This window comes from Xenopus tropicalis, chromosome 10 (assembly GCF_000004195.4).
Source record: "Xenopus tropicalis strain Nigerian chromosome 10, UCB_Xtro_10.0, whole genome shotgun sequence".
In the NCBI taxonomy this organism is placed as follows: Eukaryota; Metazoa; Chordata; class Amphibia; order Anura; family Pipidae; genus Xenopus; species Xenopus tropicalis.
This window is the reverse complement of record NC_030686.2, coordinates 9,578,117-9,650,205: the sequence shown is the minus strand read 5'-3', so window position 1 is coordinate 9,650,205 and position 72,089 is coordinate 9,578,117. Positions and strand designations below refer to the sequence as shown.

Genomic DNA, 72,089 nt, shown 5'->3' with positions numbered 1-72,089 from the left:
CAGACTTATTAAAAGGAAGGGCCTTGACTGGGTGAGGAAGGTCAGGCTAGAAATGGGGGAGGTCCACAAAGGGTTAACTTCTAGATGGCTGCAATTGGAAGTCAGTAGGCAGAAGGAGGAGACAACTTGGTATAGGAAGTTCCTACCCTTTCCGGTGGAGCAGAGGACAAGCAACATCTCACCCTCCCGCCCTGGTTTTCTGTGGTAAGTTTACAGGTGAGGGGGCATTGTGATTGGCTACGGGTACCTTATTGTCACAGCTGCAGAGGATTGCTTGCCAGGGGTGGGGGGCTTATGCTCCAGTTTTAGGCACAAGTGTGCCAAGCTGGATATGGGTTCCTCGGACAAGGGTCCCAGGACGATGGTTTTATGGTCCCCTGCTCCTGTGAGCATGGCAGGTAGCCCAGTTGCTGGTGGTCTTCCAGTGTAAAATCTTAACAGTAATTTGTTAATAAAGCTGTGGCCTGTTTTATCCCAACCTGGTTGTCCTTTTTGCCTTTCGGGGGTTGGCAAAGGTAGTTTGGGAACCTCTTTCAGGTTAAAAAAGCCGACCCAATTGACGACGATGTGTTATTGTGAGCTCCTATATCCCAGAAATAAAGTCCATGTTTTACTTATTCAACATTTTAAAGTAAGAAGCCTTACTGGGGAGCAATAAGTATTTGTTACACTATCAATGCTGGAAATGCTGAAGCAGCAAGTGAGACTATTACCCACGCGGCGACGGAACCTAGAACCTGTTCTCCTACGCATTCGGACAGCCGATCCAAGAGTTTTCTTAATTGCCTACCCCCGGCAGAAAAACTCAGCTAGGAAAATACTGAGATACTAGTATGTCTCATCAGAAAATTCAAAATGAGAAAAAAATATATACAAACGTTTCAAAAAGTACATTCCTACACAGCGCATAGAAATCCAAGAGATTCATAAAGCCCAATGCCTACACAGAAACACTCATCTGGGGAAAAACAAGTTGACTGTACTGTATGCACGTAGGTTTATGTACAATATAACTGTGGGTAAATGTAATAAAAGGAACAAACGTTTGCCCAGGACTGTGAACTCTGTATTGCATTGCCCCTGTAAACTCTTCGGTACAGTAACAAATACCCCGGAACATTTAAGAGCACAGTCGTATCCATCAAAAACAAGATTTATCCAGAATGATCGGGACCTGGGGTTTTCCGGATAAGGAGTCTTTCCGTAATTCTGATCTCCTACCTTAAGTCTGCTAATAATATTATTTAAATAGTAATTAAACCCAATAGGGCTGTTCTGCCCCCAATAAGGGGTAATTATATCTTAGTTGGGATCAAGTACAGGTACTGTTTTATTATTACAGAGAAAAGGGAATCATTTAACCATTAAATAAACCCAATAGGGCTGTTCTGCCCCAATAAGGGGTAATTATATCTTAGTTGGGATCAAGTACAGGTATTGTTTTATTATTACAGAGAAAAGGGAATCATTTAACCATGAAATAAACCCAATAGGGCTGTTCTGCCCCAATAAGGGGTAATTATATCTTAGTTGGGATCAAGTACAAGTACTTTTTTATTATTACAGAGAAAAGGGAATCATTTAACCATGAAATAAACCCAATAGGGCTGTTCTGCCCCCAATAAGGGGTAATTATATCTTAGTTGGGATCAAGTACAGGTACTGTTTTATTATTACAGAGAAAAGGGAATCATTTAACCATTAAATAAACCCAATAGGGCTGTTCTGCCCCAATAAGGGGTAATTATATCTTAGTTGGGATCAAGTACAGGTACTGTTTTATTATTACAGAGAAAAGGGAATCATTTAACCATGAAATAAACCCAATAGGGCTGTTCTGCCCCAATAAGGGGTAATTATATGTTAGTTGGGATCAAAGAGGTCTCCTGAGGACTGAAGAAGGAATCATTTTGTCACTGACCACCAGGGAACTGGTTAGCAATTTCTTACCATTACAGGTGAAATGTCCTGTGGTATGACACGCTAAACATTACCACTGATCATAGTTCAGATTTTGGGGCGTATGAAAGGGTAAAGAGGCAGTTCACCATAGCAGAAGTCTAAAAATCCTAAATTAGAAAAGCTGTGGAGTTATCCTTTGGAGAAATATGCCTCTTCGTACTACACATTGACCTTACAGCAAGGTTATTAGAGAACCATGAGTGATCAAGCTAATGAACAGATAAGCAGAAATTTAGACCAAAGCGTTACAGAGGATGTGGTCAGCTAAGATTTTGCTAAATCTTTTTGTTATGTGAGAAGAAAATACCAGGTCTTTGGTCAAACCACTATAGAATGAAGAGTTGGGCTAACGAAATGCTCGTCAACTTGACACGGAAATGGTATAATGCGATACTTGTTCACTTTGCTAAAAAAAAGTTGTGCAAGGACAAGTAGCAGCAAAAGATACATATAAATAGATTGTACGAATTCACCAAGGTAAAATTAGGATTGTTGTGTTATCAGGGTCTCTGGCCCAAAATCTGGACGTGAGAAATAATGAAGAAGCAGGTCCAAACTGCACTTTGTTTAGGAACAGGCAGGTCAGATGGAGCAGGCAAGGTGAATACAGAAACAGCCAAGGGCACAGGGACGTATTCACCTACTGGTATCCATATTGTGATCTGGCACAGGAATAATAACATTGCAAAGTGATAGAATGGGCAGGACCACAGGTAACTACTACAAACAATGATAAGGGAACGGCCGACACTAGAAAAAACTCAACATGGCTGAAGGCTAAGTGCTTTTATGCAGGTTATGGAACTCCAAGGTGACTTCTAATATCCTCATATTTTACAAAAGTGGGTACATTAGTTAATAATACACACGGTTCAGTCAGAGTCATGTGACAGAAATGACATCAATGAGCACCAATTAAACCTGATAGCATTATAAAGTACTATAAAGAATATAATTCATAGGATATTCCTTGTGTTTTATATATATATATAAAGCAAGACAGTGAGCTGCACACACCAGGACTTGGCAAAAAAATGATAAGTTTATTTAAGCAAAGAAATCCAACGTTTCGAGCACTAACTGTGCTCTTCCTAAGGGAAAAAACCTCAGGTAAAAAATAAACTAAATATAGAGACAGACAGAGTGCCGCACACACTGGGACTTAATGTACAGAAACAAGTTTTATTACAAAAAATCCAATGTTTTTGAGCACAAACAAACATTTAATTTGTTGTAATAAAAATGTTTTCTGTACATTAAGTCCCAGTATGTCCGGTACTCTGTCTCTATATTTAGTTTATTTTGACCAGCACCCGGCTATGAATTATATCCTTTATAGTACAGGTATGGGACCCATTATCCAGAATGCTCCGGACCTGGTGTTTTACGTAATTCGAATCCTCTACCTTAAGTCTACAAAATAAATAAATATATATATAGTTGTATGCTGTGAGAATAAACCAACGTTTTCTTCAATTAAGACCTGTGAGTGCGATATTTTTTCCTATGCAATGTTTCCTAAACTTTTGATACTGCACCCAGGCAATCATTGTACACCTAATACGTGAGTGCCAGCTCTCCACAGACTGATTATATATATATATGTATATAAAACAGTACCTGTATATATATATATGCAAGTTTAATGTTACCTTGTTTATATACACATATACACACACGTCATTACATAAAAAAAAACCAAAGGCAGAAATTTTCTCACAATTCTTCCATAATTGTCACATTTGCTGTAAATACACTCGACTTGTCCCTTATGTAATTGTGGTTTCACAAGAGGCCCCACCTGCTCGCATAAGATCTCTTGAAAACTCTGACTCATATGAGCCTTTTCCTCACTGCTCAGAATATATTTTATTTTCATCACACAGAATTACACTACACTATAGTAGGGAAGGGCACAGAGACTGATGGGAAACAGGAGATAAACACATATAAGCTCAGTGAGACTGACCAATCAAAGCGCCAGGGACATTCTCAGCAGCCCCCTGTTAACATGGACATTTTCTTTCTGTATTGTGGCTGATAGGGAAAAAGAAAATGAGAAAGAAGAGAGAGAAGAAAAAAAAAGCAGAAATAAAGTCAGGATGGGAGAAAAGAACGAGAGAAGAAAGAAGACAGCAGCTCTATGGCACTTAAGATATACATAGTAACATAGTAAGTTAGGTTGAAAAAAGACATACGTCCATCACGTTCAACCATAATGCCTATATATAACCTGCCTAACTACTAGTTGATCCAGAGGAAGGCAAAAACCCCATCTGAAGCCTCTCTAATTTGCCGCAGAGGGGAAAATATACCTTCCTGACTCCAAGATGGCAATCGGACCAGTCCCTGGGGCAACTTGTACTTAGAGCTATACCCCTGTATTCCCTCACTTGCTAAGATATAACCCGTGTAGCTTAATTTTCTTTTTTCTATTTCAAAACCATAATTTTCTGATGCTCCTCAACAGACAAAACATTCCCCAATTTACCTTAAGTCAGTGTAGAAATGTCTACTTGCAACTGAAGGCCATCCAGATATTGGAACTATCATAGAACCTTCCAACAGTAGTTTAACAGTACAGATATGGGACTCATTATCCAGAATGCTCGGGACCTGGGGTTTTCTGGATAAGGGGTCTTTCCGTAATTCGGATCTCCTACCTAAAGTCTGTTAAAAACATTATTTAAACCCAATAGGACTGTTCTGCCCCAATAAGGGGTAATTATATCTTAGTTGGGATCAAGTACAGGTACTGTTTTATTATTACAGAGAAAAGGGAATCATTTAACCATGAAATAAACCCAATAGGGCTGTTCTGCCCCCAATAAGGGGTAATTATATCTTAGTTGGGATCAAGTACAGGTACTGTTTTATTATTACAGAGAAAAGGGAATCATTTAACCATGAAATAAACCCAATAGGGCTGTTCTGCCCCCAATAAGGGGTAATTATATCTTAGTTGGGATCAAGTACAGGTACTGTTTTATTATTACAGAGAAAAGGGAATCATTTAACCATTAAATAAACCCAATAGGGCTGTTCTGCCCCAATAAGGGGTAATTATATCTTAGTTGGGATCAAGTACAGGTACTGTTTTATTATTACAGAGAAAAGGGAATCATTTAACCATGAAATAAACCCAATAGGGCTGTTCTGCCCCCAATAAGGGGTAATTATATCTTAGTTGGGATCAAGTACAGGTACTGTTTTATTATTACAGAGAAAAGGAAATACTTTTTAAAAATTATAATTATTTGCTTATAATGGAGTCTATGGGAGATGACCTTCCCGTAATTTGGAACTTTTTGGATAACAGGTTTCCGGATGACAGATCCCATGCCTAAACCATGTTGCATCTCACTTATTAGATGTATAAGGGACAAGAAGACACTAATCCAGACTAGTGAAAGCACGAGAGGATCTCTGTAACCCACTAAGGGATAATTCCTCTGCTGTAAATAGACTTGTCTTTTATGTAATGTGGTTTCTGTAGTTGCTCCACCTGCTCAAACAATTTTAGACCAATTGCTGTGACTCACTGTAACTTGCACTCACTTTGACTTGTACATTTCTATTGTTCAGATCAAAATAAAACCACAGAACAGCTTGAGTATGCCTTATACTGGAAACAAATGAAAAACATATTTTATGAAGCAGCTGAAGGGTTTTGGGAGTGCTCTCGCCTGACAGATGGCATTTGCATCATTAAGGGGACATAAGGGGCGAGACAGCCCTGTACTGACCTGCTGCTAATGGCATCAGTTAGTGGAGCTTCTCCAGCAGAATCCTGCATTGTAATCTGTTTTTATATTTAATTTTGAAATTTCACATGGGGCTAGCCATATTCTTTATTTCCCAGGGTGCCACAGCCATGTGATTTTACTGCTGCACTGCAAATGGAGGGGAGCAAGATAGCAGCTCCCAGTAGGTATCAGAATAGCACTCAATAGTAAGAAATCCAAGTCCGGTTTGGGACTCCTCCAGTTACATGGGAGTAGGAGAAACAATAGGTTAGCTGAAAGCAGTTCTAATGTGTAGCGCCGGCTCCTTCTGAAAGCTCAGACTCAGGCACACTTTACTGCTGCGCTGCAAGTTGGAGTGATATCCCCCCCAGAAACCGATCAGCAGAACAATCGGAAGCGAGCAAGATAGCAGCTCCCAGTAGGTATCAGAATAGCACTCAATAGTAAGAAATCCAAGTCCGGCTTGGGACTCCTCCAGTTACATGGAGTAGGAGAAACAATAGGTTAGCTGAAAGCAGTTCTAATGTGTAGCGCTGGCTGAAAGCTCAGACTCAGGCACACTTTACTGCTGCGCTGCAAGTTGGAGTGATATCCCCCCCCCTCACCCCCAGCAGCCAATCAGCAGAACAATGGCAAGGGAGCAAGATAGCAGCTCCCAGTAGGTATCAGAATAGCACTCAATAGTAAGAAATCCAAGTCCGGCTTGGGACTCCTCCAGTTACATGGGAGTAGGAGAAACAATAGGTTAGCTGAAAGCAGTTCTAATGGGTAGCGCTGGCTCCTTCTGAAAGCTCAGACTCAGGCACAATGCACTGAGATGGCGCCTACACACCAATATTACAGCTACAAATACATTTGTTGGTTCAAGAATAAAAGTTTAAGTGGCAGAGGGAATTATTTGCTGTGTAACAGTGTCATTTAGAATAGAAAAAAAAGTACCCCATAAAAATCTTGACAGAATCCCTTTTAAAGACATGTAAACACTAATATACAGAGAGGAAGCCTAACATATTGGCACTGACATACAAGTCCCATCCATAGATTATTCTTGTGCAGTATAGTCATTAAGGGGGCCATTTACTAACGGTCAGATTTTTTTGTTTTCTCATTTGGATTTTTAGCACTAAAAGTCGCAGTAAAAAAACTGAGATTTACTATTTGTCAAAATGGCTAAAAATCTGACTATTCGCCACCTAAAACTTGCCGAGATCATGTAAAAGTAATAATAAAACAGTATCTGTACTTGATCCCAACTAAGATATAATTACCCCTTATTGGGGGCAGAACAGCCCTATTGGGTTTATTTAATGGTTAAATGATTCCCTTTTCTCTGTAATAATAAAACAGTACCTGTACTTGATCCCAACTAAGATATAATTACCCCTTATTGGGGGCAGAACAGACCTATTGGGTTTATTTCATGGTTAAATGATCCCCTTTTCTCTGTAATAATAAAACAGTACCTGTACTTGATCCCAACTAAGATATAATTACCCCTTATTGGGGGCAGAACAGCCCTATTGGGTTTATTTCATGGTTAAATGATTCCCTTTTCTCTGTAATAATAAAACAGTACCTGTACTTGATCCCAACTAAGATATAATTACCCCTTATTGGGGCAGAACAGCCCTATTGGGTTTATTTCATGGTTAAATGATTCCCTTTTCTCTGTAATAATAAAACAGTACCTGTACTTGATCCCAACTAAGATATAATTACCCCTTATTGGGGGCAGAACAGTCCTATTGGGTTTATTTCATGGTAATTCTCTGTAATAATAAAACAGTACCTGTACTTGATCCCATATACATACATATATATATATATATATATATATATATATATATATAGAGCTGCAACATTCCCAACCATTAATGGATGTACTAGATGTATAATATAGTATATAATATAAACACAGTGGAACAATGTGCCCCAAACCCCTGCTACAAATATAACCTTCAACTGATTCAGAGAAGAACAAGACTGTGGAAAATTCTGCAAAAATTCAAGGCTCCTTTTCTTTTAAATTTAGCCTCATCCTCTGCAGGCTGCTGTGCCGCTTACAGGTGTTTACCAGAGCAATGAACAGCACTTTGGTCCTTGCAGACATTTTGATGCAAACACAAAACCACAGGAAAGAACAGTCACGCAGTCGAAGCTTTTGATCCATCTCAAAATTTGAGTCACTTCACACCTCCTTGTGATATTTCCCAGGTTGTAAGCGCACAGTATATATATATATATATACGAGCCACACACAGACCCATGTTCTTCCAGCATGAAAAAGAATCTTTTAAAGTGGAGCATTCGGTTAAATTCATGTTGTTTTATACGATTAAACGATTGGGAATGTTATTAAGCATTTGTCATTTCAGGCTACAGTAGTTTGTATGTATTGCATTGTAATCAGGACCTTTCCCTGAGAGAAGAGTTGGAGTGTAGTAACCTGCTTGTGTAGCCATTTTGGTTAAGGGCATTCTTGCTGTTTTGCCATTGCTTGATGATAATATTCCTGTTCCTGTTTGTGTGCGTCTTGTTAAGCTAAGAGCAAGCATGGAGCAGAACTGCCATGTTCTAATAAAAATACCAAAGGTTCCAGTGTGTATCTGACATTAACTCACTGCTAGCCAGTTTATTACACGGAGGATGTCTACAATTAGGGTTGCCATCTCTGCCAGCATTTGTCGCCGGGCAGGGGGAGGGCAGTGCAGGGGCGGGCCAAGCCGACCGGGCACCCTAGGCAACCCGGACGGCCAACTCCGCCCACCTCCCCGCCCCCCCCCGAATGGCACATGTGCGCCAAAGCACAGGAGGCGGTGCAGGGGGGGGCCGGGTGATTAGATCGTCATTGCCTCCGCCGCTAATGACAAGCGGCGGAGGCAATGACAAAGTAGCACTAGGGGTAGGTAGGAGAGGTTCCTGCCTGCCCCCCCCCAGTTGTTGCGCCCTAGGCAGCTGCCTCTTCTGCCTACCCCTAGTTCCGACCCTGGGGCAGTGATGTCAAGGGGACACGGAAGAGGCGGGGCTGTGATGCCACAGGTGTGGGGAAGAGGCGGGGCCATGAGTCACTGGGCAGGGCTATGACACATCAACCTCAGTGAGTCCTGCCCGGTTTTGACCCCGGAGAACCGTTCCAAAATCCGGGCTGTCCGGACAGGTGGCCACCCTACCTACAATGAAGGAACCCAGAAAGTAAAGTTGATCGTCTGTGACAAAAGTGTATGGGATGCCACCCAAGTAAATATAAAGAGGATTTCAAGTATTTTGCCTGTGCCCACAGAGCTACAAACACTCTTGGTGACAAGATCTCAATGTGCCAGTGCTTTTAGCTGCTCTAAAGGCCCCCATACACGGGCTGATTCTGGCTGCCGATATGGGTCCCTTAGACCGATTCAGAAGCTAATCGGCCCGTGTATGGGCACTACCGATGGGCCTGCCCGACCGACATCTGGCCTGAAGTCAGGCACATCTCGTTCAGGCAGGTTTAAAAATCTAGTCGGATCAGGGACCACATCGGCTCGTTGATGCGGTCCCCGAACCGACTTTGCCTATACCCATCGTTATTATTTGATTGTTGGCCCCAGGATCGAATTAGCCTGGATTCTCCTAATATGGCCCACCCATAGGTGGGGTATTTCGGGAGAAGATCCGCTCGCGGAGCAGATCTGAAGGTGAATGGGCACCTTAAACTGCTGTCTGTTTGTACAAATACAGAGCCAGATTCAGTTTGGCAAGAAAAGCTTACCTCCTAATCCTATTCTCTATTTTCCCATAAAGCCAGATGCAATTCAATGAGAAATAAATCTCACTGTGTATCACATGAAGGGCCATGTTTAGTTCTATAAGAAAAGCCTATCTTATGGTTTATCTCAGGGGTGGGCAAACTAAGATATAATTACCCCTTATTGGGGCAGAACAGCCCTATTGGGTTTATTTCATGGTTAAATGATTCCCTTTTCTCTGTAATAATAAAACAGTACCTGTACTTGATCCCAACTAAGATATAATTACCCCTTATTGGGGCAGAACAGCCCTATTGGGTTTATTTCATGGTTAAATGATTCCCTTTTCTCTGTAATAATAAAACAGTACCTGTACTTGATCCCAACTAAGATATAATTACCCCGTATTGGGGGCAGAACAGCCCTATTGGGTTTATTTCATGGTTAAATGATTCCCTTTTCTCTGTAATAATAAAACAGTACCTGTACTTGATCCCAACTAAGATATAATTACCCCTTATTGGGGCAGAACAGCCCTATTGGGTTTATTTCATGGTTAAATGATTCCCTTTTCTCTGTAATAATAAAACAGTACCAGTACTTGATCCCAACTAAGATATAATTACCCCTTATTGGGGGCAGAACAGTCCTATTGGGTTTATTTCATGGTTAAATGATTCCCTTTTCTCTGTAATAATAAAACAGTACCTGTACTTGATCCCAACTAAGATATAATTACCCCTTATTGGGGGCAGAACAGACCTATTGGGTTTATTTCATGGTTAAATGATTCCCTTTTCTCTGTAATAATAAAACAGTACCTGTACTTGATCCCAACTAAGATATAATTACCCCTTATTGGGGGCAGAACAGACCTATTGGGTTTATTTCATGGTTAAATGATTCCCTTTTCTCTGTAATAATAAAACAGTACCTGTACTTGATCCCAACTAAGATATAATTACCCCTTATTGGGGGCAGAACAGACCTATTGGGTTTATTTCATGGTTAAATGATCCCCTTTTCTCTGTAATAATAAAACAGTACCTGTACTTGATCCCAACTAAGATATAATTACCCCTTATTGGGGGCAGAACAGCCCTATTGGGTTTATTTCATGGTTAAATGATTCCCTTTTCTCTGTAATAATAAAACAGTACCTGTACTTCATCCCAACTAAGATATAATTACCCCTTATTGGGGGCAGAACAGCCCTATTGGGTTTATTTCATGGTTAAATGATTCCCTTTTCTCTGTAATAATAAAACAGTACCTGTACTTGATCCCAACTAAGATATAATTACCCCTTATTGGGGCAGAACAGCCCTATTGGGTTTATTTCATGGTTAAATGATTCCCTTTTCTCTGTAATAATAAAACAGTACCTGTACTTGATCCCAACTAAGATATAATTACCCCTTATTGGGGCAGAACAGCCCTATTGGGTTTATTTCATGGTTAAATGATTCCCTTTTCTCTGTAATAATAAAACAGTACCTGTACTTGATCCCAACTAAGATATAATTACCCCTTATTGGGGGCAGAACAGCCCTATTGGGTTTAATTCATGTTTTATTGATTTTTTAGTAGACTTAAGGTATGGAGATCCAAATTACGGAAAGATCTCTTATCCGGAATACCCTTGGTCCCGAGCATTCTGGATAACGGGTCCTATACATGTATAACATTCATTTAATCCAACTGGAGCAATTGTATTCACGTTGATCTAGATACATCTCTCCTTTACTACCCCTCGTTGCCGATAGATGGTTTAATTCTGAGTTGTACTTCCATAAAGTGTCTGTACAAAGGAGTTTGGTTCTAATTTTACACATGTGCTCATATAACCTAGTTCTAAAACGCTTCGTGGTTCTACCCACTTATCGTAAATGACAAGAACATTTTAACACATAGACCACAAAATCACTAGAGCAATATAAATATAAAAATTGTTTAGTATTGAAATTTGTGCTGAACTGGTAACCTCCCTTATAAGACCAAACTATTTTGGGACTATTTGTTACATTGAGGGCAAAGTCCACATCTATTCCATCCCTTTAAAGGCATATCTTTATTCACACAAAGATCTATTTGTCCAGTTCACCAATAATTTGCCCAAGTTTGCATGGTTGGTTTTATAAATAAAGATTCTGGGGCTTTTTCTGCTGACGCATATCGTATTTCCCTTATGGGAGCCGTTGCTAATTAATTCTTTATTGTATTTGAGATTTCTTTTCCCATTCATTTGTGGTATTAAGCAACTCAGTAAAGCTGGCCATACACGTGGCGATCCGACGATGTTTCGTACGACCATCGGTCGCACGAAACATCGTCAGATCCGCCACACACCATTCAGGGCTGAATCGGCAGGTAAGGAGGAAGAAACAATAGGATTTCTACCTCCTTCTGCCGATTCAGCTCTGAAGGGAGAATTTTGGTCAGGCGCCTTCTATGGCGCCCGATCAAAATTTTCTAACCTGGCCGATCGACGAGCCGACCGATTTCAGCAGCTTCCTGCGACATCGGTCGGCTCGCTGACATACCATACACGCACCGATTATCGTACGAAACGAGGTTTCGTACGATAATATCGGTGCGTGTATGGCCACCTTAAGTGTCTATCGAATTGATTTTCCTTTTGCCTAGGGAAGCACCGAATCCACTATTTTCGCATTTGGCCGAACCCCGAATCCTTTGTAAAAGTTTCAGCCAATTACCGAACCGAATCCTGATTTCATCCTAATCCTTTCATCCTAATTTAATACAAGATGGGATACGGAAAGGTTAGAGAGAGTTACGCGTGCATCGAAAAACTTTCAACTTCTGTGGACACGAGGGCACCCACTCCGTTTAGAAGAAAGGAGGTTGGCCCTGGCGCCAAACGATCGAATTAGAACGATGGAATAGGCGCAGTTGGTTCAGGGACCGCATCAACGAGAGATGAGGATCTTCTCCCGATATCCGCCACATACGAGTGAGCGATCTTGGGAGAATCCAGGCTAATTCGATCGTTTGGCCCTGGGGCGGGTATAGGCGGTCCGGGGATCGCATCAACGAGCCGATGCAGTCCCTGATCCGACTAAATTTTTTAACCTGCCTGATCGATATTTGGCTGATTTCAGGCCAGATATCGGTCAGGCAGGCCCGTCGGTAGTGCCCATACACGGGCCGATAAGCTGCCAGGTCGGTCTAAGGGACCCATATCAGCAGCTACAATCAGCCCAAGTATGGCCACCTTAACACATTAATCAGAAATGCGGTTAAGCAAGGTACATTCTGCCACAGTAACAAATTCTAAACTAGCACTAGATGGCCATGGCCAGGGTCGGACTGGGCCGTCGGGACACCGGGAAAAATCTAGTGGGCCCCGGCAGCCCAGACCCGACCCTTGTCGGGGCTCCCCCTGCCCGGCTGCTCCTGCCCTGATGAATTCAATTTACGCGCTTGGGGGAGGACGTCGGGTAGGGGGCCCTATGAGGGGGATTAGGGGGGCTCTTTAGTGGAGGGGGGTGCGACAGGCACCTGCAGGGCCCCTGGGGCAGGAGCCCCGGTGGGCCCTTCACCCCCCAGTCCGACCCTGGCCATGGCCATCCTTAGTTACATCAATCCAAACACAGCCCAAATATTAATCAAAGCTGTGCCCTATCCAACCAGAAGCAGATAAATGAGCGTAACAGGGAACTCTATATGAAAAGTTGATTTTATTTTTATTTTATTACATCAAAAATAATAGCCAAATGTGTTTTGACCGTACGGTTCTTTGCCGGGGCACGTGCATTTTTTATTGCGGTCTATCATCCTTTATCAGATTACAATATCACTGCAGCTTTCAGGAAAGTCTCGGAACAGATGGCAGTTCCTGACAAAAGCTGCAGCAACGAAAGGAAGAGAACCCAGGTAAGTACAAGTGAAGCCAACGGACCTCCCAAAGTGCAAGCACCGCTCTCTTCCACCCAAACACAATCCCCTCAGTAGCTTAGTAGCTTCTAAGGGGATCCCCTCTGTATACGATACTACTAATACCTAATACTAACAGATCTGAAGCAAACGTCTAAGTGGCACTGAATGAAAAGCTTTGGCAAAAGCCGAGAAGGCCACATGTACGGCAACCCTACTGTCCAAGTTTGTCCTATTAAATTGGTCTGACATGATCTATCCTTTATAAAGCTATGCTTATTGCTACTTACGTCATTCTCCATGACATAATCTTAAATGTGATCCCTTAGCAAATCCTCAGATTGCCAATAACAGAAGTAGGACTTACAAGCCTATAACTGCCAGTACATTGTTACGGTATCCAGTGATCCGGCTAACACTAAACCAAGCTTTCTTAATATTTGTACTTGTACTACATTAGGCTCTGAGCTCTTGTTCACAATTTTGCTTAAACACTTTAGTACAGGGGTGGGCAAACTACGACCCACTGGCCTTTTTAATCCGGCCCACCGACTCCGGCCCCCTTAAAATAATTACGGGCGCTGATTGGTTGTGCCTCGTGTGTGCGCGTGACGTCAGCATGCACAGGGTGCAACCATATAAAAGGATGCAGTGGGGAGCCGGGAGATAGAAGCAACCAGAGGATGGAGGGAGCCGCCGGTCGCTGGGGGGGGGTGGGATGGAGGATGCTGGTGGGAGGACGCTGGGGGGGAGCTGAGGAATGGAGCCGGAGGATGCTGGGGGTGAAGCTGGAGGATACTGGGAGGCAGCTGGAGGATGCTGGGGGGGAGCTGGATGATGTTGGGGAGGATGCTGGGGGGAGCTGCAGGATGCTGGGGAGTGGAGCTGGAGGATGCTGGGGGGGGAGCTGCATGACAGGTGCAGCGTCGAGTCTGCAACCCTTACCCCTCCTTACCCCTCCACCCAATCTTAACCCCCTAACCTTTCCCCGAACAACACACTCGGACACCGTAGCTGGGAAGAGAAGGCCGCAGTTATTTATTTATTAACAATAACTTAACATCAGTTAACATTTGTAACATTATTAACTTGACAAAACCGTTTGTATAACAAACATTTTAACCAACAATTTACATTAACAACAATCCCTTACTCGCCTCCAAGGGGCTGGCCCTGCGCCCGAATTTAATGCCTGGTTCCTGCCTCCTTTTCGCCCGACCTAAATCGAGGCTAACTGCCGCTCAGGACCCCAGGCCAACCGGGCTACACTGTCCTTGCTTGACAAGTACTCCCCTTTAAACTTCCCCCTGGGGGCATGGAGTAAGTTACCCTCCGCTAACGACAACAACCCCCTATTATAGGGAGGGAGGGTGGGACGTTGAGAGCTGTTGATCCTCCTGCTGCCTGGAACCGAATGAAAGGTAAGCTGTCCTCACTCACTCCTCCCCTTGCTAAGCCTGGGAAACATCCAGGAGTCTCATTGGCCAGATCAAACGAAAACCCAAGACAGGAAGGGGGGAGGGGGGAAGGGCTGCCCTCCTAGCCCCGTCATGCCCTGCTTCCCTATACTGCGTTCCGGTTCATTGGGCCCCAGGATGCTGGGGAGTGGAGCTGGAGGATGCTGGGTGGGATGCTGGGGGGGAAGCTGAAAGGCCCTGTGATTTCTGCTTCCATTGCAACCAAAACATCTCTAGTTTTTATGAAGCCACACTCTCAAACCACATCTTTTTACTCATTTTAAAAAATTGGGATTACTCTTTGCTTGTGATGCAATCAGATCCTCGTTTATTGTGTTTGCCTTCCTCATTGCTTCTTTACAACACTTGTTATAATATTTATAGTTCCTAATAAAAAATGCCTATCCACTCTGCTTGAATGCTTTTCTTCATTTCTCTTATCAGTACCACGTATGTCTATAATGTATCAGACATTAACCATAAAAAATACTCATTCCGCATTGAACACCACTAGGAAACAGCACACAACAATTCTAGGTTTCCCCATAGACTTCAATAGAGTTTTTGTGTGATAAACACGTGATACGTTTTTCTCATTGAACTGCATCTGGTTCTATGGGAAAATCTGGATATGAATTAGTAGATAAACTTTTCTCATCAAACTGAATTCAATGAGAAAGCGTTATTTTACGGTTTATTATGTGAAAACTTATGAGCAAGATTCAATACAAGGAGTAAAAAACTTTTCTCCTTATCCAGTTTCAGTTTTCCCCATACATTTCACTTGCATTTCATTTGATAGACATTAATATACATTTTTTTCTCATTGCATTGTATCTGACTCTCTGGGCCAGATTTATGACAAAGACTAATCACTTAATGGAATTTCAGATTTTACCAAATAACCAGATGCGAGTCAATGAGAAAAACTTATTTCACTGTTCATTAAAAAAAAATTCTATTGAAGTCTAATAAGAAAAATGGAACTGAATTAGGAGAAAAGTTTTCATACACAGGTATAGGATCTGTTATCTGCCCGTTATCCAGAAAGCTCTGAATTATGGAAAGCCCGTCTCCCATAGACTGCATTTTAATCAAATAATTCAGAATTTTAAAATTGATTTCCTTGTAGTTATAAAACAGTACCTGTACTTGATCCCAACTAAGATATAATTACCCCTTATTGGGGCAGAACAGCCCTATTGGGTTTATTTCATGGTTAAATGATTCCCTTTTCTCTGTAATAATAAAACAGTACCTGTACTTGATCCCAACTAAGATATAATTACCCCTTATTGGGGCAGAACAGCCCTATTGGGTTTATTTCATGGTTAAATGATTCCCTTTTCTCTGTAATAATAAAACAGTACCTGTACTTGATCCCAACTAAGATATAATTACCCCTTATTGGGGCAGAACAGCCCTATTGGGTTTATTTAATGGTTAAATGATTCCCTTTTCTCTGTAATAATAAAACAGTACCTGTACTTGATCCCAACTAAGATATAATTACCCCTTATTGGGGCAGAACAGCCCTATTGGGTTTATTTCATGGTTAAATGATTCCCTTTTCTCTGTAATAATAAAACAGTACCTGTACTTGATCCCAACTAAGATATAATTACCCCTTATTGGGGCAGAACAGCCCTATTGGGTTTATTTCATGGTTAAATGATTCCCTTTTCTCTGTAATAATAAAACAGTACCTGTACTTGATCCCAACTAAGATATAATTACCCCTTATTGGGGCAGAACAGTCCTATTGGGTTTATTTAATGGTTAAATGATTCCCTTTTCTCTGTAATAATAAAACAGTACCTGTACTTGATCCCAACTAAGATATAATTACCCCTTATTGGGGCAGAACAGCCCTATTGGGTTTATTTCATGGTTAAATGATTCCCTTTTCTCTGTAATAATAAAACAGTACCTGTACTTGATCCCAACTAAGATATAATTACCCCTTATTGGGGGCAGAACAGCCCTATTGGGTTTATTTCATGGTTAAATGATTCCCTTTTCTCTGTAATAATAAAACAGTACCTGTACTTGATCCCAACTAAGATATAATTACCCCTTATTGGGGCAGAACAGTCCTATTGGGTTTATTTAATGGTTAAATTATTCCCTTTTCTCTGTAATAATAAAACAGTACCTGTACTTGATCCCAACTAAGATATAATTACCCCTTATTGGGGGCAGAACAGCCCTATTGGGTTTATTTAATGGTTAAATGATTCCCTTTTCTCTGTAATAATAAAACAGTACCTGTACTTGATCCCAACTAAGATATAATTACCCCTTATTGGGGCAGAACAGTCCTATTGGGTTTATTTAATGGTTAAATGATTCCCTTTTCTCTGTAATAATAAAACAGTACCTGTACTTGATCCCAACTAAGATATAATTACCCCTTATTGGGGGCAGAACAGCCCTATTGGGTTTAATTAACGTTTTATTGATATTTTAGTAGACTTAAGGTATGGAGATCCAAATCCCCCTTATCCGGATTACCCTTAGTCCTGAGCATTCTTGATAACTGGTCCTATATCTGTAACATAAAATAATCTCCTTATTAAACTGAACCAATCCATTGTGTGAAGATGCAAAAGATAATCATGTTGCGAGAGGTTCCCACAAAATTCCTTGAGAATTCACCAGTAAGTGGTATAACACAATCATATCTGTTCAGACACACCCTGATGTCCCTATTAGTATGAATTGATCTCAGGAGAAGGTCCAAGGCAAATTTGATAATCTGAAAAAAGTTTATGCCGTGGAAATTATTTGCCTATTGTAATCTGACTACGTTTTTATCTTGACCTTTGATAAACTGACCCCTTAGGTTGAAGACACACGGAGCTACTAGTAGCAGCTACTTGTCGTGGCTACAGAAACAGACAATACTGATCTCTTACTGATAATTGTCTCTACGTGTGTTTTAGCAGAGGCAACTCTCAGTATTGTCTATGGCAGGGGATTTTCTGTCGTTTAGCAGCTGTGAAAAAGTAGCTGCTACTAGTAGCTCCATGTGTCTTCACCCTTAGTATTACCAGCTGTAATCATTTAATACTTCAGATTTCTTTACTTATCAGACTAGTGTGTAGGTGTGTGAACAAGGAGTGAAAGTAAGACTGGTTCCGAGTAGCTTCATACTCATAGAAATGAGTAGACTCTTACAGTCATAGGTAAACAACAATATCTTATCCCAGAAAATCAGACTCGTCTTTAATTTAACGTTCATGTAGGAATAACACATCTCTATTGATTAAGTTGACAGCACTTTATATATAAATGACTAGAACCCCGTTTCTTTTTTGGTGCTAGTGAACCATTATTTGTCCCAAAAGTGAACGAAACTGTTATTACTATCAAATACACGTAATACTCTGAATAAATGCTAAACAGGTCTGAGCACTCAGTTCTCAAAAGTCATTCAGGATCAGGCAATCATAGCTCTCCCTCAGGGTCAGTGATTAGCCAGGTATAATATAGAAAAGGAATTTATTGTAGAAGAAGAATTCTAAATTTTAATATATGGAGCAAATACAACATGCTTAGTTCAACGATTGTTTTCTCCCCATAAATATAATATATAAAACATAGAATGCAATGAATACTGATACAGGTATGGGATCCCTTATCCGGAAACCTGTTATCCAGAAAGTTCCGAATTACGGAAAGGCCATCTCCCATAGACTCCATTATAAGCAAATAATTCTAATTTATAAAAATGATTTCCTTTTTTTTCTGTAATAATAAAATAATACCTTCTACTTCATGCCAACTAAGATATAATTAATCCTTATTGGGGGCATTGGTTAAATGATTCCCTTTTCTATGTAATAATAAAACAGTACCTGTACTTGATCCCAACTAAGATATAATTACCCCTTATTGGGGGCAGAACAGCCCTATTGGGTTTATTTCATGGTTAAATGATTCCCTTTTCTCTGTAATAATAAAACAGTACCTGTACTTGATCCCAACTAAGATATAATTACCCCTTATTGGGGGCAGAACAGTCCTATTGGGTTTATTTCATGGTTAAATGATTCCCTTTTCTCTGTAATAATAAAACAGTACCTGTACTTGATCCCAACTAAGATATAATTACCCCTTATTGGGGGCAGAACAGCCCTATTGGGTTTATTTCATGGTTAAATGATTCCCTTTTCTCTGTAATAATAAAACAGTACCTGTACTTGATCCCAACTAAGATATAATTGCCCCTTATTGGGGGCAGAACAGCCCTATTGGGTTTATTTAATGGTTAAATGATTCCCTTTTCTCTGTAATAATAAAACAGTATCTGTACTTGATCCCAACTAAGATATAATTACCCCTTATTGGGGGCAGAACAATCCTATTGGGTTTATTTAATGGTTAAATGATTCCCTTTTCTCTGTAATAATAAACAGTACCTGTACTTGATCCCAACTAAGATATAATTACCCCTTATTGGGGCAGAACAGTCCTATTGGGTTTATTTAATGGTTAAATGATTCCCTTTTCTCTGTAATAATAAAACAGTACCTGTACTTGATCCCAACTAAGATATAATTACCCCTTATTGGATGCAGAACAGCCCTATTGGGTTTATTTAATTTTTAAATTATTTTTTAGTAGACTTAAGGTATCCAAATTACAGAAAGATCCCTTATCTGGAAAACCCCAGGTCCCGAGCATTGTGGATAACAGGTCCCATACCTGTACTGGTTCCCCATGCAGGGAGTATAGTGAGCCCTGTTCACATTTCTGAGAGCTTGAGTTCTTTGCGCTCACTTTCAGTCTCTCCATGGTTTATGGGCACAGACCCAGTTACAACTAGAGCCCCCGGGATGAGAAGAACGTCATTCTCTGATGTATTTTGCAGGTGCAATCACCAGAACGGGCTCCGTGCCAAGCACAAAGGGGAAACGGACTACCTTCATGTGAGATTAGGAACAAAATGAAGGCTTTAGAGAACTTGTCATGAAGAAAGAGTTTCCCAGCTGCGCAATTGTGTAAAAATAACCACCGCAGCCAAATATCTTCATAGAATAATCACAGAAAGGTTTTTATAAGCCTATACTGCCTCACTCTATTCATATTCCCAGGGTTGGACTGGGCCGCCGGGACACCGGGAAGAATCCTGATGGGCCCCAGCCTTAGTGGGTAGCCCAGACCCGACCCTTGCCGGCGCTCCCCCTGCCCAACCGTTCCTCCCCTGATGCGTTAAATTTACGCCCACTCAAGGGAGGAAGTCTGGTGGGGGACCCTGCGGGGGGTTACGGGGGCCCCTGCAGGGGGGTTAGGGGACGCGGCCGGCGGGGGCACCTCCAGGGCCCCTGGGGTGGGAGCCCCGGTGGGCCCTTCACCCCCCAGTCTGACCCTGAATACTCCCATTACCTTTATGGTGGTACAGGTGACAATGGGGTATCTGTGGAAAGGAACAGGTTTCATTATTTGGCTAGGGTGGGCTTCTTAAAGAGATACTGACACCAGAAATGAATCTTTTTTTGCAACTGTCATAACATTGTCTTTCTGTGCATTTTGCCATAGAAGTGTTTGCCCAATGCTTTTACATTCCCTATCTGATCCCCCATGTTCCTCTATAAGGGGGCGGCCATATTTGTCTGTTAGCATTAGAAGCTATAACTGACAGGCTGAGAAGGGACAGTCAGGTTAGCAAAACAGTCAGGTTTAGGAACTTCAAGTAACAATTACTTACAAAACCAAACCTGTCAGCGAAAAACGATTAACATGACCTATAGGCAACTTTTTAGGCGCATTATAAAAGAGTAGTAAAAAAGTAAAGGCAAGAAACCGGCGATGAAACCTTTCTAGTAACAAATGCCAATTTCCAAGCTTTCCTCCTACTCAAGCTTGGGTTGGTTCTTTGGTCACTGGACACAGTGCTGCATAAATTGTTTATCATGCCAACTATTTGGTGCTTTATAAGTACTTATTAGTACTAGTAAAATAATAATATCCACTTAAATTGACCTTATTGCCAGTAAAAGACTTCTTTTCCCTTAGGCCAATAAACTTTGCTCCACGTATACATTAATATACAGTATATTAACACCTTCGATGTTCCACAGGAAAAAGCATATTGCTGAGGCCAAAAAAGGAGGTACCAAGTGCAATACTACTTCTTTCGCTTTTGGTTACCCGCCCCCTGAAGCCCACTCTAACAGTAAGTATTTTTATACACTACAGAAAATGCCACACTACCGCCCCTATCAAGCTCCATCCTGTCGGCACAGTTTATGGGAGTGAATTCAGAAGTGTTACATTTTAGGTCAATGTGTAAAGAGCACAAAGAGCTGCTGTTTGACACTGAACTTTACATTTTTGTTCCACTTTTCTTATCTTAAATGCAATCGTTGTTTCCTAATTTTTGGCAAACAAGCACAAGAAGGTTTATCTGCCCCGTAGCATCAGTTTATCAGTGATTCCGTTTTAGGCGAGACTAATTATTAGCAAAACTGCATAGAAAGAAAAGAAGGATGAGCAAGTTTCTAGAATAAGTACTCAATTCCACTTATTTACCCTATATATTAAATAAAAGACACAGGTTAGGAAGAAAGATATGGGGTACAGGGAGTATCCATGATAAAAGAGGAGCAAAAAAAAGAGTGGAAATAGCCCAAGAGGCGGTCAAAGATATAATAAGGGTGAAAATACAGCAAAAGAGTGAAAAGAGAAAGAGGTCAGAATTCAGTGCAAAGAGAGAAGAAACCCAGGGAGAGAAAAGTGAAGGAAAGCAGCAAAGGAGGTGATAAAGAAGTGACAAAAAGTGTTCCAAAGTGTTGAAAGAAAGGACACTGGGGAGGACTAATATTTAGACAGATAGATAGATACTGTAGATAGATACAATAGATACGATAGATAGACAGACAGAAGATAGAAAGAGATAGATAGATAGATAGATAGATAGATAGATAGATAGATAGATGATTGATAGATAGATAGATAGATGATAGATGATAGATAGATAGATAGATAGATAGATGATTGATAGATAGATAGATAGATAGATAGATAGATGATAGATAGATGATAGATAGATAGATAGATGATAGATAGATAGATAGATAGATAGATGGATAGATGGATAGATGATAGCTAGACAGACAGACACAGAGAGAGAGAGAGAGAGATGGATAGGATAGATAGATAGATAGATAGATAGATAGATAGATAGATAGTAGATAGACAGTAGATAGAAAATCCCCATTGATATAGTCAGATATAAACATAAATAATCATTAATAAATTGGTATTTCCTTGCCTACAATGAATTTGACTGTAAATGATATTAATAACTGGGTACCCACTCACCCCTGGTTATACTGTTCTATTATTTTATTATCTAGAAATTAGATTTTAATAAACCTCGGCGCTATCAACTCTCACTTCTGTATAAAAGATTGTTTCATATTTGGCAATTCTGTGGCCTGAGAAAGTTAGAGAGACACAAACAATGAAGTATCAAACTAGAATATTTCCTTTGGTTCAATGCAAGTATGGGATTAGGGAAGCCATAACTCGGATAGCTCGGAGGTACAGGAATGCCATTTTCCAGTCCTAATAATTTGTATTTTTCTACTTCTCTACAATAAAACTGCTTTTCTTGGTGGCTACTAAGCCAGCTTAAATCCATGTTGGTGACAAAGGGATTCTATAGTTTCTTTAGCAGCCTAAAAAAGCTTTAGGTCCCCAGCATTTGGATAAAATATACCGTACTTACTGTATATATAATAGAGGCATAGTAGAACATTTGTTATTTATAACAATACCAATATACGTTCAAACCATTTTGCTATTAAGCATAGGAAATAAAATGGCTGGATGCATACAGAGCATTAGTCAGGAGCCCTTATGTGACCTCTGTACATCTGCCCACCTACCCAGCCACTGGGGCTGCTGTTTATAAAGTTATGACCTGTCCCTAAACAACATTTTAGAAATATTTCTTAGATCTCTTCTACTTGCACCTCCAGGGGGCAAGAAATCCTAAGGAAGATTAGAGGGGTCACTCTTATTGTCCTTAAGGTTTGCAGGGTTGGATGTTTTAGTGTCTTATAGTTTAGCCAGCAATTGCTGATTGGACATTACTGAATCCTAGATTCCACTATTTGAGTACAAAATATTATTATATGAACTAAATAAATATGAGTTTCAGGTACATATAATACCAACCAATTAGCACAAACAGAAGTTGGTGGTGTATTGTGAGTAAAACAAGGATACTCCTATGGAGTCTGGATTTTCTTTTACAGGTATGGGACCCATTAGGTATCAGGTCTCTCCCATAGACTCTATTTTAAAAAAATATTTCCCTTTTCTCTGTAATAATAAAACAGTACCTGTACTTGATCCCAACTAAGATATAATTACCCCTTATTGGGGGCAGAACAATTCTATTGGGTTTATTTAATGGTTAAATGATTCCCTTTTCTCTGTAATAATAAAACAGTACCTGTACTTGATCCCAACTAAGATATAACTACCCCTTATTGGGGGCAGAACAGCCCTATTGGGTTTATTTATTGGTTAAATGATTCCCTTTTCTCTGTAATAATAAAACAGTACCTGTACTTGATCCCAACTAAGATATAATTACCCCTTATTGGGGCAGAACAGCCCTATTGGGTTTATTTCATGGTTAAATGATTCCCTTTTCTCTGTAATAATAAAACAGTACCTGTACTTGATCCCAACTAAGATATAATTACCCCTTATTGGGGCAGAACAGCCCTATTGGGTTTATTTCATGGTTAAATGATTCCCTTTTCTCTGTAATAATAAAACAGTACCTGTACTTGATCCCAACTAAGATATAATTACCCCTTATTGGGGGCAGAACAGCCCTATTGGGTTTATTTCATGGTTAAATGATTCCCTTTTCTCTGTAATAATAAAACAGTACCTGTACTTGATCCCAACTAAGATATAATTACCCCTTATTGGGGCAGAACAGCCCTATTGGGTTTATTTCATGGTTAAATGATTCCTTTTTCTCTGTAATAATAAAACAGTACCTGTACTTGATCCCAACTAAGATATAATTACCCCTTATTGGGGGCAGAACAGCCCTATTGGGTTTATTTAATATTTGAATTATTTTTAGCAGACTTAAGTTATGGAGATCCAAATTACGGAAAGATCCCTTATCCGGAAAACCCCAGGTCCTGAGCATTCTGGATAACAGGTCCCATACCTGTACTATGAGAATTACCGACTTGTTCATTCAGTTTTCAGAGTAATTTGAAAACATCAGCTATAAAGTTTGAACCTCAACTAAGACACGGCGGATGGATTTCATTTGGAAAAACGCGTTGAACTCCAGCTGTGCCCCTCCCTTCCCATCCCTCTCCCTCTCACCTGCCATGGTGCCGCTCTTTCCAAAGATCCCTCCGCCGCGCTCTGCCCCACGTGTTTCTCCTGCTGCCGCGCAGTCTCCAAGTAGCAGCCAGGCGGGAGATTCCTAGCGAGCAGCCTCGCCTTCCGGAGGGATGAGGCGTCATGTGACGGAACCCGCTGAGAGACTTCAGTAACAGAGCCGCGGCTACTTAAAGTGCAGTGAATATGCATGGGGTGGGTGGGGCTTTGCTGCAATGTCGCTGTCTGTTCCTCCCCCCCCCCTCTGGCAGCAGCACAAGCAGAGAGACACAGAGGGAGGAAACTGAGAGGTTTTTCCCTGCTACTGTTGAGTAAAGGTTTTTTTAACCTGCCTGATCGATATTTGCCCGATTTCAGGCCAGATATCGGTTGGGCAGGCTCGTCATTAGTGCCCCTACATGGGCCGATTAGCTGCCGAATCAGTCTAAAGGTGGCCATACATGGGCCAATTCTAGCTGCCAATATTGGTCCCTAAAGGTGGCCATACACGGGCCAATTCTAGCTGCAGAATCAGTCTAAAGGTGGCCATACACGGGCCAATTCTAGCTGCAGAATCAGTCTAAAGGTGGCCATACACGGGCCAATTCTAGCTGCCGAATCAGTCTAAAGGTGGCCATACACGGGCCAATTCTAGCTGCCGAATCAGTCTAAAGGTGGCCATACACGGGCCAATTCTAGCTGCCGAATCAGTCTAAAGGTGGCCATACACGGGCCAATTCTAGCTGCCGAATCAGTCTAAAGGTGGCCATACACGGGCCAATTCTAGCTGCCGATATTGTTCCCTAAAGGTGGCCATACACGGGCCAATTCTAGCTGCCGATATTGGTCCCTAAAGGTGGCCATACACGGGCCGATTTCAGCTGCCGATATTGTCCCTAAAGGTGGCCATACACGGGCCAATTCCAGCTGCCAATATTGTCCCTAAAGGTGGCCATACACGGGCCGATTCCAGCTGCCGATATTGTCCCTAAAGGTGGCCATACACGGGCTGATTCCAGCTGCCGATATTGTCCCTAAAGGTGGCCATACGCTGGCCAATTCTAGCTGCCGATATTGGTCCCTAAAGGTGGCCATACACGGGCCGATTCCAGCTGCCGATATTGGTCCCTAAAGGTGGCCATACACGGGCCGATTCTAGCTGCCGATATTGGTCCCTAAAGGTGGCCATACACGGGCCGATTCTAGCTGCCGATATTGGTCCCTAAAGGTGGCCATACACGGGCCGATTCTAGCTGCCGATATTGGTCCCTAAAGGTGGCCATACACGGGCCGATTCTAGCTGCCGATATTGGTCCCTAAAGGTGGCCATACACGGGCCGATTCTAGCTGCCGATATTGGTCCCTAAAGGTGGCCATACAGGGGCCGATTCCAGCTGCCGATATTGTCCCTAAAGGTGGCCATACACGGGCCAATTCTAGCTGCCGATATTGGTCCCTAAAGGTGGCCATACACGGGCCAATTCTAGCTGCCGATATTGGTCCCTAAAGGTGGCCATACAGGGGCCGATTCCAGCTGCCGATATTGTCCCTAAAGGTGGCCATACACGGGCCAATTCTAGCTGCCGATATTGGTCCCTAAAGGTGGCCATACACGGACCGATTCTAGCTGCCGATATTGTCCCTAAAGGTGGCCATACATGGGCCAATTCTAGCTGGCGATATTGGTCCCTAAAGGTGGCCATGCACGCTGTGATCTTCTCCCGATATCCCCACCTACCGGTGAATTTAGTCTAATTTAGCCATTTGGCCCTGGGGCCAAAGGATCGAATTAGAAGGCTGGAATAGGCGCAGTCGGTTCAGGGGCCACATCAATGAGCTGATGCGGTCCCCGTTCCGACTAAATTTCTTAACCTGCCCAATCGATATCTGCCCGATTTCAGGCCAGATATCGGTCGGGCAGGCCCGTCGGTAGTGCCCCTACATGGACTAAGGGCCACCTTTTTTGGAAGCTTATCGGCCCGTGTTGGGACACTAACGACCGACATGTGGCCTGAAATCGGGCAGATATCGATCGGGCAGGTTAAAAAATTTAGTCAGATCGGGGACCGCATTGGCTCGTTGATGTGGCCCCCAAACCAACTGCGCCTATTATTCGATCGTTTGGCCCTACCCGTACGTGGGGATATCGGGAGAAGATCCGCTCGCTTGGCGTGTATGGGCATCTTAAAGCCTGTCAGTCAGTGCTGTGACCACTTCCTGTGGGACACTCCCATCTTTCATTTGGCTCTGGCTTCAGGCTTGAGAGGTTGTCTGTGCCTCTCCCATATAATGAGAGGTAAAATGCTTTCAAAACATCTTTCTGCTTCATTGCACATTCTGAGGGAGGATGAATATTAGAACTGAATATGAACTTTATATAAAATGTCTCCTTTAATCCGTGTAGTACCAGCTGTACTTATCTATCAGCAGAGGCTGTGAGGGTCTCACGGAATGTTAATGTATTTAATATAAGTGCAATAAAGGGTGTGTTTATAAATATTTGAATGTCCGGCTGTAAGGAATAAAGCCCGGGTAGCACGGCCAATATTTGGGCCACGCCTGCTTTGCGACCACGCCCCCACATGCCACACCCACTTTACATGCCCCAGATGTGCCAGTATAATCACTAAATAAAAAGAATAAAGGACATATTAACCTCAAAGGTGCCAGTATGACTACATTAAATTGATAAAGGGCATATTAACCCCAGACATGCCAGTAAAATTACTAAATGAAACTGATAAAGGGCATATTAACTTCAGACATGCCAACAGTTCTGTGCATTTGCCATAGTTATAAACAGGGCCAATTCCAGCGGTACATAAATCTATGTTATTTCCTTCTATTCTTAATCATTTGATAGCAACGCAATATTAATGTAGCACTAGAATTTCTAGCCATATTAACATGGCCAGCCTAAGGTTCCCAAACTTATAAGGGCCCCTTTTTAAATTTCTGCTGTGGATCAGCAATACCTCTGTCTTCTAATCTCCTGCATACTGTGCTCTGTCAGAGATTCCCAGGAGAGAGAGATATATGTTAGGGCCACATCCCCTATCCCCCCACCACCACAGGAGCCCCCCTAACCCCCTGCAGGGCCCCCCACACAATGTCCTTCCCGGAGCACACGTAAATTTAACGCATCAGGGGAGGAACGGTCGGGCAGGGGGAGCGCCGCAAGGGTCTGGGCCACCGGGCCCACTAGGGCCAGGGCCCACCGGGATTTTTCCCGGTGTCCCAGCGGCCCAGTCCGACCCTGGCGCCAATGCCAATAGTTGACCAGTGCCTGTCACAATTAAACATCAAGATAAGGCTGTGAGCTTGGGGTAGCAGGGGAGATTCAACAGAAAGGGGGCGGGGCTTTATTCCCCGGAGCAGAGCAGGCACAGCAATTAAATGGCAATGCTGAGCGGGACATCTAACAATGAATCTGGGACAGCGGGCAGTGCTTTCAAAATCGGGGCTGTCCCGCTGAAAGCAGGCGGGTCGGGAGGCATGTGAATTGCATGTGGCGGATGCAATAACCCCACCCTGTGACATCACATGGACAATGATGTCATAAGGTTGCCACCTTTTGTGGAAAAAAGTATTGGAATACCTTCCTATATATTTACCTTTATTTCCAAAAAATAACAATGTAATCCAGCATGATTTTTACGGCTCAGTCCTATAAAATACTGGCCAGATGGCAACTATGGTGTCGGCAATGCACTGCGCCAATGTCCTTGTGCACGACTCTCTGTCTGGGTTTATAGCCCATCGAAGGTGGCACCCATATGAACCAGCCTCCCTTCCTTCCACTTAATCAGCCTCCCTTCCTTCCACTTAATCAGCCTCCCTTCCTTCCACTCCATAACCATAAAGCGGTCACTTTCTCCTGATACCTCTGCCTTTGAATGGTGGATAAATGTAAGGGTTAGATTTAGATCTGGGGCGCCCATTGGCCACTTGAATCCCCTGCCCCCACCTTGTCACCCCCACACGCTCACACCCACCCCCCCCCCAATGTTAATAATAAGACGACATATAGAGGAAGGCTGGGATCTTTTTTCCAGATAAGGAGGCTATCCTAGCCATGGGGCAGTGAGAAAACAGTCTGGTATTCTGTGTTCTGTTTTGTTATTTGAATCGGAAATTCATACAGGAAGAAACCCACCAGCAATGCATCTGATGGCATAGGGAATCACCAGAGTGGGGTATAGAGCATTTAAAGACCCCGGCATAGATACAACCCCATTTTCCAGGCAACCGTTCCTTCAGTATGCACTGTATGCTGGATTTTGGACTGGTGCTGCCCTAAGGTGTTTCCGGTACCCTACCCCCCACCCTATCACTGCCCCTGCTGCTGGAGTTAAGGTCCCCATACACATTGAGATCTGCTCGCCTAGCGAGGTCGCCAAGAGAGCAGATCTTCTCCCGATATCCTCACCTACGGGTGGGCAATATCAGGTGAATTCAGGCTAATTCATTCGTTTGGTCCTGGGGCTTAGAACACCGGTAATAGGCGCAATCAGTTCAGGGACCACATCAACGAACCGATGCGGTCCCCAATCCGACTAAATGTTTTAACCTGCCCGATCGATATCTGCCCAATTTCAGGCCAGATATCGGTCGGGCAGGCCCGTCGGTAGTGCCCATACACGGGCCGATAAGCTGCCGAATCTGTCTAAGGCAGTGGTTCTCAACCTTCCTAATGCCGCGACCCTTTAATACAGTTCCTCATGTTGTGGTGACCCCCAACCATAGAGAGGTGGTATCTTGGTTCCTAAGACCATTGGAAATATGTGTTTTCCGATGGTCTTAGGTGACCCCTGTGAAAGGGTCGTTCGACCCCCAAAGGGGTCCCGACCCACAGGTTGAGAACCGCTGGTCTAAGGGACCCATATCGGCAGCTACTATCGGCCTGTGTATGGCCACCTTTAATCAGTAAGTATCCAGGGGCAGAAGAGGAGGGTTCCCCCCCCCCACAGCAAATCTTATTTTATCATATAGGTACCTGGCCTCCCCCCAAAGCTTCAGCCCTAGGCATGGCCCTCAGGTGCCTATATGGCAAATACAGAACATTATATGTCACTGCCACCTTGTGTTTTCTCTCCTTTTAAATCTCTATGAGTAGGTCCCACTGTACTCCCTGTATTAATCAATATATTTATCTGTTGTATGGAAATATATAAACCCATTTATTGCACAGTGATACGCTGCTCCCCAGCGACTATCTTACCTACCTGGCATGGGCGGGGACATACACTGGGGGAGGGGTTTAGGGGAAGGACCAGGTAGTTGAGCATCGGACACCTCCAAAGTTTTTTTTTGGGGGGGGGGCCCAGTGCATTATTTTTACACCACTTGTGTGGTACATGTTAATAATCATCATCTATATACTATATATCCCTGGCACTTTATTTATATGGGATAATATTACCAACTATACAATATGGCGTCACAAGTGAAAGGGCGCTGGACAATGCCAATGTCTTGAGAAAGGTCTCCTGAGAGTCCGACCTAAATAAATATTTGTGAAAATATCCCTTTTATTAGGGTGTTATGGTTTATTTTCTGGTTTGTTGAAAAGTCAGGCGGCAATAGCTCAAACTGAAGACTGTCAAGCTGTTTTGATATACAGGCCCCCTATGCTGAAAGGTACTGTTTGGGTACCTCAGCATATACATATATATATACAGTATGTAGTACAGGTATGGGGTCCCTTATCTGGAAACCCATTATCCAGAATGTTCCAAATTATGGAAAGGCCATCTCCCAAAGACTCCATTATAAGCAAATAATTTTTTTAAAAAAAGGGAATCATTTAACCATGAAATAAACCCAATAGGGCTGTTCTGCCCCAATAAGGGGTAATTATATCTTAGTTGGGATCAAGTACAGGTACTGTTTTATTATTACAGAGAAAAGGGAATCATTTAACCATTAAATAAACCCAATAGGGCTGTTCTGCCCCAATAAGGGGTAATTATATCTTAGTTGGGATCAAGTACAGGTACTGTTTTATTATTACAGAGAAAAGGGAATCATTTAACCATGAAATAAACCCAATAGGGCTGTTCTGCCCCCAATAAGGGGTAATTATATCTTAGTTGGGATCAAGTACAGGTACTGTTTTATTATTACAGAGAAAAGGGAATCATTTAACCATTAAATAAACCCAATAGGGCCGTTCTGCCCCCAATATGGGGTAATTATATCTTAGTTGGGATCAAGTACAGGTACTGTTTTATTATTACAGAGAAAAGGGAATCATTTAACCATTAAATAAACCCAATAGGGCCGTTCTGCCCCCAATAAGGGGTAATTATATCTTAGTTGGGATCAAGTACAGGTACTGTTTTATTATTACAGAGAAAGGGGAATCATTTAAACATGAAATAAACCCAATAGGGCTGTTCTGCCCCCAATAAGGGGTAATTAACTAATTATATCTTAGTTGGGATCAAGTACAGGTACTGTTTTATTATTACAGAGAAAAGGGAATCATTTAACCATGAAATAAGCCCAATAGGGCCGTTCTGCCCCCAATATGGGGTAATTATATCTTAGTTGGGATCAAGTACAGGTACTGTTTTATTATTACAGAGAAAAGGGAATCATTTAACCATTAAATAAACCCAATAGGGCCGTTCTGCCCCCAATAAGGGGTAATTATATCTTAGTTGGGATCAAGTACAGGTACTGTTTTATTATTACAGAGAAAGGGGAATCATTTAAACATGAAATAAACCCAATAGGGCTGTTCTGCCCCCAATAAGGGGTAATTAACTAATTATATCTTAGTTGGGATCAAGTACAGGTACTGTTTTATTATTACAGAGAAAGGGGAATCATTTAAACATGAAATAAACCCAATAGGACTGTTCTGCCCCCAATAAGGGGTAATTATATCTTAGTTGGGATCAAGTACAGGTACTGTTTTATTATTACAGAGAAAAGGGAATCATTTAACCATGAAATAAACCCAATAGGGCTGTTCTGCCCCCAATAAGGGGTAATTATATCTTAGTTGGGATCAAGTACAGGTACTGTTTTATTATTACAGAGAAAAAGGAAATCAGTTTTAAAATTCTGAATTATTTGATTAAAATGGAGTCTATGGCAGACAGGCTTTCCGTAATTCGGAGCTTTGTGGATAATGGGTTTCCGGATAAGGAAAGAAAAATTTGTGCAATAATCCAGTTCAGTGAATCCTTGTAACAGCAGGAAAAAACCCGTAAATAACCATTTTGTGACAGACTTGTTTCCCGTGTTTACGCTAAGCTTTCAAAGCGACGTTTTTCCTTTAAATAGTCTTGTGGTAAACCAAAGGACATCCTTAGGTGTCCAAACCCAGATTAATTCTCTTGGTGGTGGCACAATAAGTTATTGTGGTGTTTAAATGAGGTTTCGGGGAATTTTATTTCCCTTTCTATGACTTGTGGGAAGCACAGACACATTCACACCTTGCACCGCATTCACTAGCATGTAAGGGGCAATTGAAGTGGGAGGAGTTTATTGCAGATTCTGGGACTTTTGTTTTACTGTACTTTCTGGGGCAACTTTGTATTAATAATGTAGACGAATGAAAAATAAGAGTTTTAATAAACAGTCTGATAGGCAATAACATTCATATATTGACACCGGGAAAAGTCGTGGTGGGCCACGGCCCTAGTGGGCCCCGGCGGCACAGACCCGACCCTTGGTGGTGCTCCCCCTGCCCGACTGCTCCTTCCCTGATGTGTTCAATTTACGTTCGCTCAGAATGTCGGGTGGGGGACCCTGTGGGGGTGGTTGGGGACCAGTGGGCCCTGCACCCCCCAGTCTGACCCTGTTGTCATAAAACATGTCAACTCTCCAGCTGCAACATCACCCAAGGCTGGACTCAGGCTTTAAATCCCCATTATCATTAGATAATGAAATGATGGATGTAACACATTATTTATACCAATAATATCCACTTTCAATCATTTGTAGTTCCAGCGTATTATCTTTAGGGAAATCAACAAACACATCAGTTGCTCAGGGTCTTCCCCTTAAGGGTGAAGACACACAGAGCTACTAGTAGCAACTACTTGTCACGCCTACTAAAACAGACAATGCTGATCATTTACTGATAATTGTCTCTATGTGTGTTTTAGCAGAGGCAATTCTCACTATTGTCTATGGCAGGGGATTTTTTGGCGTTTAGTAGCTGTGAAAAAGTAGCTGCTACTAAGTAGCTCCGTGTGTCTTCAACCTAAAACATCAAGATGGGACATGTTGTATTCACAGATACCAGAGGGTTTCTTCACTCTTTGGAGGATGTTAGAATAGAGAATCTCCTTATTATCTTTCCACGGTCTTACATTTTTATCTTCTAGGGCAGGGGTCCCCAACCTTTCTTACTCGTGAGCCACAGTCAAATATAAAAAGACTTGGGGAGCAACACAAGCACCATAAAAGTTCATGGCGGAGCCAAATAAGGGCTGTGATTGGCTATTAGGCAGCCTCTATGCACCCTATCAGCTTACAGGGGGCTTTATTTGGTAGGAAATCTTGTTTTTATTCAACCAAAACTTGCCCCCAAGTCAGGAATTCAAAAATAACTCCCTGGTTTGGGGGCACTGAGAGCAACATCCAAGGGGTTGGGGAGCAACATGTTGCTAAAGAAAAACCCACCAGCACACCCTGGCCAGATATCGATCAGGCAGGTTAGAATATCCAGTCGGATCGGGGACCACATCAGCTCGTTGATGCGGTCCCAAAACTGACTGCCCCATTGCTGTGTGTAGAATTCGATTGTTTGGCCCCAGGGCCAAATGATCAAATTCACCTATATGCCTCTCCGATATCGCCCACCTGTAGGTGGGGATATCGGGTGAAGATCCGCTCGCTTGGCGACATCGTTAAGCGAGCGGATCTGCCCATGTATGGCCAGCTATAGACAGTGAGTCCATGTGCTAGACTAAAAGATACGTGCTAGACTATAAAAGATACGTGCCATACGAAAAGCTCTGTGCCAACTGAGGGCCATGAAAATCCTTAGTGTGCCATTCTCTGTACTCCTGACTCCTGCAACAATGTAGGGGGAAGCCAGATGATAAAAAGGCCTTGAGGAGAGCTGCAATAGCAATTACAGATACTGTAACTTCGAAACCATTGAAAAAATTGAATTTTGGAAAGTTGAAAATTGGAAAGTTGCTAAGAATTATATTTTCTTTCATGATGTGTTTTGGAGTGGGGACAAGTGATGGGCGAAATGTTTCATCAGGCACAGATTCACAGCAAATTTCCATGATTGGCGGATTGTTTCGCGAAATGGATGAAAAAATTTGCCACGGAAAAATTCGCTGTGCGTCCAAAATTGTCGCGGGTGACAAAAGTCACTCAACAAAAGAATAGCCGTGGGCGACAAAAGAATAGCCGCGGGCAACAAAAGAATAGCCGGGCGACTAAAGAATAGCAGCAGGCGACAAAAGAATAACCACGGGCGACTAAAAAATAGCAGCGGGCGACAAAAGAATAACCACGGGCGACTAAAGAATAGCTGCGGGCAACAAAAGAATAGCCGGGCGACTAAAGAATAGCAGCAGGCGACAAAAGAATAACCACGGGGCGACTAAAAAATAGCAGCGGGCGACAAAAGAATAACCACGGGCGACTAAAGAATAGCTGCGGGCAACAAAAGAATAGCCGGGCGACTAAAGAATAGCAGCGGGCGACAAAAGAATAACCACGGGCGACTAAAAAATAGCAGCGGGCGACAAAAGAATAGCTGCGGGTGACAAAAGAATAGCTGCGGGTGACAAAAGAATAGCTGCGGGTGACAAAAGAATACCAGCGTGCGACAAAAGAATAGCCGCGGGCGACATTTTTTTTTAACGCACAACATTTTCGCCGTTTGCAAATTTTTTGCCGTTTCGTGAATCATTTGAAAGATTTGCAAAATTTTCTGCGAAGCGAGACGGGACAGATTCGCTCATCACTAGTGGGGACCCCAAAGTACCATCAGTTCAGTGTTTGGACTCCTGGCAACCGTATGGATAATGTTTCTCTATAATATCTTGTCTTCTCTCTGGATCCTGAGGTTCCTCAAAGGGATGTTCATGATTGTTGGGATTAAATCCATCCATCTTGTTGCTGGTTGTCCCCTTCATCTCTGCCCTTCATCTTTTTCAAGCACAATTGTCTTTTGTAGTGAATTGGGTCTTCTGCACTTTGGCCATTTGTGCCTCAAGTAGACGGTCAGACTTAATTAGGTCAAGGATGCATTTGTTTGTTTTCCTTTCTATCCATGGTATTCCTCATGTCTCGACACTGTTGCTTAGAATATGCCTTCAAAAACATAGAGATTTTGTAAGATGTACATGTTTGGGTACAGGCTTGTGAAACTGAACAAGGGCAATGATACAGTCGTAATAACAGTGACACGTTGAGGCTTCCAAGGCAGGTTTGTGCTCATCATTAGCCAAGGGCTCTAGGCTACACAGGTTCTATTCATTGGGCTCACATTGGTCATGTACTAGGTGTGTATAGCAAATGTAAGTTTTAATTGCAACAATTTATCACAGGGGCAGATAACACGATTATCTGATTGGCTGTTTATTATAACTTGAAGAAGACATTAAAAGATCAAAGTGAATCAGGTCCAAGATGTTTTGTCCAATAGATTAGTTTAGCATTTGTCCTTTGTCCTTGTACTGTTTTTATTCTTGTCTCGATAACCAAGCACTTCTTATTAGTGATGGGCGAAATGTTTCGCCAGGCATGGATTCGCGGCAAATTTCCGCATTTCGCCATTGGAAAATTTGCCGTGGAAAAATTCGCCATGCGTCCAAAAATTGTCACCCGCATCAAAAGAATAATTGCGTGTCGAAAAAGAATAGTCACGGAGGGTCAAAAGAATAGCCGCGGACGACAAAAGAATAGCCGCGGACGACAAAAGAATAGCCGCGGAAGACAAAAGAATAGCCGTGGACGACAAAAGAATAGCCGCGAAAGACAAAAGAATAGCCATGGACGACAAAAGAATAGCCGTGGACAACAAAAGTATAGCCGCGCAACAAAAGAATATCCTCGGGCAACAAAAGAATATCCACGGGCGACAAAAGAATATCCACGGGCGACAAAAGAATATCCACGGGCGACAAAAGAATATCCGCAGACGACAAAATAATAGCCGCGGGCGACAAAAGAATAGCCATGGGCAACAAAAGAATAGCCACGGACAACAAAAGAATAGTCGCAGGCGACAATTTTTTTTGATGCACATTTTTGCCATTTCGCAAATCTTTTGAAAGATTCGCAAATTTTCCCGCAAAGCGAAACGGGACAGATTCGCTCATCACTACTTCTTATATTTGTATACAGTGTCAGAAGATACGCAAGCCGCCACCCAATCAAAATCCACCCACACTACACCTCCCATGAATGCAGAGTGGAACACAACGCTATGTTTAATTTTATTTTTGCAAGGGAAAGGAAAGTGTATTTAGGTGTCTGGCTTGTTTGCCAGTGACATGGACCACCTGGACCAGTCCAACCCTATAGGGAAAGAAATACCCTGTTTTGTAACATATAAGGACAATGGTCACCAAGTAGTAGACTGACTACATACAGATGCAGCCAGCTTTTAACATGTTGTCTTGCCATGTCCAGACACCATTTTTTGGGTGTTAGGTCCTGCCTCTAGATGGTGCTAGAGTGCAAAGATGTGTCAGCAAAACACAATGGAAAACACCAATGACCATGCACCACCTGGTGGCAAATTCTGGTATTTTTTTTTCCCTCCTTGACAACCAGTTAGAGCAGGGGTCCTCAAACTTCTGAACCAAGGGGCCGTATCAAGGGCCCCTCAGACTGTTGGGGAGCCGGACTGCCATCACCACATACCCCCCCCCCCGTTGGCAAACTCTGTGGCCCAAACTGGTCGCATTCCCCGCAACCCCCCTCCCCCCCCTCATCATCAAACTGTGGCCCAAACTGGTCGCATCCCCCCCTCTTGTCCCCAGCGCTCCGATCGTCCGTCCATCCTCCTGTCTCCAGCGCTCCGATTATCTGTCCGGCCTCCCGTCTCCAGCGCTCTGATCGTCCGTCCATCCTCCTGTCTCCAGTGCTCCGATTGTCTGTCTATCCACCTGTTCCAGTTCCCCCCAGTCTGTTGTCTGTCCTCCCTCTCAGCTCCCCCGTCCCGCTCCCCGCTGAGTCCTCTCTCTCCGCTGCCAGGGGTGAGGACGCAGCAGGGGGCCAGGTAAATTCACCTGGGGGGCCGGATCCGGCCCGTGGGCCGTAGTTTGAGGACCGCTAGAGAGACATAACGCAACAACATTGGAAAGGAACTAGGCTGCATCTGTATGTAAAGACACAAGGCTACAAAACAGCCATGAATAAGCTGAAAGGTTCATCCTCATAAACAGAGTTTAGTTATATCATTGTATATAATTGGGATGTTGCTATGTAACTTACTTATAGCAACTTATAACCCCTTCCATAGAATAGTAGGCTATTAGAAGTCACCTCGGAGTTCCAGGCAGAAGCAGGCAGTTAATTTGCTTTTTAACATCTAGTAAATAATTAGTACTCACCAAAAAGATTTGTCTTGGGGTTTGAACAGCCGATAAAGGTTATGAGCTTATGACTAAATGGTTCTTGTTTATAAATTCTAACAGTAAGTAAACTGCCCCATAAGGTTTACATGGTCTTTAACTTAAAGTACAGGTATGGGACCTGTTGTCCAAATTGCTTTAAACCTGGGGTTTTCCAGATAAGGGGGTCTTTCCGTAATTTGTATCAGTCTACTAAAAAATCATGTACTTGGTCTTCTTGCACTTTAGAGCTTTCAGGATAACAGGTTTCCAGATAACGAATCCCATACCTGTACGTATATCCTATATATACTTGACTAACTGTGGAAGCCCACACCTGAGTTGTGTATTTTCTTTCTTGCCACCTGATTTCTATATTAAATGCTGTTATTTTGTGCCATTATATGTATGGTGTAACCCATATAGGTGCCGAGTAAATTCCGGCGTTACAGGATACATATTGTGTGGAAAACAAGAATATCTCAGGGCATTGTCCTTCTCTTAATATAGAGGGAAAAGTTCTCAAAAAAGTAGTGTTTCAGGATGATTTATAAAAAATTTCTGCAAAAACCCTTCTAGTCCCGCCCATCTGTTGCACTTCCTGCTGCTTCCTTTCCCAGGCTGTGCAGGATAGGAACCAATCAGCAGCTAAACTGACCCAGGGTCGGACTGGGGTGCAGGGCCCGCCGGGGCTCCTGCCCCAGGGGCCCTGCAGGTGCCCCCGCCGGCTGCCTCCCCTAACCCCACCCCTGCTGGGGCCCCCCTACCCCCCCCCCGCAGGGTCCCCCACCCGATGTCCTCCCCTGAGCGTGCGTAAATTTAATGGGTCAGGGGAGTAATGGTCAGGCAGAGGGAGCACTGACAAGGGACGGGTTTGCCCAGTCGGACCCTGGACTGACCTGATAGGGAACTGAAGCCTGTCTTTGCTTGTGTGATTGCAGGGCTGTGATTGGCTCTTCCCCTTCTACTGTGCTTCTGGCTGGGACCATTAGGATACGCCCATTTGAAACACTCCCGAGGGCCATGGAGGATCTATATAGGGAGCTTTTTTAAAGATAATATTAATTTTTGGTCCAAAGTGAAACCAGCACCATATATTACTGATTATTGCCTATAAAACTGGAGGGATCTTTAGTTATCCTATATGTCTCCTTTACAAAATACACATGGCAGCTTCTTTTTACACTGGAATTTTATGCAGAAAATAAATAGACATTTTGATAATCACCCTGTTGTTTACATGTATGTATGTAGCTAAAATGTGACTAAGTTCCTTTCATAACGTGACTGCTCCCTGTGCCTCGTAGGGAAACACGTCAATCAGTTCCTGACACTGACAGCGAGTCTCTGCATCATGATGGCTCATTGGTTTTGTTGTTTTTTTTGCTTCTTTCCAATTCAGGTTAAAACCACCAAGGAGGATACAACTCTACTGGGTGCAGAACATATTGTTTATGGCAGATTTAACCGCAAAGGTAATTTGTATGTTGTTTAGTCATAAAGAGAATGAAAAGTTGCAGAGTCATTGATGATTAATAGCAGCGGCATAACTTGGTCACCCTGGGCAGAAACGTCTTCTGATGGGGCCACATCCAAGAATTATCTTGAATTGAGAAGAAAAAAAAACCAATAACATACAGATATAACTAAGATATAATTACCCCTTATTGGGGGCAGAACAGCCCTATTGGGTTTATTTCATGGTTAAATGATTCCCTTTTCTCTGTAATAATAAAACAGTACCTGTACTTGATCCCAACTAAGATATAATTACCCCTTATTGGGGGCAGAACAGCCCTATTGGGTTTATTTCATGGTTAAATGATTCCCTTTTCTCTGTAATAATAAAACAGTACCTGTACTTGATCCCAACTAAGATATAATTACCCCTTATTGGGGGCAGAACAGCCCTATTGGGTTTATTTCATGGTTAAATGATTCCCTTTTCTCTGTAATAATAAAACAGTAGCTGTACTTGATCCCAACTAAGATATAATTACCCCTTATTGGGGCAGAACAGCCCTATTGGGTTTATTTAATGGTTAAATTATTCCCTTTTCTCTGTAATAATAAAACAGTACCTGTACTTGATCCCAACTAAGATATAATTACCCCTTATTGGGGGCAGAACAGCCCTATTGGGTTTATTTCATGGTTAAATGATTTTTAGCAGACTTACATTATGGACATCCAAACTACGGAAAGGCCCCATATCTGGAAAACACCAGGTCCCGAGCCTTCTGGGTAACAGGTCCCATACCTGTACTGCCAAAAAACACATACGTAAAAAAGTCGAACTTTCCTCAGGAAACCTTAGTTAATGGGCCCCTAACTGAAAAAAAAAATCCAAAATGAAAAAGTTTGCGTGGGAAAAAGTCTCAGAAACCAAAACTTTTTCGAATTCTCGCCCCGAAAACTTGAATCTGTCGAATTTTCCCACAAAAACCAGCGTCAAAAATCCAAGTTTTGTGACAAAAGAAGGATCTTCAAGGAAAGGAACCTCTGCTATTGACTTCTACATGAACTCGGCAAGTGTAACCTGGCGAATTGTCAGATACGGATTTTTAGCCATTTTGACAGTAAATCTCAAAAAAAAAAAAAATCCGCCGGCAAGTAAAGGGGCCCCTAAGTTTCCCTAGGAAAGGTAACCCATAGCAACTACATAACCCCATTAAATCTTAAAAGGACAGTATGCCTGCAGTATACAGAGTCTGAATGACTTTACAATATATACAATATATATTCCCATTTTATGCCTGTATGGAAGGTTATATTCCCTGGCGTCCTTGTCCCACTCCCTGTCAGGCCCGCCATGTTTTATTCATAGCATTCTATATGAGCCAGAAGAAGAGCGTTAGACCTTCAAGCTTCATGGCAAGGTCGATTATACCTTCTAGGAAAGGCTGATGTAGAATTACAGCACTGCAGGCCAGAGAGGAATGTAAAACATTGAACAAGAAGAACATGAATACGGGAGAGTTTGGCTGAGGCAAATCCAACATAGATAATTGGACCTTTTTAAAAAATAAACATTTGAAATCACTGGGCGATAAAACGTGCGCTATTTTTATTGTGCGCTAAAATTTTTACCGCGTCTTAATTTTGGCGATTTTTCGCACGAGATAATACTATGGTGAATCGCGCGCAAATTATTTTGCGTTTTTTAACGCAAAAAAGCGTGCGATAATTTTTATCGCCCTTTAGTGAATCAGGCCCTATATCTCTTCGGTGACAGTGATGAGCGAATCTGTCCCGATTCTGCAAAACGTGTTTGTCGCGCCACTTTTTTTTAATCGCCCGCGTCTTTTCCTGACACGCCCATTTTGACGTGCGCACAATTTGACGCGTCCGCAACCTTTTTTGACGCGCGACTAATTTTTGTCAAAGTTTCGCAAAACAATTCGCCAATGGCGAAATCAGTAAATTCGCTTCAAATCCATGCCTGGCGAAAAAATTCGCTCATTACTAGCGACAGAACATAATGTAATTACCCCCATATGTAATAAAAGGCACTGCGTTTGCCTAGAAGCAGTAACCCATGGCAACCAATACAATGTTCGCTTTTAAACAGGTGACCATTAAATTCTACCTGCTGATTGGTTACTATGGGTTACTGCTCCTGGACAACCTTAGTGCCTTTTATTACATAACCATCTTAGGGGCAGATTTTATTTTAAAATTCAAATAAACTTGTCTCCATAAATGTCTTACATTTACTAAAAGAGCTGAAGTGAAAAACAGTCAGCACTGAAAAAAGTCACAAAACTACAGTTTTTTTTCCAATTTTTGCATCAAAACCTCTAATTTTTCAAATTGTTGCACATAAAACCTGGTTGCTTGGGTAACTTGGGCCCTGGCAACCAGATTGCTACAATTGCAAAGCTGCTAAATAACTCAAAAATAGTGATGAGCAAATTTTTTCAACCATTGGCAAACTGTTTCGCAAAACTTCTGTGAAAATTCGTGCACATTCGCGTCAAAAAAAGGGCGCGATCGCGTCAAAAAGTGTGGGCAACAAAAAATTTTCTGCCCAATCACGAATTTTCTTGCTGTTTAGCGAATTTTATGGTGAAACGGGACAGATTTGCTCATCCCTACTCAAAAACCATATATAATAAAAAATGAAGACCAACTGCAAATTGTCCCAGAATAGCACTCTCAATGCTTTGATGCCCACTGATCACCAACAATACCTACTGGTAAACCCAAGGTTAGGATCATCCCTGTATTATATTACTCAAATAAGTGGTCGGAAGGGAGTAAATTAATTAATGTTAATGTACAGGGATCCCCAACCAGTGGCTCAGGGGTAACATGTTGCTCCCCAACCCCTTGGATGTTGCTCCCAGTGGCCCCAAACCAGGGAGTTATTTTTGAATTCCTGACTTGGGGGCAAGTTTTGGTTCCAAAAACCCAGAGTAAAGCCAAACAGAGCCTTCTATAGGCTGCCAGTCAACATCGGGGCTATTTAGTAGCCAATCACAGCTCTTATTTGCACCCCAGGAACCTTTTTCATGCTTGTGTTGCTCCCCAACACTGTAGAGAGTGATATTCTAAAACAGTTTGCCATTGGTCTTCATTTTTATTACTTGTAGTTTTTTAATGATTTCAATTTTTGTCCAGCAACTCTCCAGTCTGGAGTTTCAGCAGCTCTCTGGCCAATCACCACATCAGACCAAAAACAGGACTGTCTGGGTCAAAACCAGGCGAGTGGCAAGCCTATTTAGGGAGGCCTGTCGGGGGACTCCATACACAAGCAGATAATTACCCAAAGGCAGCTTTTAAACACACATATACTACGTGCTGTTAGGGACTGTGGGGCAGGGCCGGAACTAGGGGTAGGCAGAAGAGGCGCCTGTCTAGGGTGCAATGCTGGGGAGGGGTGACAGTTACCTCTCCCACCTACCCCTGGTCCACACTCCCTTGCCCCGACGCTTGTCATTCCATTGGGGCTAGGGAGTGCGGTGAGGAGGGATGTGTGGGAGGAGTGACCAGCGCCGGATTTGCATTCTGGGCGCCCCGAGGCTGCCCCCCTTGATCGCATTTGATCGCATTTAGGTCCCCATTGTTCCATATGGCGGCAACAAAATTTAGTTGCAGCCAGGGTCGGACTGGGGGGTGCAGGGCCCACCGGGGCTCCCGCCCCAGGGTCCCTGCAGGTGCCCCAGCCACGTCCCCTAACCCTCCCCAGGGGCCCCCCTAACCCCCCCGCAGGGCCCCCGCCTGACATCCTTCCCGAGCGTGTATAAATTGAACGCGTCAGGGAGGAACAGTCAGTAGGGGGAGTGCCGGCAAAGGTTGGAATGGGCCGCTGGGGCCCACCGGGATTTTTCCCGGTGTCCTGGCGGCCCAGTCCGACCCTGGTTGCAGTGGGGCGGCATACTGGGGAGTGACGTGATGTGGGGGAGGAGGGACGTGGGGGAGGAGGGACGTGGGGGAGGAGGCATGTGGGGGAGGAGGGACATGGGAGAGGAGGCATGTGGGGGAGGAGGGACATGGGGGAGGAGGGATGAGGGGGAGGAGGGACGTGGGGGAGGAGGGACATGGGGAGGAGGCATGTGGGGGAGGAGGGACATGGGGGAGGAGGGACGTGGGGGAGGAGGCATGTGGGGGAGGAGGAACATGGGGGAGGAGGGACGTGGGGGAGGAGGGACATGGGGGAGGAGGAACATGGGGAGGAGGGACGTGGGGGAGGAGGAACATGGGGGAGGAGGGAAGTGGGGGAGGAGGCATGTGGGGAGGAGGGATGTGGGGGAGGAGGGATGTGGGGGAGGAGGGACGTGGGGGAGGAGAGACGTGGGGGAGGAGGGATGTGGGGGAGGAGGCATGTGGGGGAGGAGAGACGTGGGGGAGGAGGGATGTGGGGGAGGAGAGACGTGGGGGAGGAGAGATGTGGGGGAGGAGGGACGTGGGGGAGGAGAGACGTGGGGGAGGAGAGATGTGGGGGAGGAGAGACGTGGGGGAGGAGAGATGTAGGGGAGGAGAGATGTGGGGGAGGAGAGACGTGGGGGAGGAGAGATGTGGGGGAGGAGGGACGTGGGGGAGGAGAGATGTAGGGGAGGAGAGATGTGGGGGAGGAGAGACGTGGGGGAGGAGAGATGTGGGGGAGGAGGGACGTGGGGGAGGAGGGACGCAGGGGCAAGGTAGCCGGTGGGTTGCCTAGGGTGCCCGGTCAGCTTGGCCCCTGCTGTGGGGATCCTAACAAAGCTGGTCTCTTACAAAGAGATATATGTAAGTAAATGCTAATACAGCGCTACTTCTAAATATATCTCAGTTCAGCAATTCAACGTAAGTTTCTAGAGCAACGTGAAACCACCAACAATTCTGGAAAAAGGGGCGAATATCTGGAGCCCAAAGTGCAGGTGTGCCAGCCACAGAAAGGCAAAATAATGAAATGTCAGAGGAAACAGAGCGAACGCCTAGCGCGGAAAAACTGCATCAGGAAAGAGACTGAGGTTACACACGGAGCCTTTACCGACAGGGATACGGCACCAACGTTACCGGTATCAGAAACACACGACTTACACTTCACGTAGCCGCTACATGGGCAGGGAATGGCACGCAGCCTGATGCACTCATACAATAGATAATAATAACTATAATAATAGATAATAATAGAACATAATCAGCCAATGTATCGGATGACACTGTTTCAGTTCGGTTGTACTTTACTGTTTATATGTATTCTATATTATCAGAGTTAATTCTTCTCATTTTGTATCACAATGATGGTGTATTATTATTATTATTATTATTAACATTTATTTATAAAGCGTCAACATATTCCGCTGTACAATAAGTCGTAGGTGGAACTATTCAAAAATAGCCCATTCCTTGCGTGTACAGACTTAGAAACTGCTAATGAAGAGTTAATAGACCCCGTGTTTGTCTGGCTCGGACCAAATGACAGACTAAGGGGCAGATTTTACATTCATTCGAACGCTCCGAGCGTATTTTCGGTAACTTTTTCATATTTTGCACAACTTTTTCGTCCTTTGCGACCAAATTTGTGTGACAAAATCGTGTTGGAGCTGCAGAGTGCCATTGAGCCCTATGGGAGACTTTCCTTGGGCCGGGTTGGAGCTGCAGGGTGCCATTGAGCCCTATGGGAGACTTTCCTTGGGCCAGGTTGGAGCTGCAGAGTGCCATTGAGCCCTATGGGAGACTTTCCTTGGGCCGGGTTGGAGCTGCAGAGTGCCATTGAGTCCTATGGGAGACTTTCCTTGGGCCAGGTTGGAGCTGCAGAGTGCCATTGAGCCCTATGGGAGACTTTCCTTGGGCCGGGTTGGAGCTGCAGAGTGCCATTGAGCCCTATGGGAGACTTTCCTTGGGCCGGGTTGGAGCTGCAGAGTGCCATTGAGCCCTATGGGAGACTTTCCTTGGGCCGGGTTGGAGCTGCAGAGTGGCATTGAGCCCTATGGGAGACTTTCCTTGGGCCGGGTTGGAGCTGCAGAGTGCCATTGAGCCCTATGGGAGACTTTCCTTGGGCCGGGTTGGAGCTGCAGAGTGCCATTGAGCCCTATGGGAGACTTTCCTTGGGCCGGGTTGGAGCTGCAGAGTGCCATTGAGCCCTATGGGAGACTTTCCTTGGGCCGGGTTGGAGCTGCAGAGTGCCATTGAGCCTTATGGGAGGCTTTCCTTGGGCCGGGTTGGAGCTGCAGAGTGCCATTGAGCCCTATGGGAGACTTTCCTTGGGCCGTGTTGGAGCTGCAGAGTGCCATTGAGCCCTATTGGTGACTTTCCTTGGGCCGGGTTGGAGCTGCAGAGTGCCATTGAGCCCTATGGGAGACTTTCCTTGGGCCGGGTTGGAGCTGCAGAGTGCCATTGAGCCCTATGGGAGGCTTTCCTTGGGCCGGGTTGGAGCTGCAGAGTGCCATTGAGCCCTATGGGAGACTTTCCTTGGGCCGGGTTGGAGCTGCAGAGTGCCATTGAGCCCTATGGGAGACTTTCCTTGGGCCGGGTTGGAGCTGCAGAGTGCCATTGAGCCCTATGGGAGACTTTCCTTGGACCGGGTTGGAGCTGCAGAGTGCCATTGAGTCCTATGGGAAACTTTCCTTGGGCCGGGTTGGAGCTGCAGAGTGCCATTGAGCCCTATGGGAGGCTTTCCTTGGGCCGGGTTGGAGCTGCAGAGTGCCGTTGGGCCCTATGGGAGACTTTCCTTGGGCCGGGTTGGAGCTGCAGAGTGCCATTGAGCCCTATGGGAGGCTTTCCTTGGGCCGGGTTGGAGCTGCAGAGTGCCATTGGGCCCTATGGGAGACTTTCCTTGGGCCGGGTTGGAGCTGCAGAGTGCCATTGAGCCCTATGGGAGACTTTCCTTGGGCCGGGTTGGAGCTGCAGAGTGCCATTGGGCCCTATGGGAGACTTTCCTTGGGCCGGGTTGGAGCTGCAGAGTGCCATTGAGCCCTATGGGAGACTTTCCTTGGGCCGGGTTGGAGCTGCAGAGTGCCATTGAGCCCTATGGGAGACTTTCCTTGGGCCGGGTTGGAGCTGCAGAGTGCCATTGGGCCCTATGGGAGGCTTTCCTTGGGCCGGGTTGGAGCTGCAGAGTGCCATTGAGCCCTATGGGAGGCTTTCCTTGGGCCGGGTTGGAGCTGCAGAGTGCCATTGAGCCCTATGGGAGACTTTCCTTGGGCCGGGTTGGAGCTGCAGAGTGCCATTGAGCCCTATGAGAGGCTTTCCTTGGGCCGGGTTGGAGCTGCAGAGTGCCATTGAGCCCTATGGGAGGCTTTCCTTGGGCCGGGTTGGAGCTGCAGAGTGCCATTGAGCCCTATGGGAGACTTTCCTTGGGCCGGGTTGGAGCTGCAGAGTGCCATTGAGCCCTATGGGAGACTTTCCTTGGGCCAGGTTGGAGCTGCAGAGTGCCATTGAGCCCTATGGGAGACTTTCCTTGGGCCAGGTTGGAGCTGCAGAGTGCCATTGAGCCCTATGGGAGACATTCCTTGGGCCGGGTTGGAGCTGCAGAGTGCCATTGAGCCCTATGGGAGACTTTCCTTGGGCCGGGTTGGAGCTGCAGAGTGCCATTGAGCCCTATGGGAGACTTTCCTTGGGCCAGGTTGGAGCTGCAGAGTGCCATTGAGCCCTATGGGAGACTTTCCTTGGGCCAGGTTGGAGCTGCAGAGTGCCATTGAGCCCTATGGGAGACTTTCCTTGGGCCAGGTTGGAGCTGCAGAGTGCCATTGAGCCCTATGGGAGGCTTTCCTTGGGCCGGGTTGGAGCTGCAGAGTGCCATTGAGCCCTATGGGAGACTTTCCTTGGGCCGGGTTGGAGCTGCAGAGTGCCATTGAGCCCTATGGGAGACTTTCCTTGGGCCGGGTTGGAGCTGCAGAGTGCCATTGAGCCCTATGGGAGACTTTCCTTGGGCTGGGTTGGAGCTGCAGAGTGCCATTGAGCCCTATGGGAGACTTTCCTTGGGCCGGGTTGGAGCTGCAGAGTGCCATTGAGCCCTATGGGAGACTTTCCTTGGGCCAGGTTGGAGCTGCAGAGTGCCATTGAGCCCTATGGGAGACTTTCCTTGGGCCGGGTTGGAGCTGCAGAGTGCCATTGAGCCCTATGGGAGGCTTTCCAAATCATGCACTGAAGGATCAAAGTCAGAAAGATTTTCCTGCCGTTAACGATCGTTGGGATACGAATATTTCGTGACTTTCGGATCGCCAATACGATATTATCATCAGCATATTCGTGATATTTGCGATCTTAAGAAATTATCGTATCCAATCCGAATTTATCCCATACCATCAAATGTGTAGCGCTGGCTCCTTCCCCCCAACCCCAGCAGCCAATCAGCAGAACAATGGGAAGGGAGCAAGATGGCAGCTCCCAGTAGGTATCAGAATAGCACTCAATAGTAAGAAATCCAAGTCCGGCTTGGGACTCCTCCAGTTACATGGGAGTAGGAGAAACAATAGGTTAGCTGAAAGCAGTTCTAATGTGTAGCGCTGGCTGAAAGCTCAGACTCAGGCACAATGCACTGAGATGGCGCCTACACACCAATATTACAGCTAAAATCAATTCCATATACTCAAAGATTCCATAAAAGATACACGGCACAAACAATGAGCATTAATATTTATTCCAGGGTCGTTTAACGTGTCGATTTGAATGTATGTTCCAATATCCCCCCCAACAGCCTTTAGCCAGAGCAGGATGCCCTCGGCTGATCTTCAATAACATCTATAGAGCGCGGTTTAGTCTCTGCCGCCCTGGTTTATTTGCATACATCCAATTTCACTTCTGTTTAACGAGGATCTGTTGCCCCCTTATTCACAGACATGCCCAAGAGAGTTCAATAATAGTTGTGATGTTACTGGTTGAATGGAAAGAACTTCAGAAGTAGGTCCTTCCATGTGGGTAAGTGCTTCAGAGATGAGAGAGCACTAATATGTAGTATCTGCCTGTGTGTGTCTGTGGGATTCGTCTGACTTGCCATTTCACAGATACCAGCCAACCTGACTGTCAGTTTTTGGCCCTGCTAGCTTGGGGTGACCTTTTATGGCTCACTTATCATGACCTATTAGAAATACTGTTACTTTACTGGAAGTCTTTGCATATCCTCCTCTACATATCATGCATCAGTATATTCCAGCTGTCAGCGAGAGTCATTTCCTGTTTTTCTCTCAGGGCACATCAGCGCTAACCTCACCGAAACAGGAAAGCTCATGATGAAGGCTTTTTCGCAAATCCATGTCTGGGTCCCACAACTGCATGGTGAGATACCTGAGCATCAAGAATGGCAATACAGTTAAATCCTTCTCCTTTACTTTTGGAACAGGTTCCTCCTCCACTCCAAAAATATACAGGCAGGTTAGTAAAATAAACATAGTAAGTTGGGTTGAAAAATACATACGTCCATCACGTTCAACCATAATGCCTATATATAACCTGCCTAAAGGTCCCCATACACGGGCCGATCCGCTCGCTTGGCGATATCGCCAAGCGAGTGGATCTTCTCCCGATATCCCCACCTATGGGTGGGCGATATCGGGAGAATCCAGGCTAATTCGATCGTTTGGCCCTGGGGTCCTGATATCCCAACCTACGGGTGGGCGATATCGGGAGAATCCAGGCTAATTCGATCGTTTGGCCCTGGGGTCCCGATATCCCCACCTAGGGGTGGGCGATATCGGGAGAATCCAGGCTAATTCGATCGTTTGGCCCTGGGGTCCCGATATCCCCACCTACGGGTGGGCGATATCGGGAGAATCCAGGCTAATTCGATCGTTTGGCCCTGGGGTCCCGATATCCCAACCTACGGGTGGGCGATATCGGGAGAATCCAGGCTAATTCGATCATTTGGCCCTGGGGCCAAACGATCGAATTATAAGGACGGGTATAGGAAAAGTCAGTCCGGGCACCACATCAACGAGCCGATGTGGTCCCTGATCCGACTAGAATTTCTAACCTGCCCGTTTGAGATCTGTCCGAATTCAGGCCAGATATCGGTCGGGCAGGCCTGTCGGTAGTGCCCATACACGGGCCAATAGAATTTGGAACAGGTTCCTCCTACACTCCAAAAATATACAGACAGGTTAGTAACATAGTAAGTTAGGTTGAAAAAAGACGTACGTCCATCACGTTCAACCATAATGCCCATATATACACGGGCCGATCCGCTCGCTTGGCGATATCGCCAAGCGAGCGGATCTTCTCCCGATATCCCCACCTACGGGTGGGCGACATCAGGAGAATCCAGGGTAATTTGATCGTTTGGCCCTGGGGTCCCAATATCCCCACCTACGGGTGGGCGATATCGGGAGAATCCAGGCTAATTCGATCGTTTGGCCCTGGGGCAAAACAATTTAATTATAAGGACGGGTATAGGAAAAGTCAATCCGGGGACCGCATCAACGAGCCGATACGGTCCCTGATCCGACTAGAATTTCTAACCTGCTCGTTTGAGATCTGTCCTGTGACTTGGGGGCAAGTTTCGGTTGCATAAAAACCAGGTCTACTGCCAAACAAAGCCTTCTGTAGGCTTCCAGTCCAATAGGGGCTACCAAATAGCCAATAACATCCCTTATTTCAGGGGTGCCCAATCATGGTCGGGGGACCGGTGCCGGGCTGTGGGCTGGGCTGAACCGGGCCACCTCTGGTCCCAATTACCTGTGATCCCAACTCCCCGATGCGTTACACAGCCATGACAACAGCTACGCGAAGCCCAGGAAGATTTCTACTGATCACGACAAGGACCAAATTACTTTATTAACCTGTATGTAATAATAATACTAATAATAAAGTGCATAATATAAAATTTAATAATTACATTTACATTATATATGTAATAATTAAGTTGTGCCACCCCCCCATCCCCTGTCCTTGGAACAATTGCCGGTCCGTGCTGCAAAAAAGGTTGGGGACCACTGCGTTATTTGGCACCCCAAATACTTTTTTATGCTTATATTGCTCCCAAACACTTTTTACATTTGGTAAAAAAGTTTGGGGACCCCTGCCCTATAGTAGAGTAACCTAGAACCATACCTGTCTTTTTCCAGTTACTTTAAAGCCATTTGATCCTTTCTTGAAATTAGATATTGTATCTCCCACTGTAACTGGTGGGGAAAAGAAGTTTACTGTCCTCAGTTTAAAGAGAAACAAAACCTTTTTGCACCTACAGATGAACCCCCTTCTCTTCCAATCCCTAGGGAAGCCGACGTCATCTGGAAAGAGCTATTTCTGAATAGAAAACCCGATGCTCCGCCTTTTATATGTATCCTCCTCAAAGCAACTCTTCTTTATCCAGTGTCGATGACCCAAGAGATTGTCAAAGTACAAGTCTGAATCCCGAAATGGGTAAAATTCGGATAATTTCTGATCGGAAAATGCTTACAAAAAAAATCATAATAATCACGATAATATCGTTTTAGCGTTCCGAAGGTCACAAAATTGTATCCGATGATCGTAAACAGCGCGAAAACCTTTCTGACTTTGATGCTTCAGTGCATTTTTTAATAGTATGTGCCTTTTGGTAATCCTTAAAGAATTGCAAGTACTAAGTGCCGCCCCCTGGGATCATAGGATTCACAGTGCACACAAACAAGCCAAGGCACACATACATGTTAGGCCCCATCAGCCAATGAATGAAGGGTTGAACTGGGGTGTGCAGGGCCCACCTGGGCTCCCGCCGGGTGTGTCCCCTTACCCCCCTCCCCACGACATGCTCCCCTGAGCGCGAGGAAGTTTAACGTGTCAGGGGAGGAATGGTCAGGGAGGGAGAGTGTCAGCAAGTGTCGGGTCTGGGCCGCCGGGGCCCACCAGGATTTTTCCCGGTGGCCCAGTCCGACCCTGAATGAATGGACAAAGTTCTGACTTTTAGTCCCACACTACTTCCTGTTACAGTTAGAGCTGCATTACTTCCTGTCAGCTGATCTCTGAGGGAGCACACAGCCCAGCACAAAATGGCGGCTCAAGAGAAAAGATGTAAAAGGGCAATATTTACTGATATATATATTCCAGTTTGGTAAGTTTCTTTTATAAGACACTTAATGATGATATATACTATACTATGATATAAACTATATGTTGGCTAAGTTTTCATTCTGGAGGTATAGTTTTCAGTTTTGTTTTAAATCAAAAGTAGGGCCTATATTGTCCCAGCATTAAGCCGTAACGCCAATCAATGTTTCACACGCGTGCACCCTTTAGGGCAGTGACACACGGGGAGATTAGTAGCCGCGTGACAAATCTTCGTTGTCGTGGGTGACTAATCTCCCCACAATTCCATCCCACTGGCTAGAATGTTAATCGCTGGAGGGATGGCATACACGGCGCAGCGATTTGCCTAAGTTGCCCAAAGTTTTCTCTCAAAGCAACTTTGGCGACTTCGGCAAATCGCAGCACCGCGTATGCCATCCCTCTGGTGATTTACATTCTAGCCGGTGGAATGGAATTGCGGGGAGATTAGTCGCCGGCAACAACGGAGATTTGTCGTGGCGCAACTAATCTCCCCGTGTAACCCTGCCCTTAGAAAACTACTGATTGCTTTCTGTATTGTTATATTATTCCCATCACCTACAGAAATCCATAGGCATCACCAATAGCCAAAGCGCTGTACAAGGGACAATCAGTAATGATGAGCTTGCAATAATGTGAGGTATTGACTGGCGCTAATGCACAGAAGCTAATGTACTTTAAAGCTTCCAGTAAATCGCTGAATTTTGCCCGTGTTTTCCTAAAGAACATTAATAATTGCACACAGCACAAACTGAGATGCCGACTTCCCCAGCGGCCAAAGCCCAGGTATTATATTTCTATAAGGGTTTTCTAAATGTAGAGCATCTGTATTGCTGTTATCTGCATGTAGCAAGCGCCTTGCCTTGAGTCAAATAATACACAGTACAGCTATGGGATCCCTTATCCGGAAACCCATTATCCAAATTACGGAAAGGTCATCAGCCATAGACTATATTATAAGCAAATAATAATTTTTAAAAATGTTTTCCTTTTTCTTTGTAATAATAAATCAGTATCTGTACTTGATCCCAACTAAGATATAATTACCCCTTATTGGGGGCAGAACAGCCCTATTGGGTTTATTTCATGGTTAAATGATTCCCTTTACTCTGTAATAATAAAACAGTACCTGTACTTGATCCCAACTAAGATATAATTACCCCCTATTGGGGGCAGAACAGTCCTATTGGGACTATATTCTGACCCAACCACACAAACTGAAGACTATATTCCGGACCAACAACACAAACTAAAGACTGTATTCCGGACCAACAACACAAACTAAAGACTGTATTCCGGACCAACCACACAAACTAAAGACTGTATTCCGGACCAACAACACAAACTAAAGACTATATTCCGGACCAACAACACCAACTAAAGACTATATTCCGAACCAACAACACAAACTAAAGACTGTATTCCGGACCAACAACACAAACTAAAAACTGTATTCCGGACCAACCACACAAACTAAAGACTGTATTCCGGACCAACCACACAAACTAAAGACTGTATTCCGGACCAACAACACAAACTAAAGACTATATTCCGAACCAACAACACCAACTAAAGACTATATTCCGAACCAACCACACAAACTAAAGACTGTATTCCGGACCAACAACACAAACTAAAGACTATATTCCGAACCAACCACACAAACTAAAGACTATATTCTGAAGCAACAACACAAACTAAAGACTATATTCCGGACCAACCACACAAACTAAAGACTATATTCCGAAGCAACAACACAAACTAAAGACTATATTCCGGACCAACCACACAAACTAAAGACTATATTCCGGACCAACCACACAAACTAAAGACTATATTCCGAACCAACAACACAAACTAAAGACTATATTCCGAACCAACCACACAAACTAAAGACTATATTCCGGACCAACCACACAAACTAAAGACTATATTCCGGACCAACAACACAAACTAAAGACTATATTCCGAACCAACCACACAAACTAAAGACTGTATTCCGGACCAACCACACAAACTAAAGACTGTATTCCGGACCAACAACACAAACTAAAGACTATATTCCGAACCAACCACACAAACTAAAGACTATATTCCGAACCAACCACACAAACTAAAGACTATATTCCGGACCAACCACACAAACTAAAGACTGTATTCCGAACCAACCACACAAACTAAAGACTATATTCCGGACCAACCACACAAACTAAAGACTGTATTCCGGACCAACAACACAAACTAAAGACTATATTCCGAACCAACCACACAAACTAAAGACTATATTCCGAACCAACCACACAAACTAAAGACTATATTCCGGACCAACCACACAAACTAAAGACTGTATTCCGGACCAACCACACAAACTAAAGACTATATTCCGAACCAACCACACAAACTTAAGACTGTATTCCGGACCAACAACACAAACTAAAGACTATATTCCGAACCTACAACACAAACTAAAGACTATATTCCGGACCAACCACACAAACTAAAGACTATATTCCGGACCAACCACACAAACTAAAGACTATATTCCGAACCAACAACACAAACTAAAGACTATATTCCGAACCAACAACACAAACTAAAGACTATATTCCGGACCAACCACACAAACTAAAGACTGTATTCCGGACCAACCACACAAACTAAAGACTATATTCCGGACCAACCACACAAACTAAAGACTATATTCCGAACCAACCACACAAACTTAAGACTGTATTCCGGACCAACAACACAAACTAAAGACTATATTCCGAACCTACAACACAAACTAAAGACTATATTCCGGACCAACCACACAAACTAAAGACTATATTCCGGACCAACCACACAAACTAAAGACTATATTCCGGACCAACAACACAAACTAAAGACTATATTCCGGACCAACCACACAAACTAAAGACTATATTCCGAACCAACAACACAAACTAAAGACTATATTCCGAACCAACCACACAAACTAAAGACTGTATTCCGGACCAACAACACAAACTAAAGACTATATTCCGAAGCAACAACACAAACTAAAGACTATATTCCGAAGCAACAACACAAACAAAAGACTATATTCCGAAGCAACCACACAAACTAAAGACTATATTCCGAACCAACCATCTCACATTGCTAGACTGTCCTTTTTATGAATAAAGTGCTCTTGTACCCACTATTGGCTCTCAGAAATGCCTGGCTGGATCATTTGGTCAATGGCACTTTGAAATGTCATTTTTAGTGTTCATTTAGTTCTTTGTCTCTATGTACAAAAGAAAGGATTTTAGTAGGAAGCAAAGGGATGCTGCATGGTGTGCAACTAGTGTTAGTTTCCAGTAGGTGTCCTCAAAGTACATATAATGAAAAATACTCTGTTATAGGTGATGAATTTCTATTTTCTATGGGTGCATGTGTGACTGACTGACATGAATGTGTGTGATATATATATATGTACATATACACACACACAAAAATACACACACACACATATATATATATATACGCACACACATGCTGTTGTCTATGTTAAACAATAGATCTAAGAGAGGGGCGAGCAAGGCTATGCTGTCACACAAATAATTCAGCAAATAACTTGTGTGCAATACCAATTTTTCATACGTAGGGTTATGGCAAATGGCTGTGTGGAATCAATTGTTTGTTTAATGTACAGATACATCAAGGTAATAGATTCTGTCAGTGTCATAATACAAGTGAACCCAGTCGCTGATGGAATTGAATGGAGATGATCTGTACAATTACTTCCTATTCATTCCCCATACACATGGAAAGCAAGTCATCAATATACCCTCCGTCACATGGTCCCTCTTTGCTGAATGGGTCGCGCCATTCTTCTGGCCGGCTACACATGCCATTGTGCGGTTTGCAGCAAGGACAGAAGTTCATTAGGTTTCTATATTATATGTTCCCAGGTTATGTTCTGTACTGTGTGCAGCTTTGTCTTGTTTCGCTCTGTTAGAATAAAGGTAAACTAACCCCATTTTTTTTTTACTTTGTTCCCATCTGATTTTTGAAAAGTAACATTGGGCAAATCATTTTCTGTGAGGTTTTACCTCACTTCTGTACAGTTGCTTTGCCCCATATGTAGGAAACGTTGTTTATTTTTGATAATTACACAGGCCTCCTTACCTTCAGGGTTGGACTGGGCCGCCGGGACACCTGGAAAAATCCCGGTTAGCCCCGGCAGCCCAGACCCGATCCTTCTTACCTGCACTCCCCCTGAAAGAAGGGGGGGGGAATTAGGGGACACGGCCAGCGGGGGACCTGCAGGGCCCCTGGGACGGAAGCCCCGGTGGGCCCTTCACCCACCGGTCCGACCAGCCGGTGACAGCATAAACAAACCCCTCCCCAACCCGGTCCACTTTGCTTATATTCAAGGGTGGGCGGGACAATGCTCCTTGACTTTCCACAAGGTAATGGTACCGCCTCTTCCTCTGCTGTTACTTTCCCTATCCTGGTCCCTCCTCTTACTTTACAAACCCTCCTTCCCCCAGTCTTAGCCTGTATTAATTAACCCCCTCCACTCCCCCTGCTGTTCCTACCACCGTCAAGGCTCCTGCTACCTTATAGGTACGAAGCATCCTTCTTGCAGTTATGTCAGCCATAGATGTAAAGATCCACTTGGTTAGGGGGTCAATGACTGGATCAATAGATACAGTTAGGTGCTTTTTGGGCAGATAGAGGTAGGGCAGGCAGGCCTGAGAATCCCATAGATAGGTGGCTTATATAGTCCTGTGTATGGCCAGCTTTCAGCTGAATTAGACCATAATAACCAACATGTTTGTCACTGTAAAGGCAGTTTTGATAGCGTATTCTCTAGGCTTATTGCTGCCATTCTGCCTAAACTGCTGATGCATTTTCTGAACATGTAAAAGGGGCATCATTGCCAGTGGTACAGGGAGGGGCTGTGTGCCTTTGGTATTGTGCCATGGCCGGTTCCCCTGGTGAGAACCAAAGAAATTATTCATGGCACAAAGCAGTCAAAGCTTTTCCAGAAATCCCCACAAGTTTTCTCATGACCAGCACCAAGACAGAATATGAAACTAAGTCAAACTGAAGCATTTCAGTATTTACCTGGCCTAACCGGTAAATCACCAGCTAGGGCCAGAACCGGTATTGCAAATTTTGCGGCAATGTACTTGTAATACCCTATGAACCCCCTCACTTGATCTGCCCGCCCATTTCCCTGCCCCTTACATCAAAGCCCTGTACCCAAAATGACATTACGGTCTGCCCCCGATTCAAAGACCAATACTATATATATATATATATATATATATATAAAGGAACAAACGGAGCACACCCTATTAAAGTTCAAATGCGCAGGGTGCTTGCAAAAATATATAAAACAAGACAGTGAGCTGCACACACCAGGACTTAACAAAAAAATGATAAGTTTATTTAAGCAAAGAAATCCAACGTTTCGAGCACTAACTGTGCCTTTTACTACATATGGGAGCAGAGCCCCTAATGCTGATATAGTTTTATTATTTCTCTCTGTACAAGCTATAACCAAACTTCAGTACTTTTTTGCTACTGTCTGATTTTTTAGTTACCAGCGTCTCCTACTTAAGCAATTTATCATAGTAGAGAAGGACTGTAAGAGGAATAAGGTGGGTTATAGCCTTAGGGCTAATGGCATATGGGGCATTTTGGCTGCTGCCAAGCCTGGACTGGCAATCTGTGGGTTCTGGCAAATGCCAGAGGGGCTGCTGTAAGATGCCATAGGCAGTCACTATTTATTGGGCTGGGGGGGGGCTGTTTGTGCCTCTGTGTACTGGGAATGCCAGGGGGGCTGTAAGGTGCCACAGACAGTCACTATTTATTGGGCTGGGGGGCTGTTTGTGCCTCTGGGTACTGGGAATGCCAGGGGGGCTGTAAGGTGCCACAGACAGTCACTATTTATTGGGCTGGGGGGCTGTTTGTGCCTCTGGGTACTGGGAATGCCAGGGGGGCTGTAAGGTGCCACAGACAGTCACTATTTATTGGGCTGGGGGGGGGGCTGTTTGTGCCTCTGGGTACTGGGAATGCCAGGGGGGCTGTAAGGTGCCACAGACAGTCACTATTTATTGGGCTGGGGGGGCTGTTTGTGCCTCTGGGTACTGGGAATGCCAGGGGGGCTGTAAGGTGCCACAGACAGTCACTATTTATTGGGCTGGGGGGGCTGTTTGTGCCTCTGGGTACTGGGAATGCCAGGGGGGCTGTAAGGTGCCACAGACAGTCACTATTTATTGGGCTGGGGGGGGGCTGTTTGTGCCTCTGGGTACTGGGAATGCCAGGGGGGCTGTAAGGTGCCACAGACAGTCACTATTTATTGGGCTGGGGGGGCTGTTTGTGCCTCTGGGTACTGGGAATGCCAGGGGGGCTGTAAGGTGCCACAGACAGTCACTATTTATTGGGCTGGGGGGGCTGTTTGTGCCTCTGGGTACTGGGAATGCCAGGGGGGCTGTAAGGTGCCACAGACAGTCACTATTTATTGGGCTGGGGGGGCTGTTTGTGCCTCTGGGTACTGGGAATGCCAGGGGGGCTGCTGTAAGGTGCCACAGACAGTCACTATTTATTGGGCTGGGGGGGCTGTTTGTGCCTCTGGGTACTGGGAATGCCAGGGGGGGCTGTAAGGTGCCACAGACAGTCACTATTTATTGGGCTGGGGGGCTGTTTTTGCCTCTGGGTACTGGGAATGCCAGGGGGGGCTGTAAGGTGCCACAGACAGTCACTATTTATTGGGCTGGGGGGCTGTTTTTGCCTCTGGGTACTGGGAATGCCAGGGGGGGCTGTAAGGTGCCACAGACAGTCACTATTTATTGGGCTGGGGGGCTGTTTTTGCCTCTGGGTACTGGGAATGCCAGGGGGGCTGTAAGGTGCCACAGACAGTTACTATTTATTGGGCTGGGGGGGCTGTTTGGGCCTCTGTGTACTGGGAATGCCAGGGCCTATGATGAATGCCAGTCCTTGGCTGCCACTGTGCCCAATAGGAATCAAAATAATCTATATCTAGCTGTCACTGCCTCCCATAGAGATATATAAAAAAACAGGCTTGTGCCTGTCTCTCCAGGTCTACCATACACATTTCCTATATATCTCTATAAAAAGCATTGACAGTTATACTGGGGTGTTTTGACCATCAGTGGTCAAAATGTTCTGTGTCCCATTAGCCTAAAACAATGGAACTTATATGAGGCTGAAACCGTAAGCTAAGTACCACCATCATTGTAGCTAAGGAAAGTAAGTCATGAAGGGAATCAGTGAATCAGGAATCACCCTAGGTTTTTTAATTATTTTAGAAATTATTGAATATATAGGCACCCAAGGGCCACCCTCTAAAGCTGCCACTCTAGACACAGGCTAAATGTCTTCCTAAATGTTTACTGTATGTTTTAATGCTTTCCTTTCCATCCTTTGTATAGATGTAGCTTGCTTATCATCAGGGTAGGCAGGAGGAGAGAGGGACATCTATACCAAGGATGGAAAGGAAAGCATTAAAACACACAGTAAACATTTAAGAAGACATTTATAATGATTAAAAAAATACTCAAGCCTTTTTACAGCCGTGTTAAAATCTATGAAAAACTGCGTACGATGTGACGACGGAATCTACAGCCGCCAAGAGGATTTCCGTCCAATAAAATTCTGCCCGGTAACACTGAAAAATCAATGGTAATATTCCGTTTAAAAGGAAAGGTGACTGCTGCCGACCCAGTGTCCTTTGAACCAAAGCGCAGCGGGCACAGCGGTTCCGATCGCTCTCGTATTGTGTAATTAAAAATGTGAGGGATTGGTCGTTGGGGGAAAAGAAATGTTTAACTTGACAAGTGGTTAAGGAATGAACCCTTCCGGAGTCGCACAATGAAAGATTTACAGCTTGGAGATAAAAGCGTAAGAGCAAAGAGTCACATTAAAAGCTTTCTTTATCGCCTTTATCTGCCTCGGAAAAAAACCCGTCACGCCTTCTGTGCTACTGGGATTCGACATGCTCTCGTCCTGTGAAGCTGCCAATGTGGGGGGATAAGTAACTGATAAAGCGATTTTGGAAGCCGCCCATACACGCACTGATATAAACATCCCAGTTTAAGCCTGGTTTAAAACATTGAGAAAACTGGACAAAAATCCAGGCAATTGTGTCAAAGCGATGCAATAACCCCGCCCAGGCATCATAGCCCCACCCAACATTGTACCCGCCACTGACATCATCATGCCCACCCCCAGCATCACTGCCCCACCCCTGATGCCATCAACTCCTCCCCCTTTGTTCGGGTTTAACCACCTTGTAGGCAACTCTAGACCAGTTCCATCACTGGCATGTTGAGTTTGGGGAGTTTCCTTGACTCATTAATGCTCATTGAGTGCAACTTAGTTTGTTTTCCAATAGAAACATTTATATAAACATAAAACAAGCAAAACCCTTTGCTATGGGGATAAAGGAACCAAGTGGGAGCCAAAAATCATGTAAGTAGGCGCTGTGCTTTCATTGTCTTGCCCTTTGCCAGTACCAACCCTCTCTTAAGGTGCCCATACATGGGCCGATTCTAGCTGCCAATACCGGTCCCTTAGACAGATTCAGCAGCTAATCGGCCCGTGTATAGACACTACCGACAGGCCTGCCTGACCGATATCTGGCCTGAAATTGGGCAGGTTAGAAATCTAGTCGGATCGGGGACCGCATCGGCTGGACCGACTTTTCCTATACCTGTCATTATAATTTGATCATTTGGCCCCAGGGCCAAGCGAGCGGATCTTAAGGTGTATGGGCACCTTTACTCTTCTCCTATCCTCTCGGTGGTGGTACATAGACAATCTTCCTACACCGGCTTGTGTGAACCTCTTAGGTGGTGCCACACCCTGGGCAGATGCTACATCCCTTTTATAGTTGAAGACACAACTAGAAGCTGCACACACTAACATTGACTAACATATTGTAGCATTGTGATCCCTTTGTGCCTCAATCTGTAATGGGAACAAGTCAGTGAAGGTGGAATGATTTAGAAAGAAACCAGAAAGGACTTGTTGTGAAGGGTCGAACATATATAAGCTCAGGGATTGGTCTACAAAGTCAGATAAAAGAACTGTTGACAGTGTCTTAACTCCCTAGCCTCAGGCCTAACCTTCTGCCTCCATCCTAGCTGCAACGACTCACCCCCTAACCTTCCTTCAAAGTAAATTTACCCTATTCCCTCTTTTTTTATTCAGGGAGGGAGGGCGGGGGCTTCCAAGGTAAAATGGTGCCTTCCTTTCTGGCCCATCCCCCGTTACAGGACAGACCCCACTCCCCTAGCCAGTCAGGTTAATCCTACTTTTCCCCTGCCTTACACCACCAACTCTTTTTCCCGGGCTTTCCTTACTTTGTCATGGCCCCCTCCCTTCGACCCGTTCCTTGCTTAGTACTGGGGCCCCTAGACAGCAGCTCTTACTAAGAAGAAAAATATCAAGGAGAGGGAAGAGGAGAATTGAAGGGGTTGAGGAATGTAGAGCAGTCATCTTTAGAAGCATCATGCTCACATAGAAAAGGAAAGGAGCCGAATGAACCAGTTGAATCATGGGAACAATGAATTATGATGATTAGAATTAAGATGTTATATTATGGATATGTATCTGATGGAACGGCATCAAGCCAATGGAGACGAGGAGAAGGGTTCATACAGGGGCGGTGATGGACTCGTGTCCCCGGAGAATGTCTTTGCTCAGGAACTCATTGAACTTAAAGTGATCTGGAAAATACGCATACTGTTATATTATATCTTTTATTTATTAATCACCAACATGTACTGCCCGGTGCATACAAAATACATGTACAGAAAGAAACAGGGTCTCGTTCCCAAGAGGCAAACCTTGTAAAGGAGGTGGAACTGATGTACGAGGGAATAATGATGCATTCGGGTGGGAGTGGGGCAGCCACATGGATTGGGGGGCTACATGGTAGCTTTAGGGGCACATTCATCAAAGTACGAGTTTGAATCCCGAAATGGGTAAAATTCGGATTAGATACGATAATTTCTGATGATCGCAAATATCACAAAAATGCTTACGTAACAATTGTATTAGTCACGATAATATCGTATTGATGATCCGAAAGTCACAAAATGTTCATATCCAAATGATCATAAACGGCGGGAAAACCTTTCTGACTTTGAACGTTCAGTGCATGAGATTGGAAGCCTCCCATAGGGCTCAATGGCACTCTGCAGCTCCAACCTGGCCCAAGGAAAGTCTCCCAGAGGGCTCAATGGCACTCTGCAGCTCCAACCTGGCCCAAGGAAAGTCTCCCATAGGGCTCAATGGCACTCTGCAGCTCCAACCCGGCCCAAGGAAAGTCTCCCATAGGGCTCAATGGCACCCTGCAGCTCCAACCCGGCCCAAGGAAAGTCTCCCATAGGGCTCAATGGCACTCTGCAGCTCCAACCCGGCCCAAGGAAAGTCTCCCATAGGGCTCAATGGCACTCTGCAGCTCCAACCCGGCCCAAGGAAAGTCTCCCATAGGGCTCAATGGCACTCTGCAGCTCCAACCTGGCCCAAGGAAAGTCTCCCATAGGGCTCAATGGCACTCTGCAGCTCCAACCCGGCCCAAGGAGAGTCTCCCATAGGGCTCAATGGCACTCTGCAGCTCCAACCTGCCCCAAGGAAAGCCTCCCATAGGGCTCAATGGCACTCTGCAGCTCCAACCCGGCCCAAGGAAAGTCTCCCATAGGGCTCAATGGCACTCTGCAGCTCCAACCCGGCCCAAGGAAAATCTCCCATAGGGCTCAATGGCACTCTGCAGCTCCAACCCGGCCCAAGGAAAGTCTCCCATAGGGCTCAATGGCACTCTGCAGCTCCAACCCGGCCCAAGGAAAGTCTCCCATAGGGCTCAATGGCACTCTGCAGCTCCAACCCGGCCCAAGGAAAGTCTCCCATAGGGCTAAAAGGCACTCTGCAGCTCCAACCCGGCCCAAGGAAAATCTCCCATAGGGCTCAATGGCACTCTGCAGCTCCAACCCGGCCCAAGGAAACTCTCCCATAGGGCTCAATGGCACACTGCAGCTCCAACCCGGCCCAAGGAAAGTCTCCCATAGGGCTCAATGGCACTCTGCAGCTCCAACCCGGCCCAAGGAAAGTCTCCCATAGGGCTCAATGGCACTCTGCAGCTCCAACCCGGCCCAAGGAAAGCCTCCCATAGGGCTCAATGGCACTCTGCAGCTCCAACCCGGCCCAAGGAAAGCCTCCCATAGGGCTCAATAGCACCCTGCAGCTCCAACCCAGCCCAAGGAAAGCCTCCCATAGGGCTCAATGGCACTCTGCAGCTCCAACCCGGCCCAAGGAAAGTCTCCCATAGGGCTCAATGGCACTCTGCAGCTCCAACCCGGCCCAAGGAAAGTCTTCCATAGGGCTCAATGGCACTCTGCAGCTCCAACCTGCCCCAAGGAAAGTCTCCCATAGGGCTCAATGGCACTCTGCAGCTCCAACCCGGCCCAAGGGAACCCTCCCATAGGGCTCAATGGCACTCTGCAGCTCCAACCTGCCCCAAGGAAAGTCTCCCATAGGGCTCAATGGCACTCTGCAGCTCCAACCCGGCCCAAGGAAAGTCTCCCATAGGGCTCAATAGCACCCTGCAGCTCCAACCTGGCCCAAGGAAAGTCTCCCATAGGACTCAATGGCACCCTGCAGCTCCAACCCGGCCCAAGGAAAGCCTCCCATAGGGCTCAATGGCACTCTGCAGCTCCAACCCGGCCCAAGGAAAGTCTCCCATAGGGCTCAATGGCACTCTGCAGCTCCAACCCGGCCCAAGGAAAGTCTCCCATAGGACTCAATGGCACTCTGCAGCTCCAACCCGGCCCAAGGAAAGTCTCCCAAAGGGCTCAATGGCACTCTGCAGCTCCAACCCGGCCCAAGGAACGTCTCCCATAGGGCTCAATGGCACTCTGCAGCTCCAACCCGGCCCAAGGAAAGCCTCCCATAGGGCTCAATGGCACTCTGCAGCTCCAACCCGGCCCAAGGAAAGCCTCCCATAGGGCTCAATGGCACTCTGCAGCTCCAACCCGGCCCAAGGAACGTCTCCCATAGGGCTCAATGGCACTCTGCAGCTCCAACCCGGCCCAAGGAAAGCCTCCCATAGGGCTCAATGGCACTCTGCAGCTCCAACCCGGCCCAAGGAAAGCCTCCCATGGGGCTCAATGGCACCCTGCAGCTCCAACCCGGCCCAAGGAAAGTCTCCCATAGGGCTCAATGGCACTCTGCAGCTCCAACCCGGCCCAAGGAAAGTCTCCCATAGGGCTCAATGGCACTCTGCAGCTCCAACCCGGCCCAAGGAAAGCCTCCCATGGGGCTCAATGGCACCCTGCAGCTCCAACCCGGCCCAAGGAAAGTCTCCCATAGGGCTCAATGGCACTCTGCAGCTCCAACCCGGCCCAAGGAAAGTCTCCCATAGGACTCAATGGCACTCTGCAGCTCCAACCCGGCCCAAGGAAAATCTCCCATAGGGCTCAATGGCACTCTGCAGCTCCAACCCGGCCCAAGGAAAGCCTCCCATAGGACTCAATGGCACTCTGCAGCTCCAACCCGGCCCAAGGAAAGTCTCCCATAGGGCTCAATGGCACTCTGCAGCTCCAACCCGGCCCAAGGAAAGTCTCCCATAGGGCTCAATGGCACTCTGCAGCTCCAACCCGGCCCAAGGAAAGTCTCCCATAGGGCTCAATGGCACTCTGCAGCTCCAACCCGGCCCAAGGAAAGTCTCCCATAGGGCTCAATGGCACCCTGCAGCTCCAACCCGGCCCAAGGAAAGCCTCCCATAGGGCTCAATGGCACTCTGCAGCTCCAACCCGGCCCAAGGAAAGTCTCCCATAGGGCTCAATGGCACTCTGCAGCTCCAACCCGGCCCAAGGAAAGTCTCCCATAGGGCTCAATGGCACTCTGCAGCTCCAACCCGGCCCAAGGAAAGTCTCCCATAAATTAACGAAAAAGTTGCAAACAATACGCACAGTATGAAAACTTAAAAAAAGTATTCGGAAGTGATCGTACTTTGATAAATGAGCCCCTAAATCAGGGATCCCCAAACTTCTAACCCAAGGGGCCGGATCAAGGGCCCCTCACAGGCAGGCCCAGATTTGTGGAGAGGCCACAAAGGCCCGGGCCTAGGGCAGCAGAAATGTAGGGGCGGCATGCTGCCCCGCCGCAACAGAATTTTTAAAGTTTTCTTCCATACGGAGCAATGGGAACTTCTCCCCACTGCTCTGTATGGGACGGGCGTATGGGCGGGGGGCAAGCTCGATCCAGCATGTGCGTTGGGGGGGGCGGCCTAGGGGCGCCTAGTGAAAAAAAAAATTCAGCCCCACCCCTTTTTAATTGAAAAATGTTTTTAACCCCTTCCGATCCTAATCAGCATATGCTAGTTTATGCTAATTAGGATTTGGATTCGGTTCGGGATTCGACTGAATCCTGCTGGGTGGGTTCGGTGCATCCCTAATTATATATGTAAAGAAACATATTGCTTTGCATATTAAGGGAGAATTTATTACCTATGATTAGTGATGAGCGAATTTTTTCGGCAGGCATGGACTCGCAGCGAATTTCCGCATTTCGCCATTGCCGAATTGTTTCGCGAAACTTGAAAATTCACAGTGGAAAAAGTTGCCGCACAGAATTTTTTTTGTTGCGCAACAAAAAAAATATACGCAGGCGACAAAAAAATATACGCGGGCGACAAAAAATATAGACGGGCGACAAAAAATATACACGGGCGACAAAAAAAATATACACGGGCGACAAAAAAAATATACACGGGCAACAAAAAAATATACGCGGGTGACAAAAAAATATACACGGGCGACAAAAAAATATACACGGGCGACAAAAAAATATACACGGGCGACAAAAAAATATACGTGGGCAACAAAAAAATATACGTGGGTGATAAAAAAAATATACACGGGCGACAAAAAAATATACACGGGCGACAAAAAAATATACACGGGCGACAAAAAAATATACGCGGGTGATAAAATAATATACACAGGCGACAAAAAAATATACACAGGCGACAAAAAAATATACACGGGCGACAAAAAAATATACACGGGCGACAAAAAAATATACACCGGTGACAAAAAAATGTATGCAGGTGACAAAAAAAATGCGTGACAAATGCGTTTTGCAAATTTTCCACCGTTTCGCAAATTTTATTCGCTCATCACTACCTATGATTTACCAGTTACAACCCCCATAGGGACGATCAGGAGAAGGACATTAAAATACCCATAGAGCGCCCCCTAATGAACCTTAGTATTACATTGCAACACAACCGTGGCCTTTTTCCTGCCTGGAACGTTTGTATAACTATTATGGGATGTCACCGCGGGGCGCCCATTGAAGAGGAAAATAGCTATAAAATAATTATTAACATTCTCATTAAAATTGATAAGCTGTTGACAATTTACGTTTCTGAGCCCATATACGTTATCGCTAAGGATATCTCTGCCGGTGGGTTTTTTTTATTCATCCTTTTTTTCCCAGAAAAGGACTTCTGCTAATTCTCTCTGCCTTAAAGGGCCGCCGCACCTCGTTATCATTGTATCGTTATTTTTATAAAGCCCAGTTGTGTAAATACGGGAACATAATAACTGATAAACAGAAACAGTAGATAATGAGGGCAATTTTTTTTTTTTTTAATAATAATAATAATAATATATATAAAAGCAGAAAAGCACTTTTTTATTTTCCATTTGATTTTTCTCTTAAGCATTTATTGACGCATTACTGGTCCACCTTGCTTTGGCTGGTTCTAAGCTTCCCTTATGGCCTCCCATCTGCCTGTTTTGTAGTATTATAATCCCATTACAAAAAGTGAGTGTTGGGCCAACATTGAAGGTTGCCCTAGGCCCACCCCTGACTGCCAACTCCCATTCGGCTCCACTTGTCATCTCTTCCCCCTGCACCATACCTCCCAACTGTCCCTAATTTCCCGGGACAGTCCCGATTTTGACACCTGCCTGGCCTCCCCTGTCGCTCCCTCTCTCTTCTGATCACAGCAAAAGTAAGTATAAGGTGCGCATGGGGTTAAGCGGCTGGCAATAGATGAGTGGGTAGTAGGTGGGGCCCTAGAGGGGGCGTGGGGTAGCACGCCCCAGTCCGACCCTGAACCGAAGTAGATGTGCCTGGCTCCCCCCACTATTGTGCCCTAGGCACTTGCTTCTCCTTTCTACCCATGTGTCATTACATAGTTATTTACATAGTTACATAGGGTTGAAAAAAGACCAGAGTCCATCAAGTTCAACCCCTCCAAGTAAACCCAGCACCCACAAACCTATAGTCATTCCTTTACATTGGGGTGTGTATAGGTTCCTAAGGGTTGCACCAGACCTTAATACAGCGCTGGCCACTCTTTCTTCTCTCTCACTGTATTTAATGTATTTTGTGTGCCAGTACGTCTTTCCCTCACTGTATTTAATGTATCTGGGGTGCCAGTATGTCTGTCCCTCACTGTATTTAATGTATCCGGGGTGCCAGTACGTCTGTCCCTCACTGTATTTAATGTATTTGGGTGCCAGTACGTCTGTCCCTCACTGTATTTAATGTATCTGGGGTGCCAGTACGTCTGTCCCTCACTGTATTTAATGTATTTGGGTGCCAGTACGTCTGTCCCTCACTGTATTTAATGTACTTTGGGTGTCACTACCCTCTGCCTCTAACTATATTTAATGCAATTTGGATGCCACTATTTCTGCCCCTCACTATATAATGTATTTCGAATCTGGAGTTATTGTTTGCATACTGTGTGGGAGGCAATATATGCAATTTTGCCAGTTTACCCACTGGCTAAAATTCAGGACAATACCAGCAGTGCCCATAAAGGCGCTATCAGTTCAGGCAGGAGCAAATAAGAAAGTGTTCGGCATTGGATGTTAAAGGCCATTATAATTACAAAGGAAGCTTTCCTGAACTTTTCTAGTGCTCAATAACATGAAATGCAGATTTGGCAAAAGCAAGACAGGTGTACCCCCATGCACAAGCACAGTGACACCAAGGGGGGGGGCAAGGGTTATCAGACGGAGGCAGGTGTGAGACATCCGGGACTAGGGGTAGGTAGGAGAGGTACCTGCCTGGCGCCCCCACCAGGTGCCTTTTCTGCCTACCCCTAGTTCCGGCCCTGCAGGGCACAGTGGCCCCCGTGTGTAGGTTACAGAGGCCCAGTCTGAACATGAACATATTTGCTATTAAATATCAGAAGCCTCTGGCGCTTGTGAGAAAACAAATCCCTCCCTGCACTTTCCAGTGATGTCTCCCTCCCTTCCCGCACATACAGTCATCCCTGCAGCGGCTGAATATATACATTTATCTCTCAGCTTCACTAGTAATTAGCGCCACATTTATAATTTATATCCCCCTGTTGTGATGGCCCCACCCCTTACAATGCCGATGTGTTGACACACGGTCCCATACCCCATTCATATGTAAAATGAATAGAAATTATTAATAAACCTCCCCCCCCCCAGCACGTCAGCTCCCAATAACAGTTTTAATCAAAGTATAATATAAATCAGTAAATACAAATTGTAACTGTATGTATAAATGTAGGGTCAGACTGCCCCACCCCTAGCGGTCTTTTACCCAGGTACTAGGTCTGTGTAGCCTAAGCCTATCCATAGAGCCCGGCCTGCGGGAATGACTGGGCTCCGGCCGGGGATACACATTCTACCTCCCAAAAAGCAAATGATGTATCAGAGCACAGGTATGGGACCTGAAATAAACCCAATAGGGCTGTTCTGCCCCAATAAGGGGTAATTATATCTTAGTTGGGATCAAGTACAGGTACTGTTTTATTATTACAGAGAAAAGGGAATCATTTAACCATGAAATAAACCCAATAGGGCTGTTCTGCCCCAATAAGGGGTAATTATATCTTAGTTGGGATCAAGTACAGGTACTGTTTTATTATTACAGAGAAAAGGGAATCATTTAACCATGAAATAAACCCAATAGGGCTGTTCTGCCCCAATAAGGGGTAATTATATCTTAGTTGGGATCAAGTACAGGTACTGTTTTATTATTACAGAGAAAAGGGAATCATTTAACCATTAAATAAACCCAATAGGGCTGTTCTGCCCCCAATAAGGGGTAATTATATCTTAGTTGGGATCAAGTACAGGTACTGTTTTATTATTACAGAGAAAAGGGAATCATTTAACCATTAAATAAACCCAATAGGGCTGTTCTGCCCCAATAAGGGGTAATTATATCTTAGTTGGGATCAAGTACAGGTACTGTTTTATTATTACAGAGAAAAGGGAATCATTTAACCATTAAATAAACCCAATAGGGCTGTTCTGCCCCCAATAAGGGGTAATTATATCTTAGTTGGGATCAAGTACAGGTACTGTTTTATTATTACAGAGAAAAGGGAATCATTTAACCATTAAATAAACCCAATAGGGCTGTTCTGCCCCAATAAGGGGTAATTATATCTTAGTTGGGATCAAGTACAGGTACTGTTTTATTATTACAGAGAAAAGGGAATCATTTAACCATTAAATAAACCCAATAGGGCTGTTCTGCCCCCAATAAGGGGTAATTATATCTTAGTTGGGATCAAGTACAGGTACTGTTTTATTATTACAGAGAAAAGGGAATCATTTAACCATTAAATAAACCCAATAGGGCTGTTCTGCCCCAATAAGGGGTAATTATATCTTAGTTGGGATCAAGTACAGGTACTGTTTTATTATTACAGGAAAAAAGAATTATTTAGAATTAGAATTATTAGATTAAAATGGAGTCTATGGGACATGGGTTTCCTGTAATTTGGAACATTCTGCATAACAGGTTTATAAACAACAGATCCCATAATGCCCAACTAACAGCTTTGTAGAGCGCTTATGGTTCAATGTACTAAAAGGGGTAGAGGGCAGTCTCTTTGTGGGTTGCAATGTTGATGTTTTTGCTTGTATCGCCCCCCCCCCCCCCCCCCTCCCAGGTCAGAGACCAAATTGTGGATTTTTTCCTGCATTTCTCACAAGTACAGAGGAAACAATTTCTGGGTATAAATTATGTTGAACACAGTCTGGACATCAGGCGCCTTGACAGCTGCCGCCCCGGCTTTGGGAGGAATCAGGAGAAGCAAAATGACTGTTGCGGTAATAAATCTCTTGCCTTGTTGAAATATCTGTTATGAGAGAATGGAAGCCCTGACTAAAGGTTCTACCTCCAAAGGGGCGTGAAATAAAAATGTCTGACAACTGCTGCCAGGGCTGCTTTTTCCATGACTCAAGGTAACGGCCATGCCTCAGGTGGCAGTTAGGGGCCAGTTACCAGAGCTAAAAGCCACCTCTAGTAATTTAAGAGCCGAATTTCCATCTTTCAAAATGGAAATGTGTCTCTTCTAGTGCCGAGAGTGCTATGGTTGCCACCCAGCCGGTATTTTGCTGCCTAGTTGTAAGATACCAGCCATTAGGGTCGGACTGGGGGGTGCAGGGCTCCACCCCAGGGGCCCTGCAGGTGCCCCCACCGGCCGCGTCCCTAACCCCCTTCCCCCACAGGGTCCCCCACCAGACGTCCTCCCTTAAGCGTGCGTAAATTTAACGCATCAGGGGAGGAACGGTCGGGCAGAGGGAGCGCCAACGGTCGCGTCTGGGCCGGGACCCCCACTAGGGCCCAGTCCGACCCTGCCAGCCATGGCTGGGGCCAGTATTACAAATTTGCCAGCAATGTACGTGCCAGTAAATTTGTACTCCTCAATGTTTTGCCTCCACTCCCCCCATTCCTCCTCCATCTGGCCCATTACTGTCCTGCAGTTCCCTTCAGTTTTCCTAACAGTTTAGCAGCTCTGCCCCCTCCCCCTGCATCATAGCCCCACCCCTTTAGGCCTTGTCCCCTGCCTCACATCATTGGCCAGTAAAAGTCCATGAAAAAGGTGGTAACCCTACTCTGTGCACTAGAGATGTGGCCCCCTCTTGGCCCAGAAATGGCCTTGACTGTGGCACTAAGGGAACCCTTGAATTCTAAGCGGGTCTGAGGTCATGGTAATTCTGGGGTTCCAATCAGGATCGGACTGGGGGGGTGCAGGGCCCACCGGGGCTCCCGCCCGAGGTCCCTACCCCCCCCAGGGGCCCCCCCAATTTCCCTCGCAGGGCCCCCACCCGACGTCCTCCCCGAGCTTGTATAATATTAACGCGTCAGGGGAGGAACAGTCGGGCAGGGGGAGTGCCGGCAAGGGTCGGACTGGGCCGCCGGGGCCCACCGGGATTTTTCCCAGTCCGACACTGGTTCCATTGCATCAATATGTGCAATTGCTTGCACTTTGTAAATTGCACTTGCAGTGGTAAATGAGGCTAAAGTTCTTTTCTATGTTGGAATGGGAATTGCCCAGTATGACTTAGGTACATAATAGTGTGATAATAGCCAGCAGGCTCTACTCTCAGAATAATAAAGGTGGGTTGCGGGGGGGCCGGGGCAGCTAATGTATTTTCCCTACACCCTGTACATTATACTTATTAGAATGTGAAGCCCCCAACAGTTACATTAAATACTGTAACCCTGAATAGGCCAATTAAAAGCATTAATGGAATGTGGAATAATATGTGCTTCTTTTGTGGGGGACTATTAACCAGGCACTGTAATTATAGTAATTTATTGCCCAGGCTACACGGGGCGTTGTGATTCAGTCTGACAAATGATGCAGGTCTGTCAGGTCCAACCTTGGCCGTTCAGTCTGTTCCTGGATCTTCTACCTCTTGTTAATAAAGAATAGACGTTAACTCCTTCAGCGGCTGCAATATGTCTGTATATTATTCAGTGTATGAGGCTAACTGAGCATTGCACATAATGTCAATTGACACTAAGATTCTATGTAAGAGACTATTCAAAGGACAAGAAAAGCGTAAATCACTTGGGGGTGCAATTTTTAAGTACCCCCCCCCCCCCCCCACTGAATATTACCCCTAACCTATGGACTGCTGGCCGCTGACCCTCTTACCGGCTCTTTGGGTGCCTCACTGCCATCTTTATTGGGCCATTCCGCACCCAACCCTAAAGCACCGCCCCCAACTCAAGCCCAGCCCAACCCAGCAATGCAGCTCTTTTTATAGCCCTGCACCCAGTGTCGGACTGGGAAAACTGGGAAAAACCCCAGCCCTGGTGGGCCCGGCGGCCCAGACCTGATCCCTGTTGCCGCTTCCCCTGGCCGCCGAGGTCCTCTCTTGACGCATTTCACTTATGCGCGCTCAGGGGCGGATGTCGTGTGGGTGGTGGGGGCCCCTGTAGGGGGTGCAGCAGGGGATGTGGCTGGGGGTGTACCTTGGGGGATGCTGGGTCCTTGGTGCTGGTGGGCCCTGTACCCCCCAGTCTGACCCTGGCCCCGGCAGCCCAGACCTGATCCCTGCAGGGCGCTCCCCTGAGCTGCCAGTCTCCCTCCCTGAAGGTAAGTTTAATTAAAGCATGCTTGTGGGTGGGGGCCCCTGCAGGGAGTGTGAAGGCCATGGATGGGGCCCATTGAGGGCTGCGGGGGCCCCTGGGGCAGCAGCCCAGACCTGATCCCTGCAGGGCGCTCCCCTGAGCTGCCAGTCTCCCTCCCTGAAGGTAAGTTTAATTAAAGCATGCTTGTGGGTGGGGGCCCCTGCAGGGAGTGTGAAGGCCATGGCTGGGGCCCATTGGGGGCTGCGGGGGCCCCTGGGGCAGCAGCCCAGACCTGATCCCTGCAGGGCGCTCCCCTGAGCTGCCAGTCTCCCTCCCTGAAGGTAAGTTTAATTAAAGTGCACTCATGGGTGGGGGCCCATTGGGGGCTGTGGGGGCCCCTGAGGCACTAGCCTCCGTGGGTCTTGCAACCCCCCCCCCAGTCCGACCCCTGCCTGTGCCCACCCCACCTCATCTATGACATCATGAAGGGGGCGGGGCAGGAATGCACCTGTAAAGAGAGGCTTCTGGAGGAGGAAGCCAGGAGCTATAAGGTCACAGGTGGAGAGGGCAGAAGGGAGAGCTCAGCCCGAATCTGCCCGCAACCCACCAATATTGTGCAAATGTTGGCCCTAACTTGCCTGACCTGCAGGTAAACCTGTGGGGCCCATGGGTTTCTGGCCGGCCCGACCATTGTTACTGTACAGTAATTAGTTATGAGTGAAATTTTGCGCAAGGCATGGATTCGCTGCAGAGCACCCATCGGCAAATGTGCAATGATGTCACAGGAAGTGAAGCTCCTCCGCATGATGTCACTTCCACTCAGGCACTGGGAGGGAACCCCCCCCCCTCTGCTGCTGATTGATAGGAAAGTATCTGCCAGTTATTTTCCTGAAAGTTTTAGCCCTCGAGTGCCAATATGGTAAATATGCCCCTGCCCTTACCTGATGATGTCTAAACCCCCTTTCCTCCTATTTCAATGGATCGACCTGAGCTCCCCTACTGGGCCTCAGAGAATGATCGGTGCTTATTGTTTGCTTTTTTTTTACAGTTATTTGTCAACCGGGCACATTCAGCCAAAACAACAGATTGTACTGTGAGATCTGCGAGGACATCCAAATTGATAACTATGGAGCAAACCATTTCATAATGCACCCCCCCCGTGTTCCTGGCACATCCCCTGCTCCGGCGGTTACCCAGGAACCACTGGAGCTTTTGGAAAAGTAAACATAATTTCAAGCAGCTTTGCAATATGCATCAATTAAACAATACGCAGCCTTTTCATGATGTTTAATGTAATAATCTGGTTTGGAACAGTTCCCTAAGCCCAGCCCCCTGTTCCCTAAGCCCCGCCCCCTGTTCCCTAAGCCCCGCCCCCTTTTCCCCTGCTGGTCTGGCTGACTACTTTGTGACTCAAATAAACTGTAACAGTAGTCGCCTGTCCTTCAGCCTGCCCCCTCCCAATCCCACAATCCCCTGCTGCACACGTGATGTCAATAAGGAAAGGAACATCCCAGTGCAATGCATTGTGGGTTATGTAGTTCCTGCATGCTGTCTGTAAGCTGG

General features: G+C 45.2%; 1 protein-coding gene across 1 annotated transcript; it reads left to right on the top strand.

Moving 5' to 3' along the window:
- The first annotated feature begins 13,279 nt into the window (after window positions 1-13,279).
- On the top strand, window positions 13,280-71,750 carry zpbp2 (zona pellucida binding protein 2). The gene is given in 7 exon segments (XM_031894599.1): window positions 13,280-13,327; window positions 38,107-38,190; window positions 43,511-43,622; window positions 47,322-47,371; window positions 47,373-47,504; window positions 68,110-68,269; window positions 71,575-71,750. Coding segments are annotated over 7 exon segments (762 nt in total).
- The last annotated feature ends 339 nt before the right edge of the window (window positions 71,751-72,089 follow it).